This window comes from Seriola dumerili, unplaced genomic scaffold (assembly GCF_002260705.1).
Source record: "Seriola dumerili isolate Sdu_G_001 unplaced genomic scaffold, Sdu_1.0 BDQW01000191.1, whole genome shotgun sequence".
Taxonomy (NCBI): domain Eukaryota; kingdom Metazoa; phylum Chordata; class Actinopteri; order Carangiformes; family Carangidae; genus Seriola; species Seriola dumerili.
In genome coordinates, this window is record NW_019174446.1 from 3696718 (window position 1) to 3768806 (window position 72089).

General features: G+C 40.7%; 3 protein-coding genes across 4 annotated transcripts; 2 read left to right on the forward strand and 1 right to left on the reverse strand.

Annotated features, from left to right (window-relative positions):
- Positions 1-11389: 11389 nt before the first annotated feature.
- Positions 11390-13550, reverse strand: tpbg (trophoblast glycoprotein). Its single transcript, XM_022753487.1, has one exon. It carries the CDS (start codon positions 13096-13098, stop codon positions 11959-11961), a length of 1140 nt encoding a protein of 379 aa, XP_022609208.1. The 5' UTR covers positions 13099-13550; the 3' UTR covers positions 11390-11958.
- A 2514-nt stretch (positions 13551-16064) lies between these two features.
- On the forward strand, positions 16065-38058 carry ibtk (inhibitor of Bruton tyrosine kinase). 2 transcript variants are annotated; one of them, XM_022753358.1, is made up of 29 exons: positions 16065-16215; positions 16976-17883; positions 18155-18251; positions 18569-18693; positions 20132-20242; positions 21303-21473; positions 21697-21814; positions 21932-22112; positions 22959-23082; positions 23444-23621; positions 23947-24100; positions 25288-25669; positions 25856-26112; positions 26199-26285; positions 26396-26478; positions 26807-26844; positions 26968-27064; positions 27215-27316; positions 28136-28253; positions 28469-28529; positions 29059-29186; positions 29495-29607; positions 29782-29927; positions 30182-30300; positions 30639-30746; positions 30924-31079; positions 31566-31766; positions 36230-36362; positions 36810-38058. In XM_022753358.1, the coding sequence occupies exons 2-29, from the start codon at positions 17560-17562 to the stop codon at positions 36933-36935; spliced, it is 4038 nt and encodes a 1345-aa protein (XP_022609079.1). In that variant the 5' UTR covers positions 16065-16215; positions 16976-17559; the 3' UTR covers positions 36936-38058. The 2 variants fall into 2 exon arrangements, with proteins under 2 accessions (XP_022609079.1, XP_022609080.1); XM_022753359.1 differs by having other exon boundaries at positions 30639-30737.
- A 10381-nt stretch (positions 38059-48439) lies between these two features.
- Positions 48440-50591, forward strand: fam46a (family with sequence similarity 46 member A). The gene is made up of 2 exons (XM_022753407.1): positions 48440-49224; positions 49712-50591. The coding sequence occupies exons 1-2, from the start codon at positions 48799-48801 to the stop codon at positions 50489-50491; spliced, it is 1206 nt and encodes a 401-aa protein (XP_022609128.1). The 5' UTR covers positions 48440-48798; the 3' UTR covers positions 50492-50591.
- The last annotated feature ends 21498 nt before the right edge of the window (positions 50592-72089 follow it).

Below are 72089 nucleotides of genomic sequence, written 5' to 3' on the forward strand. Positions count from 1 at the left end.
GGCCTGCCTGCAACCCTGCCAACCTTGTTCAGGATCACTGCTGATGAGCGAGGGATGTTTGAAAACTCTGCTAATGGGCAGAGCGAGGAGAAAGCGTTTCATTTTTCTGCAGCAGCTGTCTGCTTGACTTTGTGCACCCTCTCACACATATATGCATACACACCTTTGTAGTTTCTCCCTCACTAATTAAAGTTGGAGCTTACCTGATGTCTGTGAAGGTAAATTAGCTGGCAATCTTCAGTAGCTCCCTTGATTATCAAAAAGTTTATTTATACAGCTTATTTCAAAACAAGCAAATAGTATTGAGATCATTATACATACAGTGCATGCGGAAAATATTCACATTTTTCAGTTTATTAAGTTGCAGTCTTATATTGAATTTAAACAATCCCTCATCAAGCAACACTCATTATTGCAAATTTATTGAAAAGGCAAAACTGAAATATCACATTGACATATTCAGACCTTGTGCTCAATGCCTCCCATTTCTCTTGATCATCTTTTAGGTGTTTAAGATTGCGAAGGTATTGGAAGTGAGCTGATATGAGCACAATTTAAAAATATGAATAATATTTTTAAATGTTTTAAATAGAAATTATCTGTACAAACATTAAAAAAATGTTTGAAAACTCCTTTCATAGTTCTTTTTCTTCTCGTATTAAGGCCTATCACTGTGATAAGCTAATGATAGGAACTTTTATTTTACTTCATATATGTGTTTGCTATATCAGTCTGATTGAGCCCTAAAGGTTAAATCTATGGCAAAAGTATTAAAATGGATAGCTGGTTAGCAAAAACATGTTTCCCCTGAATGTTCTATAGTTATCATTCAAATATTAAGTGCTGTGGGAACATTTTATTTGGTCTCCCTATTGTTATGGGGTCGGATGTGGTCTGCCAACATTTTTGAGATTTTCAAGAGAGCTATGAGTTGGAAAAGGTTGGGAACCGCTGATCTACACTTTGATTCTGAGTAATAATCTAAAGTCGCAACCCAGCCTATAGCTAGTCAGCCAGATAGGTAGCTAGCAATGTTCAGCCTTGTTCAGCTAAGGCTAAAAAACTTTGGAGGTTTAGATTGATGACTTATAATTATGGGAAGACAGTTTTGTGCCTCAAGAGTGTGAGAAAAGTACACTGTGTCTCAAAGAGACTGAGGTTAAACACACATTACAAACCAAGCATGGCATTACGGCACATTCACTGCATGCAAATGCATAGGCCACAGAACAAAAATGGGTTTTGAAACAGCCAAGAGATCTTTAACAGATAGGCTGCTGCGGGTTGTAGTGGGTACTTAGTGTGTAGAAGCAAACTGAAAGAGACCTGTCTGGGATAGAGAAGAAATGAAGATTCACACAGAGCTCGCCTCATTTCTTTAATCTGCATATTCTCCATCAAATCAAAGAGATATTTGTGGGGGCACAATCCCCCACGGAACTTTTTTCTGCTTGGGCTGATTGTGATTGACAAAGATTCATCTGAAATAAATTATTCTTCGACAAAGTGTCACCGAGGTCTGACAAAATATAGAAGTTGGAAAAAAGATAAAGGGAAGGAGAAAGTATCCGGGAAAATAGCACATTTTGTCTGAATTCATCCATTCTGAAGAATGCAGTGACTTCACCACATACCTTAGTGGTTACTGAATTGACACCTATTTTGGCTGCACCTCTCATGGACCTCTAAACCACAAGGTCAGTTGTCACATCAAGTTTTCTGTCCATGTTTATCCCCACATTGTTAAAGGGATTTGTGGGAGAGCATGATAGATTAATCCTTCCTGAGCTCAACGTTTGTATACTCCAGTGAATTGCAAGAATTTGGTTTTGGTTTGGTTACTAGGAGAAATTGTAATTTCAACTAAAAAGTATTGACAACAAACCAATAATAAAAGTCTTTACCTGGTGTTTAAAGGATGGAATATGTGAGCCTGTATGTAAAGAGAGCAGCACCTCACAAAAGCTAATTGAGTTTTTATCCTTCTCATCTCGGACTGGCTCATGTACAGAAGAGTAACCGGAGAGATCCTAATTGCCCAAAGCGTTGGCTTGTGGATGGTAATAGAGGTATCGTGAAGTACTATCTGATATCTACATATGAAGCTCATGTTACACAGCACTTTAAGAATATTGCATTTCATCTGTCGAGGGGCTGTCTGAGCCTGTATCTGAAGCCTATTTCATTATTCTCCAGCGCTGCTGCCAGACTGCTTTGCTGGCACGGAGACTCGTCTCATTTCATACAGAGAATAGAAAATGACAAGATGGAGCGCAAAGGGGCGGAACGATGTACTTGACAACTGGGGGCCGAGATTGTAACTGGAGAAATGTGAATGTAAGTATTTCCACATTCGCTGAGGCTCCCAGGAGAAAAGGCTCCATTTGAGGTCTTGGATATTATACACACATGGAAAACTAACATAGTATGGACCCCTGAAACTGACAAAATGCAGTAAAAAGAAATCATAAAAGTCCAAATTATAATGGAATACACCAATAAATGAAACTGTTCACTAAATGATTAAAATAAATGGTTTTTTGTTTGCCAAATCCAATGAAAAGATAAAACCACGGAGCTGAAAAATATAATTAGCAAGTAAAAAATAAAATAAATTAGATTTTAATTCAATAGATCAAATTTTACTTAATTTAACATTTTTTAGTATTAGATTAATTAAATCTTGATTTATTTTATCAACTAAACACAGGTAAAGAAAAAAAAACATTTTGCTTCTCTAACCAACTGTTTGGAGGGAAAGGAAAAGTTTCAAGTTTTGTATTTCTCTTCACACACCATTTAAAAATATAACAGAATACATTTTTTTTCTATACACTGTCCACACTACATTTTGTCAGATGGGCGCCCCATGACATGGGGTCATGTTGTTTCAGTGGTGCTCCTCCTGAAAGCGCCCTCGGACAGCATAATCCAGAATAAATATAACGTAACATCAGCTGTAACAGTCGTGAAGAGAGGAAGAAAAGGCATTTCTAGACTAAACATAGGCTACATGTAAAAGACCAGGGACATGCAGGTTATCCGACCTGGCTGCCTTGTGTAAAGATCATTGCACTTAACATGAATTTCCTACATCCTCTATAAGTGCGGCAGCCCGAGGAGTTGAACCAGCGCTTTAACCACTTTAACACTCGTACAAAGAGATTAATGACAGGAGCACAGCTTTCGTATTCTATATGGACCATGTTATGGCGCCTCTACAAGGCCTGGTGAGCATCCTTAATTTGGAGGGGAAAAAAAACTACATGTTTTTAAACGGGGGTTTTGACCTTCTAAAAGCATTGCAGGATGGCGTGATCAAGCTTCTCCTGGCTGTCGCTGCTCCCAGTGCCTTGCTGCGGTGTTGCTGAGGTCGTTACTCACCGTGACACCCTCCGCTGATCTACATCATATTACCAAGCGTTTAATATTGTTCCCTGCTGACTGCATGGCCCCGCAAAACAACCACCAAGAGGAGTAGCAGGCTGTACTAAATACATCATCAAGATTGTTAAAGAGCTTCCCTCAGCAAATCCCTCTCAGTGCTGCGCCTCGTCCGGAAAACTTTTTAATTTTTCTTTCCAACTTCGGTCTGACATTCTGGTTGATTAGTTATTGATCATCTTCTCTGAGGTACTTTGAGAAAATACACTATGCAATCAAAATCTTTAAGATTTTACCTCCTGAGGAGTAAAGTGCTCAGAACCCACTGTGATAAACAACAGTACTGGGCTACAGTATATCATACATTTTTTCCACTTCTGTTGTATTCAATTTTCTTACACTTCACACTACAAAATTGGAAAGAAAAGTGCACACAGAGAACAGAAAGCGACCGAGATGGTTTTTTTCGTACAGACCTGAGGGTACTGTATTTCTCTATGGCTCTCTAAATCAGTTTCATTTTTCTCTCCACCTCAGATTATATAAGAATCACTCGAGCTTTATAAGATGGCAAAAATCTGTCACTAAGCTCTCACCCTTTATTTTGGACATGAGAGGGAAAAGCTCACACTTGCTTTTGATGATGGCTGCCTCTTAAACCCTTGAAAGTGGAGAAATAATGTACTTACAAATACACACACCTCAAGAGATGCTTGGATTAGAGTTAGTGTTGCTGAGGAGGGCTGCATTTACCAAAAGAAAAAATACTACATTCCCATTCATTACTTTCTTTAATAATTGGGATAACTTTTATTTTAGCACATTAGCCCCTGTAGTCCTTAAAGGAGGCACGATTAAAAGACTATCATAAACAGTAACATTAGACAGACTGGTTGACTTTTAGGGGAATAATCTTCTCGTCTAACTCTCAAATCCTGAGAGTTAGACGAGAAGATTATTACCACTTATCTGTCTCTAAATATTATCACCACTTGTCTCTAAAAATAAAGCTTGGCTCAGCGTAAAGGCTGGAAACAGGGGAAACAGCTAGAAAGGCTAAAGCTCATTAATTACACATTCTCTTTATAGTTCACAGAAAAACTGAAGTGTAAAAATTACAAGTTGCAGTTTTATTAGGTTGTTATGTGCTGGACTATTTCTTAGCTGGATGAAATGTCTTCCTTGAGTCCTGTCATCAGTGGTCAACCAGTGGAGTGGTGCCGATCTAACTATCGAACTATCAAACTATTCCCTTAAGAATTCAACCAAATCAGTCAAAGTCACTTTCAGGAAAGATCAAATTCAAATTGTTGGGAAAACAGTTTCACCATAAGGACCATTTAGTAGCTGCTAAGGGGCTTTTGATCAAATCAGCAGATGGAGTTTGCCACATTTTTGTGGAAGTGTAGATGTTCAAATTTCCATTTTTTTACGAAGCGCTTCAAGGACGTCTCATCCATTCTGCCTCACAAGCCGATCGTGTGATGAGATCGGAAGCACCAGAATGTAGTAAAGAAAGTGAGAATGATTTTCTTAGGTCACAGGTCGAGAATGAACTTTGATCCCATGCTCGTAAACCATGAATGAAAAACTGCGCTCAGAAAAAAACATGAACAGTTACAGTTCATTGAGGACAAGGGAAACTCCATGTGCTCATGAAGATCATGTGATGTGACTGAAAGCTCCAAATCACTGATTAAGTGCCATCTCGTAGTGAGATTGTTTTCTGACCTGATATTTGGGGCCTCAAATCAAATGATATAAAATATTTGGAATCTTTCACAATGACCCAAAAAAGAGAAATTATCCAATATGAAACCAGAAAAATCAGTGCACATGACCTATCCTTTTATCTCATTTTATTTAACAGATCTTAGTTAAGACATTAGAGGAATAAATGAATATAACAGTGGCAGTGTATTTAATTTGTAAATGCACTGTGTTGAACATCAGAATACAAAAGAGCTCAAAAATAACATGAATTTTTTGTATCTGTGATCGTGTAGGTAGGATAAACGCTGCCCCTTCCCTCACACTCATATATTTACATTTCTTTACACAACTACTGTATATTAATAACACACCCACTACTTGTCATGAGATTGTTATGCTGCTGACTGAAGGACTGCACACATCCAGGCTTCACGGTTTGAGTATTAGAGTGATTAAAGGTAAGTAATCTGTGTTCAAGCAGTGTACATAGAGCCAGAATGGCAACTGTGTGACCCGTTCACTCAGAGCTGTGTGGATTTAATCATGACCCGGTGTAAACACACAGATACCAGAAGGGTAACATGTTTCCATGAGCTCAGGGTTGAAGGGTGTTATCTGGTCCAGATCAGGTTTCGAGAGTACTGAGTCCAAACAGAGAGAAGCAGTTAATCTAATGACTTAACAGTTTCCCTTTCTCCTCTACACAAACACTGCATGTCATATTGCAATTGATATGCACACTCTTGATCCAGCATTCGTCTGTTAGGATAGCGCTGGTAAAGCTGGGTGCAATTTCATACCTGTACATCATGTTGCTACATGTAACCAAGGATAATAAAGGTTTAAGACCACCAATCTCCTCAGCGCTGTCATGACATCACCTCATTTAAGAAACAAACTGGTGTAAAAGCACTTGAGCGTCTCACTTTCTGTTTAAGAGCGCACATAAGAGATAAACTTGATGGCTGATCCCAGCATCAGATGTACGTGTCCATGTTTTAAAATGCAGTGGAAAGGCTTTCTTTGTCCCTCGCGTTCCGCACATTACAAGAAGCAGGCTGGGTTTCAAGTATGACTTCACAGAAAATGTATTGAAGGAAAACACCAGCTCCTTTTGAGACCCTCTTATTGATCAGCTATGATATTGACTGCTTCGAAATCAACACAAAAATCATCCATGTGCGCCTGACAGATTGTTAGTTACAGAGCTCAGAGGTAACACTTCAGCATCTAGTGAAGACTGACTTTTAGGTCATGAAAGGTTGTGGGGGATTCATCACACAGTCTGACCTCTAGAAACACTGTAAACTTAACAGCTGTGATGTAACTAGGGTTATTTTTGGTGTGATCGGAAAAAACAGTATTTATCAGAGCTCAGTGATTTTTACAGATCAGATGATATATGCTATTTTGCATTATGATTTTGTGCAAGACTTGATTATACAGCTTTGGAGCTGCAATAAATTCTCATTCCCTCACTATGAGATGCTAAAGGCCTGTTAGCATGTACCAGAGCATGTGATCTACCAGCGGTGCGAGAAAATTTTGTGTTTAATATCAAGAAATGTCAAGTGTTGTAAATTTTTTTTTAGAGAGAAATCTTATGCAAATGGTAAATGACATCTTTTTGAAATTATTAAATCTATTCTCTAAAGTCTTCCAAGAGGAAAGGTCACCCAGGAAAGGTCAGTATATTGTTAACATTTTACATCCTCAACTACCGTGCACTTACTCAACATTCTGTAAAAAACAAACTAGCAACCTCATCTGACCCTCAGTGCCGGCAAAGGTCATTCTCAGTATGTATTTTGACATTTTACATGTATCACGTCGACTTCCTATTTTCTTTTCTTTCTTTCTTTCTTTTTTTTTTGTTGTTGCTTTGTACGTGTTCAGCAAGTAAAAACCACCAGATATCTTAGCCTGAGCTGCATTCACCTCCTCGCCCCCCCACCCCCCCCATCGCTACATTTCCCCCAGTATTTGTCCCTCAAGCACATGTGGCAGATGCTGCATGACCGAGCTCGCTCAGAGAGGCCGCAGTGCTGTCAGCTCAGATCCGTCTTCGTTTAGGAGGGCGCTTGTTCATTAAGTCCAACATGGCTCAACAGGAGGCAGGCTTCCACAACACGCTCATGTACACCGTCATAAATCCACATTAGAGAGGACGAGGCATCTCATGTGGGGGGGAGGTTGTTGTTGTTGTCGTTGCTGTTGTTTTTGTGGTGGTTGAGGCGGTGATAACAGATAGTCCAGGCCATCAATACCCGACACACAGATAAAGAGCTGCCAAGCAGCAATTGTGGCATACCAGGTAGATGAAATGAATGTCTTGCTTTGTTAAAAATCTTTTTCTTTTATTTAAGTCTACAAAGCCGACCCCATATGACTGCCATTTACATAGCCTGATTTTTTTTTTTTTTTTTTTTTTTTTTTTTTTTTTCTAAGGGAAAGGTCAGTGGCTGGGGCAACTTGCCAGGTGTTTGTGGAGCAGCAGAGCAGTGCAGTGCGGTGAATGTAATTACGGCACTCTGGCAATCTGATAACTTGCCAGTCTGTCTCTCAACACTAGGAAAGTGCACTAGCATATTAAATGTGGCTCAACAAACACGGTTGTGAGCAGGGAACAGTGTCTGTATGTGTGTGCAGTATAATAGGGCGCAGGTTTTTGAAGGCCGGCTTGTTTTTTTGACTGTAGACGTGCCATTATTTCAGTTTGAAAACTTGTAAATTTGCTCCATTTCATCCGAAAGAATTTCAAATATTCCGTTTTGTTTGGAAGGGTAGGATCACTAAATTTCACAATTAAAGGAAAAATTCAAGTTATTCAAGTCTTCATTAATATAATACTCACAAATGAATACCTACATTGAAAGAATTACTGATTGCTGCAATCTCTCCTCCCGTCACTGGCTGTTGAGCAATGCATTCAGCAGCGTGACGCCAAAGGAAGAGACCACACTCCTTGTTCTGTGCAGAAATTCAAGCCAGTAGTTTAGCTTCTCCCTGTGATTGATTGCTTCATATTTGTAGTTGTGCATGTCTACAGATAGCTAGCTACTCATATTTTAACCATACTCATCTATTTGATATCCATGCATGAAGCTCATTGGTTATGGAACAACAGCAAGGGACAGGGCTTTTGTTTCTTGAATGTATCCTGAGGGCGGCACTTCTCCCCAGGGTGGTACACCCCTTGTCTGGAAGGAGGTGCAGCCTTAAAGGCTGAAGTCAGGGAACAAAACTCTCCCAAGTGCGATTAAAGCCATAGCTTACATGAGAGATCGTAACATGATTGTCTGCAGCTTTGCGAGATGGACAGTGTTGTGTCTGGCTGGGGCTGAGATGAGGATGAGGCTTCAGCAGCCAGGATCTTCAAAGTTACAGTTTTTTTTTAGTGCTGGATTACCTCTTTGTGTTTTTCAAGCCAAGGGACAGTGACAGAAGGATGATATTTTATACTATTAAGACTGAAATTTGAGAACATAATCACCTGATTTGTCTCAGTCTCACACTGCACAATCCTCGTATTAAATTTGGCATGGACAGGAAAAAGGGAATCATTTCATGGCGTTTATGTACGAGAGGAATTATTTTAGTGATCAGCAACTCCTCCAGTGTTTATATGTGACTAGAAAAACCTGAACCTATCCTTTAAACCAAACTAAAAAAGCTAAGTCATGCATATTATGTAAAATCAAATCATAAAATCACCAATTCAACAGTAGGGCATTATCAATCAGTTATACAGTAAAAAAAAGATGAGCCTCAGTATTTCACATCTGTCCTCCTAGAGCTGAACGACACTCGACAACATCTGCTTTAACAGAGGATCAAAATCAACCCCACATTTCTACACGGGTTACAAAAAGGTTTTTTTCTTTGACTAGGTGAGAGACCGTTCAGACTGGAGGCAACAAAAGGGTACTCCTGGAATAAAAACAATGTTTCTGTCAGTAGCAGTCGGGCCCCAGAAGGTCAGATAAAACAACAAAGTGGAAGAGACAAAACATTGTTGATATCTGAATCCCAGAGCTCCCAGTATCTGAAGCACGGCCTCTGTTTACTAGTAACAAGAACAAATATCAGCCCTGCTCCTGTCTGGAAATGAGCTTTAGGCAACGGCTCGAACAGACAACTGAGAGAGTCCAGGGAGCTGCCAGACACACAGCGCTGCCTCTCTGGACCTCAGCTGACACCATAAGTCAATGACCGGCTATTTAGACGTCGAAGCTGTTTGGAGACTAGTGTTAACAAGCACAAAGCGGTCACTGAGTGAGCCAGAAAAGGTGTTGTTGTGCTTCAAGAACAGAGAGCACTGCCCGCGCTCATCTGTTTTATTCTTCTTCCCCTTCAACCATTCACTCTCTCACTTGGTTTTTTTTTCTCCCCCCACTGTAATTACACTTGCTCTGCCAAGCGTAGCTTGAGGCGTGGCTGGGCAAAATCACTCGTTAATATGAATCTGCAGAGTGTGTGAGGAGGAGGACTATTCACTGACAGTCTCTGTGGAAACATTAGGTTGTAAGCAGCCTGCACCTGTATGTCCCTCCTGGGACAAAGAGGTAAGGAAGCCTCACTTTGGGAAATCTTTTTGTGTGTGTGTGTGTGTGTGTGTGTGTGTGTGTGTGTGTGTGTGTGTGTGAGACCACTTTCAGAATGATCTTGCAGCAATCACAAATCCATTGTGAGGAAACAAGCGCTTGTAACTAACAGCCTTCTGGTTTGGGATTATTTAACCATCCGAAAGTTGCCTGCAAAATCACAGTTGCACAAGGGCGTCAGAGGGCAGGAAATGTAGGTGTGATCATCAGAATAAAAGCACGAGCAACACACCCTAAAGCCAGTGAGAATGTAAAACCCTTTAAACGTGCAGCATATTAGAAACAACTCCACACACTGTCTTATTTCTGAGATTGGCAATGCTGTTTTTGAACAAATGCTTCCCAGACAAAGGGATCTTCAGGTGGGAAGTGTGAAACTGAAGGTGTGACGACACGTCCTCAGCCCACAGAGGCGGCTGAGCGGCTGCTGTGTTTGTCAGGAGACATACAGAGCATTAGCACCAGCCAGAGCACCAGACCAGACCGACAGTGTTACACATCGTTTCCCTTTCTGATGCCAAACGAGCGTAATCGCACACAGGTTCATGGCAGCGGCTGATGACAAAAATAAATTTCATACTGAAAGACATGTCGGGTATGAAGACAAGTCGAGATACAAGATACAGGCCTGGCAAAAACTGTGTGTTTGTGTGTGTGTGGGGGGGGGGACTGTGCATGAGCCGTGCTGCTGTACTGCAAATTACATGTAGCTGCAGGCTATGTGGGGCCAGTTGTTAGGGATGTGTTTGTGTGTGTGTGAGAGTGAGAGATGGAGGGAGAGGGAAATTATTATCTCTAGGTGTTCTTCAACAGGCCAAGGAAGGTGAGTCACTCCTGTGTGCAGACTTCATTAATTTAGACTGATAGACAGCAACATGCATGGTATACTCTTCAAAGGAGCACCACTCATTAATTATTAATCCATACCATACTGGATAGCATGAAAAATAGCAAGTGACAGTTGGGAATAAAGACTAATAGAAGACACTTTTTTCTAAAGTTCCCCTAAAACAGGGTTGTATGAAAGGCAAAGCCACTTGAGCTCATTTCCATAATACCTCTGTCTGCCCCGTGAGAATCATGGGGTTCAGTTTGCCTTCATTTGCATGTGCCACGAAAAAGCATATACCATTTTTTTGCAGCTGGGGTGCACTGAAACACTTACAAGATTTGATGGAGTCTATTGGTGGATATCAAACCTGCCAACTGGCTGCAGCTCAGAGACATTATTTTGGGGAATTTCCTGTGGAGCCATGGATTTTTATCAGATTCACAGCAGGAAGCAAATTGGACGAGAGATAACAGTTGGCAATTCTCATCACCTACAGACCTACAGATAGACACTCATTTAAATTCAGAAACTGTCCTCTATTCAAATTCTCAATCTGACTTTTTTTTTCTACTGCAGCAACTCACTAAAATAGCACTCACACTGTTGTAGAGGAGATAGTATAAATGTCTGCAACATGGCAAAAGTGCAGACGTTTCACACATTGTTGAACTTGTTGACAAGTGGAGTAAGATTTAGTGTGTGAGGCACAGCCTCAGGAACGAGTGTATGCATGTGTGTGTGTGCGCGTGTCTGTGTGGCCCTGAACTCCTCCATCAAAGCCTTTGAATCACATTCCTCCGTTTTAAGATTAAAGGCCGTTAGTCGAGAGGGATACCATCAATCCAGAGGCATTTTATTTAGATGAATATCTTCACAGAAAAAAAAAGAGCAATCACATCCACCTACTAAATCCAAAAACTATGCAATCTGCACTATAATCATTCAAAAAAAGGCATACTGTATATCACAAATTCACATATTAAAAGAACAAACTTATAAACAAGCAGTATAGCATTTCTCTGCAGCAGAGGCATAATGAGAGGGATGCAATGACCAGCAGTATGTTTTTGCCAGGTATTCTTTCACTTTAAAGTCAATGTACTCCGTCCGTTTATCCTCTAGGAAGAGTAAAAATAGAACATATCACTCTTTGCAACTCTCCAAAAAAAAAACCCTTTTCCCATGATTCATTGTCCATGCAATGTAACACCTGGCAGCTGACATCACAGCTGCCAGGGAGTTGTACAGGACATGCGGCAGTGGTTGAATGGAGGTTGTGAGACAAGGAGTCACGACATGTGATGTAAAATCTGAATAGCATCTTGGGGGGAAAAGGGGAAGGGGAGGAAGACTTTCATGCAAATCTTAATAGTTGAAGTCATTTCATATCTCACTGTGGGGTCCCAGACAGTGTCCCATCCTGGATCACACATCCGAATTAATGCTCAGATTGGCCAGTCTTGGGTCAGAGTTTATCTCATATCTGTAATGGTACCCCTCCATGTGGTCCCTACAAGCGTCTCGGATGTTGTACATCCAGCGCTTGATGCCTTTTCTGTTCAGGTAGAGCACCAGCAGGAATATGACGCCAATCAGTGCCAGCACCAGCCCCAAGAAAACATAAGATGTCTCCAGCACGCCCTCCATGTCGCCCACGCATTTCAGCTGTGATGACTCCACCTGCAGGAGTGGCTGGCGTCTCAGGGCCTCAGGATCAGCGCAGGTCAGGTTCTGCATGTCAATGACCTGAGTGGAGTTTTTGAGCCACAGCAACATCTCCTCCACGAAACAATCGCAGCGCCAGGGGTTCCCCGCCAGCCAGATGTGGAGACTAGGCTTGAGGCTGAACTCTGCCAGGGTGGTGGTCGGCATATACCTCAGGCTGTTGTCCCTCAGGTCAAGGTCACGCAGCGGGGGCACCTTCAGCGTCCCGTTCTGGATGGAGATGATGGAGCTGTTCTGCAGGCTGAGGTTGATCAGGTTGAAGAGGCTCGTGAATATGTCGTCTGGGAGAATCACCAGATCGTTGTTGGACAGGTCCAAGACTTTCAGCATTGAGAGGTTTCCATGCTGTAGGACACTTAGGATCACATCCATGGAGGAATGACTGTGAAAAGACCTACTGAGGTTCAAGACCTGCAGCTTATTATCATCAGGGATAGCTCTTTCACTGAAAGTCTCGATTTTGTTGTTGCTCAAGTCCAGCCGCACAAGGTTTGGCATGTTGTCAAATACCATTGCACCTACAGACTCCATCTCATTCCCACTGAGATAGAGATCTGTTAATAATTTTAGGCCGGTTGGGAAAGAGTCCACACTAATACGGGAAATGTTGTTTCCTGTGACAAACAGAATTTTGGTATTGTTCGGTAAAGAATGCGGAATCTCGTCCAAGTCCTGGTTTTGGCATTTTACAGTTTGTGAGGAGCACAAGCATCTGTCCGGACAGCCGTGACAGGACAGTGCGACCGCGAGGAGGAAAAGTAAGTGCATCATACCGGACTTCTGTGTTCTCCCACGGATTTCTCCACGGTTACATCCGCACAACGTGCTCAACAGGCGCATCTTGGAATATGTAAATCTGTCTGCGGAATCCGTGTGTAAAGACTGATTTATAACAATCCAGCTCAGTCACCGCTTTGTTCTTCCGCGGAGAAAAGTTTTTTCAACTGTCTCCCCCCTCTATCCTCTCGAAAACTGCTCCCAGTTCCAGCTCAAGACTCCGTATGACTACCCCCACACCATTCTTGTTTCAGGGTGAGTCTACATTTCCATGAGGATAAAGGTGATGTGGACGAAGCTCGCAAACTTTCTAGGATATCCCACTGGTTTGTTTTTCAAACCTCAGATTTTCATGAATATAAGAAGCTACGCGGTATTTGTCCTGTCCGGACAAATCAATCAAGTCCGATGCGGAACCTGAACTTACTTGCTCCTGGTTCCGAGCCAGACAATGCGCCCTGTCTCCCAAAGATGCCGTGTGTTACCTACGCACTTCCAGCTTGCCGCTCTCCAGGTCTTTGGGAGTCTAGAGGGAAAGACTAAACAGCAGCACAGTGCAGACCAATGGAAGGAGGGAGCATACCATTATTCAGCAAAATGGGGGTGAGCAGAAAACTCACACAAGTTTCATATAGACTAATTTAAATTTTCTACAAATGCTGACACGTGCTTTTTAAAAAGAATATTAATCCTAATTTGATTGTGAAACATTTAAAAGAGAAAATCGCGACTAGGTTTCTTAAAATGACCTGTAGCATACAAGTGCACAGTGACTTGGGGTCCAGGGACCTCTGTGGGTCCCGGGGGAAACTCCAGTGACGTTCCCAGCAAACTAAGGAACGGTTCACCTTCACTGTGAGGTTGCAGCCCAGATTACACTATGTAGAAACACAGCCTACATATCTGATCATCATTTTACTAAATCATAATCAATGGAATAGGATATCTGCTTGGTAGTGAAATGACTCCACATCTCGGGAAATTCAAAAAGTTATTCCTGTGGGTAAAGCATTTTAATCTATAGGCCTTTTGTAAAATTTGGTATTCAGTCCAGTTCAACTCAAAACCCATTTGATAAATTCTATAAGTGGAAAACACATATCCTAAAGAAATTGAGAAGGCAAAAGGAAACTGGTAAAGGAAACACATTAATCATATGATCCACTGATAGTGTAACTTTACTGGAACCATTATTTACTATTTGTGTAGAAAAGCTACCGTCCCTTTCAGGATCCTTGGGGAGTATATAATCTCTAAACAATAATGAAGGCAGGGAAAAAAATCGACTCATATCTCAACACAATACTAACAATATAGACAATAAACTCAAAATAATAGCAAAGAAAATATGACTAGTGATAATTTGGCTGAAGTTGCCTGGCTCATATTTATATAAAAAAAAAAAAGACAAGAATTTTAAACAAATCTCTCAAAAGTTCATACGGTCATTATACTTTTATACAAACATTCATTTGACATACAAAATGTTTAGGAGATGAGCTTTTCTCCAAGAAGATATTTCATAAACACTGATCATATTCTGCATAAATATACTTTTTCATATGATCTTGAAAATGTGTGGTTGAATGTCATTAATGGTGTGTCCCTCAAACTCGGGTCCATTGACCTCAAAGGTTCAAAGGAAAAGGGTTAAGGAGGGTCCTGAGCAACAATATGAATGATTCATTTCATGTACTTTATCCACAAGTAATAACACCAATATGAAAATATAAATATAAATATTTTTGAACACATTCTGTTCTCTGTTATCTCACTTTACCAAATCTTCTCAGGTTTTGGTCCATGGGATGGGACAAAGCTTTATTTAATCCTTGGTTTAATCAAAATTATCCTATTGGTGCAAATGGAAGTTTAGGAGATCCTGGATCTTATCAATGTGCAAGTTATTTTTTTTCTCAATGCATAATACAAAACTGATCTTTGGCAGCAGTAAATGACCCCCCTCCAGAGATGATAATGAAAGAAAAAAAGTGTAACATTTGACAGTGTCAGTCGTTGAATAACATGATGTTATTTCAGAAAACAATGGAATTCTCAGATTCCTTCATTTTTTTTTACATAGTTTGTATTTCCCTAGTATTGAGGGGTGACCTTGTGGTGAAAACATTGTCTGATGGATTATGCAGGATTATCCTTCTGAGAAGAAAAACTGTGCTTGTGTTCAAGCCTGAACGGTGAGGGAGGGCGTCCTCATCAATATGTCATATTTGGAAGCCCCTGTGTGGATCCCAGTGTAACCTTAGCTTTACCCTCCCTTGACCCTCTCCTATTCTTAGCCTGGGTCAATGTGACATTCATCTGAGTAATTCCATGACACCTGGATCGAGGCTGAAAATGATACTGCACCCAAAGTCTGTTGAGTTTGAAACTACTGTAACTGACATGATGCTCTTGTGGAGCATCTACCAACATTTTACATGCATTTTTCATGCCCACACTTGGTGTGGCATGCTCAAAAGATAGATTTGGGATGGAATGTCACATTATTTTTATTCTCCATTAAAACAACAAAGCATACATTTGTCCTTCTTTTGAAAAAATGATTTTAAAACAACTCTCTTGCTCTTCTCTTGCCCTTAACTGCATCTAAGTGGAAATATAGGACACTTTTTAGACAATAAATGTCAGTCCATTTCAGAGGGAATAGCATTATTACTGTAAAACTGCTGTGCTGTTCTGAAGATTGAAGATGTTACTGTCCACATGAGGTGTGAAATGCAAAACTAAATTAACCTTAAATGATACAGGAAGTGTTGTATTCTTGGATCATTCAAGATGAATTTACAAGGTATATATGGCAGTTTTATTATAATCTTTTCTTTTGTTTTCTAATGTTATTATTTTGTAATTATGTGTATAAATCCCGAAATTAAAAAAAATCAGTGACATCATAGATTGAACAAATGCACACTCTGCCCACAACCAACGCCCTCGAAAATCAACCAATGAGATATTGGTATGTACAAGCTCTGACCAATCGGAAGTCTCAACACTAGCGAGGGCTTTTACCTAACCTGCAGGGTTTCAGGCGTTCAGTCCTGTCAAAATTTGCACCAGTGAAAAAACCGTTAGTGTTCCCCGTTTGTAGTAATGACACAGTGGATGTACGTCGTTGATGCAACTTTCTCTATGTCCTCTGTTTTCTTTATCTAGCGGAAGGTAAGAAACGATACGACTTAAATTCCCCTTAGCAGAGCAGCTCGCTAACGCTAGCTTGCGATGATGTGTCAGTCAAGCTAGCTGCCAAAGTAGAATTAGCTAACGTTAGCTAACAGCACTGGTCAAATGTTCAAACCGATACATTTTATAGATGTTTCTACCCATGCGTCGAGTTTGAAGGTTTGAGAATACATAGCAAACTATGATGTTGCTTGATGTGTAACGTTGTTCTGCTTCGTACAGCTGTTTAGCATGTTAGCCACCTAGCGTTTTGGGAGGTCTTATTCTACCAAAGGTTTTGTTTCAAAGTGGCTTTGATGCCCTAGATCTTTCACTCAGAACCCAATGAAGGTTTGAATAGGGAGCCAATATGAAAGCCAATACGGAAAACTAACAAGCTCATGGTATTCGGCTAACTTAGCCTGTTACATAATCCTGCTGTTTAGTCAACATTAAGAACCTCCCTTCCTAACGTCATTGCACTTTATTCATAAAACACTACCCATATGCAAACTATATGCAAAGTTTACATTTGATAACCCCAATCTTGTTTGCACAGTGTTGTAAAATAGCTGTCTGGCAAACCTGTCAACTCAGCTGATCTGAGCTGCTTAAGTCTGTAATTACCAAACTTGTTCTTATATTTGCAATTGCAGTTTTCGACCAGCACACAAAGCTATTCTTGCATATTTTGGATGGCATGTAAACAAAATGTGAATGTATTGTTCACCTTTGATAATTGTCACATTTTCTTCCTCAGGTGCACTCTACAATTATGGAGTTTTGAAAAGGAAAGTGAGAATTTTGGGGGGAAAGGGGGCCTTTCCCCTCAAATTTGATGGTTGGACTGCTGGAAAAGAAGGTCAGGGGGTTGTTGATATTGTTGCCTTTTGTAAATCAGTAGAGGAAAAACTATTTTTGCAAACACTGAAATGTACAATTTTGTATAGAAAAACAGAAGAAGTTTTGTATTTATTGAATCTTAAATGCCATTGTATGCTGCAAGCACCTTAGTTTGTGTGCAGGTGTTGGTCGAGATGGTGGACTGAAATAAGTCACACAAAGGCTCTGGGGTTGCTAGGGTGCGGTGGAACCTCAACACAAGCACAATTCTAGCACTCCAAACCATCTCGACCTTTTGTAGATACATCGTTTTTTATGTACCTTTTGCCTCTTGGAGAGCAGCTCTGTTATAGTTTGCAATTTAGTTGCATTGTTTTTGGTTTGTTACTTTACATCATATTGTTTTTGAGTTTGTTTGCAATTGTGGGTGGTGGGCTATCAGAAGGACTTTGCAACACATAAGGGAGGAGGGTTCACTGTGAAGATTTGGTGGTGGTCAGGATGAGTCTGGCACCGCCGGACTGCACCCCCAAATGCCGCTCTCAGCAGCATGCAGACGAGGTGGTAGCAGCACTGACGGGTGGCTCTGAAGGGCAGCTGCGGGCATTCTTGAGTTCACACTGCCACAATGCGGCCACCTTGCGGGATGCCTTTGGCCGTACAGCCCTGCACCTGGCAGCCTCACTGGGAAAGAAGGCCCTGCTGGAGTGGCTGCTGGAGAGTAAGAGTGCTGACCTGATGGTGAAGGATAAGGAGTCCTGCTGGACTGCTCTTCATCGCAGCGCCTTCTACGGACAGATCCACTGTCTCATATCGCTCATCAAGGTACGTGTTCAAGTGGATCGTCAAAAAATGTGCTGTCCATTTCGTCAAGAGATGGTCAGTATGTTTATTAGCATAAATAACAAGGTAAATAAAGGTCCTATTTACTAAATTAGTGAAATTAGCCCAACACCATGAAGCAGTAATATTAAAAATAATCTGTTGGTGCTTTAAAAGGAAAAATTAAGCTTGTTCCTTGCTATGTATTATTTTGAACACGTGATTAGTTTTATTTGGATCAATATGACATGTATTTAAATTTGTTTCGTTTCAGCATGGTGGACTTCTCTCCACTCAGGACAAGGAGGGTCTCTCTGTCTTGGACTTGACAATGAAGGACCGACCAGCACATGTTGTGTTTAAAAACACTGGTAATGAAAGTTGTTGACTTCTTCGCTTAAGTTGACATTGTTGTAAATGATGACACCTGATGATGAAACCATTACCTCTTTAGTTTGTTTTTGTCAAGAGTCACAAGGCTCATGATCATCATGGTGATTCATTCTATTAAATTAAGCATTTGACACTTGTATATGCATGGGATTTAATTCTCCCTGTGCTGTATCGCATGTTTTTCTTGCCATTATGATCTGTGTTAATGGCACAATTGACTGGTGGTTGAAGTCAGTCTTCAGGTGGAGGCAGTGTTGTGGCTGTGCTTGTAATTGTGTTTTCTCCCCCACTACAGACCCAACTGAAGTATACACATGGGGAAACAATACTAATTTCAGTCTCGGCCATGGTAATCAGGAGAGCCGACAGCACCCTGAGCTTGTGGATGTGTTTGCCAGGACTGGAGTTTACATCAAGCAGGTAGGTTAACAACACTGTTGTCCCAGCTCTCCAGGGAAGTATGAAAGTGTTTTCCTACAGCAAAAGGCTTCCCCACCTGAAAACCCCACCTGCATGCGTCACACCAGCAACAGCCTCCTGCTTTACTCTGTGCCAACATGTTACATCAAAAAAAAAAAAAAAAGCCAATGCACATGGGTACTCCAGATGAGGCACACCACCTGGGTAAACCAGCAAAACAGTTTCTCCCCAGAGTCCTGTATTACACAACCTTCTCCTCAGGGTACAGCAGCATTTGTAAAAATGTTTTTTTGTAAAGCTTGGCTCAAATTTGACTTGGTGAATCCAAGGCTGTTGAAATATTGGTTGAATTTTTAACTGTACTTTAGATAACTTAAGTAAGTAGTTGTAGAACCAAGTCACATTATATTATTAGGAATGCGGTAGTAAACATTATTCTTGGTTAACTGTGGATTTGGAGAGGATCGGGATAAAAATGAAACACATCTAGCAGTAGATTGAGGGTGTAGTTGATGTGTCAGGCACGGAGTGATTAGCTTTGTCTTCTTCTGTATAGTCTTAATTTGTTACTTTGTTGAGCCAGTCTGCATGGTTAGACAGGCAGGCTACAATTTCATGCATTTGTCGTTTAGATGCTCTTAGGGTGATTAATGTTGCTGCTGGCATCAGTGCGGCTACCCCCAGTGGTGTGTGTACACACCAGGTGCTAGTTATAGTAGATTAAGTAATGACTATGTTAGATAGGTTGTTATTGTTGTCTGTTCTTAAGACTTGGCATTTGAAAGCAGGTTTGCGTGTTTGCTGAGAAATGATTCATCTGAGGCCCTTTGTCACTACATTATTGCTTTTGATAGAAGAAACTCTATGTTTGAGGTGTTTTCTGACCTGCAGAACTTGTCATGCAGAGTAATTTCATAAAGCCTCGTGGGGGACAGGTGGATCTGATTTCATGACCACACAATGACCCAGTGGCACAGCGTATAGTCTTTGTCCTCCTAGCTCAATCCAGCAGGTGCCAGAGGTTAAATATTAATTCCACAATGACATGTTTTTAATTAAATGAACCACGCTGGTGTGTATGCTTGTGTGTGATTGTCCACATCAATGTGATACTTTGGGAAACATCCCTGCACTCTATTGAAGGCTTGAGGGTACCAATGTATTAGTAATGATGTTTGCTTTTCCACTTGTGCCCTGGCCTTTTATTGGCATAGTGTTTTACTACCACTACAAGAGGACTTGGCTGGAGGACATGGAAAGAGATGCATCGCAGCCTCTGCTGTGAGGTCAAAATGATAATGACAGATGCCTTAATCAGCTCAAGACTAGACTGTTTTCCCCCCAACAACAGTACATGTAGTATTAAAAAATATATATATATAACAGCAACAAAAAAATCACAAATATGTTAATGTTTAATTTCCTCTCCTCCCTTTAGGTGGTCCTGTGTAAGTTCCACTCTGTGTTCCTGTCTCAGAAAGGCCAGGTGTTCACTTGTGGCCATGGACAAGGAGGACGACTTGGCCATGGAGATGAACAGACTTATCTGGTGAGACTTGTCATAGGGCATCTTTTTGGCACAACCTTATAATACAGTAGATGGTTCCTGCAGTACAGGAACAACAGGAAACATTCAGCAGGTATAGTATACTTGAGTGTTACATGAAGTGACGGCTCTGCTTCTGTGCAAGCATAGAGGGTTTAGAGTTTTTTACTTGAGATGATGATTACCAGTCTATTTAACTTTTTAAAAATAAAGGAATTACTCTTAAGGGATGTTAAGTTTAGTCTCTGTTTGCTCTCATTTCATTTGGCTTCAACGGCCTATCAGTAAGTATTAATTATTATTTTTCAGCCAGTCATGTTGTCTACAACTGATAAGGATGCAGGCTGTTCCCTTACCACAGCCACATTAACACGGGCTATAAATTTCAGAATCGATATGTTTTTCTGTTTTGTCTCCACGGTTAAATGCCTGGAGTTGGTGACCCTGGAACTTCATCAGATGAAATTGTATTTCTAAAGAAAATGTGATTTCTAACGTGTCTCCACTCACAGTTTAAAAAGTGTTTCTGATGGCAGTGATAAATTGTGTGGAGATGGGGAAAAACCTCTTAAACAATAATGGTGGAGCAGATAGTGGCTTCCTCTCTGCAAAGAATGTTTGATGATAATTTGTGAAACAAAATTGTGATGTGCTCCATAATTCAAGGCCCATGTGAGAACACATTTAAATTTCTCTTATATTTTTACCATGAACTTTGCACACCTTTACATCTCTCTTGAATTCACATGCTGCATGCATAGTTTCTCACCTGCGCTGATGAACAGATACAGACCTTAGAATTGCTAAGCTGGTAAAATGTGTTCATTATGAATTACAGTGAGGAAGTGTTGAGCTGGTATCAACAGTAGCTTTATGAGTGGATCAGAGCTAAAAAATAATCAGCCTGTGTCAATGCCGTTTTAGTGACAGAGTGACTGCAGGCAAATAGTGAGGAGATGCCATTAAACTCCCAGCACTGAGCATAGAGAGACTGTTAACGTTTCTGTACATGCAGTTTGTTTTTTTCTAAACTTTGTCACTATCTTCTCATTCCTCTCCTCAGGTTCCTCGGATGGTGGAGGGTCTGATGTCCCACCACTGCTCCCAGGTAGCAGCAGCTAAAGACCACACAGTGGTACTGACAGAGGAAGGATATGTTTACACTTTCGGCCTCAACACCTTCCATCAGCTAGGCCTAGCTCCTCCTCCCGCCTCAGCACATGTCCCCAAACAGGTAGGAGGTTGCAGGGCTAATGACATTTTGCAGCACATGAAACAAGCGGCGTTAATGTGCTAAATGGGATTTGTTGTTTTGGTGTGTAAAATGACATTGTGTAAAGACATCTTTAATGAGCTCTCTCTTGAATACAGTCTTACTTTTTTTTTTTTTTTTTTTAACATTTGACAAAACCATTACTTTAGGAACCAATTTAATGTCCCTGTACTATCTTGTATAGGTGTTCTCCAAGACGCTGAAAGGGAGGACAGTGATTGGAGTTGCAGCAGGAAGGTTCCACACAGTGCTGTGGACTAGGGAGGCTGTCTATACAATGGGACTCAATGGAGGGCAGCTGGGTAGGTCTCAGCATACCCATACAAGTACAAGGGCAGTATTAAACACATACTGCATATGGTCGACTTGGTATGTTAAAGAACAGTATATTTTATACTCCTTTGTGATTTAATCTCCAGGTTACCTCCTGGATCCTAATGGGGAGAAGTGTGTGACAGCCCCCCGGCAGGTATCAGCCCTGCACCACAAAGATGTTACCATAGCCATGGCAGCAGCTAGTGATGGAGCAACAGTAGTTGTGACGGAGAAGGGGGATGTCTACCTGTTGGCTGACTACCAGTGCAAGAAAATGGCTTCAAGGTGAATAAAACTATAGGGCTTAAACCACCGCTCATTGCACTGCAAAAAGTTGTCATGTCAAAGACTCACATGGTTTTGTATTGAAGAGTCCATCTCATTAAAAGACTTAACAGTCACATTACACTCTCTGCAATATTAAAATGCCACATACATATCCGTCTTTGTAAAGCAACACAAAAAATCCACATGATCTAAGTTTATTTGTTTGTCTTCCTAAATGTATTCAGAGTAACAGATTTAGCAAATTGCCCCATAGTACCACAATTCTAAAAAGCACACATACTACATTGATTTTGAGCCAGTTATCTCCCAAATCTTGTGTTCGATGGCAGAAATAGCGGGTAAGTTTCCTGTTACAGCACTAAATGAATTCATAACTAATAAAAGACATCTTGTAATGTCACACGAAGATGTCTCTATATTCTTCCATGCTCATCGATCTGAACAGTATTTGCAGTCTTTTCAAGCCAGCTGAGGCACTGTCCGTTCTGCATCACCTCTGGTTTTCTAATCAGGCCTCGTTTGAAAGACAGCTGATAGTAAATAAGCCACTAAACTGGAAGCAGTTGTGGTACCTCTTTCTCTGCTTTGCATAGTTTAGTGCTCCAAATATGTGTTGGCTGGAAAGGGTAGCAGAGCTAAGTGCATGCTTGTCTGTTAAATAGCAATAACACAACATCTGATTTGCCTGAACTCAGATGTTCAAGAAATCAGCAGTGATGATGGAATGACTATATTCCACCAAGTGATTTCCATGGATAGACAAAGTGATTAATACCATATATTATATTCATTTTATTAACGTTCTTTTTTTTCAAATGATTATTTTTGCTTCTTCCTGTTCAGGCAGCTCAACATCAAGAAGGTTCTGGTCAGTGGTGGCAGTCTGGACCACCGTGTGGATCCACAGATGCTCAATGAGGGAGGAGGGGAAAAGGTGGCTGTCTTGGCGTTAGATGAAGCTGGCAGGGTAAGTACATTAATTAGGCATAAGAAAAAATGCTTTTCATTCTGTTATTTAGGCACATGGTGAGGAGAAACATTACTCCACACCTTAATTTGGCCTAAATCAGTTATGAAACAGTAAAACTGAGGCAGAAGTGAAAGTGTGAATTGAAGCTACAGTTTATAAAGGTTGGAACAGTGAGAGAATATATAACTGATATTTTTAAAGTTGTTTTATTTTCTGTATTGTTATCTAACCTATGGTGTTACACAATAATACAATTACAGTTACACAATGCAGAGTCCGGCCTATATGGATTCCTATAGATGAAAATGGTGACTAAGAGTTACATTTTCTTGCTGTATTTTTTCCCCCTCTCTGTCAGGTTTTTTGCTGGCGTTCCTCCGGCAGCTCGGTGAGACAGTGCCGGTGGGCGTACGGGCGTCAGGTTTTCATGTCGGACATATCGTTCAGCAAGAACAGCATGATGTTTGTGACTCAGGAGGGGGAGGGCTTCAGTGGCGTGTGGGCTGGAGAATATAAGAAGTACGGTGAGAAGAAAGGTGAGGAATTTAGGAACATGGTATACTGAAAGTTTGCTGTTGTTCTGCAACAGTGGATGTTTCAAATGATTTGAATCCATGCTTGAGGGAAATAGTTGCTTGATCATTTTTGAAAATGAAATTTGCAAACTGCTTTACTAAAAGGACTGATAACTACTATTAGTTAGTTAGTAAACAGCTGTATAATTAACTTAAAGAGATAAGAATAATGAGGGCAAACTAATGTAAACGGGCATCGTTACAGCAGGGTTGTAATAATAGTTTTAAAGAATTGATGAATATATTGTTTGTTAATCTAATTTATATGCTTCTTGTAATGTTACAGAGGTCAGTGTGGAGGTTTGTGGCCATTCAGATGCTGGGACAGTGTACGAGCGAATCCGCCTTGAGAAACTCCCGTACGTCCACAGAGCTGTCAGCATCACCATGGACTCTAAAGGCCGAAACTTTGGAGTGCTTCAGGCTGATCCCAAAACAAGGTGAGAGATCCTTCTTGAAGCATAGAAAATGCTTTTCACAGTCATGTTCATAAGTCTGTAGAAAATAGACTTGAAGTGTAAATAGACGCCTCAGGACCAGTTATACATGTAAAATGTGAAGTGTAAGCTGTTGGTAAATATCTAAACATATCTGTTCTGTCAGGCAGATGTAAGACAGATGTCTGTAAAAAGCAGCTTCAGCACATCCTGTGTAAATAGGGTGTTAAAACTATGAGTGACACTCGAGTGATAATTGAAATGGAGGGAAAAATAAGTATATCATGATTTTTAACAGACAGAAATCCAAACTCTCCAATCAGTGGCTAGGGGAGGCTCAATAATCCTGAATGGAGGATGGCTCCTCTGATTTAAAATATACAGTCGTTGCTTTTTCTTAATCATCCTCCTCGTCCATTCGTTCAACTCTATGATTGTTACATTTTTATTGATTAATGTTGGCGTCATCTGCTGTGGTTTATTGTGCACAATACCGTAACACCACCGAAATGCACTTTTTACTACCCACGATAAGACAGAAACCTCTTTAAGAATGTTATTGCTAATGCTTTGACTCACAGTTTGATTGGCTTTAGTATCTTTGTGGCTAATAATATACGCTATGTCAGTAAACTGTCAAGAAATTTAAGTTAAGGTAAATGGGGAAAAGAGCATTTGGATAAACTCTGCCATCTAGAGGTGGGAACCTGGGCCTTATTCCAAGAGATAAACCATGTGGGGCATTGACTTTACAAGCGTTATCTCCCCAGGGAAGCAGTGATAACTTACCACTCAATTTTATGTTGGCACATTCAGCTTGTTGGGCCTAACACAAAATGATGGACTATTTATCTTAATCAGATTGGGTTGTTCTAAATGTTTTCATTTTTAGATCTCCACCCTGCTGATAGCGTACACTGTTTTTTTCCTAAGGACTAATGGCTTGATGATTAATATACATTTGCTGTCTGATAGACATTATCTTGTTAATGTAAACATCTGTGGTCTGTTTACATTTATCTTTTCTATTTCAATGGGCACTTTGCCCTTTACAAAATGGATTGAGCTAGTCCAGTTATGCAGGTGTCACAGATTACACTGTTTTTGTCTTAAGATCTTGATATACAAGTCGTTTTTCATCATTTGAATGATTATTGTACAATGACGTCCACCCTGTGTCTTCAATCCAGCTTGTATGAGATTCCCAGCATTTCTCCATCCTCCTTCTCCCAACACTTCCGGAGCCTTCTGGATGAGGCAGATGAAATGGACAGCATCCACGACGTGACGCTTCAGGCCGCTGATCGCACCTTCGTTGCTCACAAGTACATTTTGTCCATGAGGTCTGAGTTTTTCCGGAAACAGTTCATGTCCGAGCACTGCGGGGTTGATGAGGATCTCGATAAGGAAGTGAGGAGGAGCGAAGACGCTGTGGGCTGCGATTTACTCATTTTCGAAAAAATCCCGCCGGACATGTTGGAATACGCCCTGCACTTCATCTACACAGACTCCTGTGAGCTGCTGGTGCATGGTTCCCGGCCGAGAGTCTCGGGCCTGATGGGGCAAAACCAGGTGAAGTCTTATTCACTAATATTCACTTAAAAAATCTCAGCAACAGAAATCTGATATACTGTATAATGCTGTATATAATGTAGCTTCAGTCTGTATAAGACATTTGCATTAGTAAATAGTGAAGAGCTGTTACCTCTCACTCAGCTGTGGTTATTTCATTAAGACTGCCTCTGTTGCCTTGGCCAGGATGTAGAGCAGCAGAGGATTATCAGCAGCCTGCAGGACTTGGACCTGAGAGGTTGTCCAGCCCTTGAGGTGTACCGCTCCCTTCCCTCTGCAACCAGAGGAGATGGTGACAAGGCCAAGAGCAAGGGTTCCAAGCCTGGCAAGAAGGGGAAAGGAGGCAGAGGTGACAAGGTTGGAGCCAATGAAGGAGGGGCCAATCCTGTCAAAATATTGCAGGGTGTTGCGAAGAAGCTCGGCCTGGGCAGCCTGTCGGCACGGTGAGAGACCCGGATCTGCTCTTAACCTGAGGCACAATCAGATTTTGTCATTTTTTACTAATCGTGTTTTCTTTATTCCTCAACAGACTGGACGGAGTCAAATATGAAAATGGAAAAATCAACATCATCAACAAGAAAACTGGCAACAAACCCAAGTTTTGCCAGAGGAAATGGTGAGTACATGAGTGTACATTATCAGTTGTAGCTGTATATTAGATTGTAAATAATACATTTGATATGAAAATGTAGATTTTGCTATCGCTATTGTTTTGTGTCTCCACAGCTCCTACCTTTGTGATGTTACTCTGAAATCTGAAGATGGGAAAGAGTTTCCTTGCCACAAAAGCGTCCTCTGTGCCAGACTAGGTAAGATGATAGGCCAGCATGTCATCAATAGAGAAACGTATACATAGAGGTTTACAATCATTTTTGTTAATAGAAACTAACTGCAATTAGATAAGTTCTGTGCTTAACACATGCTCATGAAACATTACCTATTGCAGTATTATTTTAATAAATACATTTATTTCCCCAAAACTGAGGCTGTGTTTTTGTTTGTTAATTAGCAGGATACCTCCACTTTGTGGAATTATGAGCTTCCTGCTTGTTGTGTAACTTTAACCTTAGTTACTGTTTGGATGTTTTAAGTAAAGAAAATGAGTAACTGTTTTTGTTTGTGTCCATCTTTCTGCAGAATATTTCAACAGTATGCTTGGAAACCCCTGGATTGAGGTATGCCATGTTTTTATTTCATGTTGCTTTATTCTTTAACCTTTAACCAACTACTGGTATACACCTGTATAATTTAAATGCAGTTTCTAGGGCTGTTAATACAGTTGTCTTGTGCCCCCTCAGGCCACATCCTGTAATGCACTGGAGATGCCAACAAGCTCAGAGATTCTGCAGGTCATTCTCGAATATATTTACACAGATGAGTCTCCCACCATTAAAGGTAACTTCTCAAGTTTTATTGACTGAAAATACATTTGTGGTGTGTCTGATGTCACACTTGGTAGAAGTCCTGGTTTTACTGCATTTACATGAAAGGTAAAAGAGAACAAATTAACAGTACTCCTCCTGGTTCTCCTCCTTTGCCTGACAGAGTCTCTGAATGTCGAGTTTGTCTGCAACGTATTGGTTGTGGCCGACCAGCTGCTCATCACGCGACTGAAGGAGATGTGCGAAGTCGTCATCACAGAGAATTGTATGTTTTGTTTGTCTTCTCCCTTTACCCAACTTCTTTTACATTGCTCTTATCTTTTACAACTTTATTTTTCATTTGGACATAAATGGACATAATGCAGTACTTATGTCATATAAAAATACTTTTGGTCTGTATGTCCCATTTTCATGAATGCGACATAACATGTCTTTAACACTCCAGCATCACACACACTCATTTAGCAGCGAATCTTGCAAATCAGATGAGTTGCGGGTACACTTTCAACTGTAGTTTAATTAAGTAAATACACTGCTAATTGAAATGCCAACAAATTGTATCTCTGACAGCGATTTGCAGTAGGCTTAGTGTTAGTGTTCCCCCAAATAATTGAGTACCACCAAAAGATTGAAAAATATTGACAAACTTGATGTCAATATAAAATTCAGAAAAACATTCAATCTTGAATCTAAAATCACACACACACAAAGCCCTGCATTATCTAGAATGGTACCACTAATAAATGCACCAGCACCAGGAGTAAACCCATGCAAGCACGAGGTGACAGTGCTAACCACTGCACCAAAACCAAAGCTGTGGCTATTTAATAAATGAACCATAAGTGTTGACAGTGGGCAGTTTTTTTTTATCATGTACATGTCACTCATTATCAGTATAATGACTTTCCTCATTATATATTATCAGATAGATTATCACCTATTTTTCTTCTAGACGGTATCAAAATCACATTGCCTGTCTTCTCCATACGATGTGAACGCAGCATAATTTCACAAATCACACCTTCACCATTTCAGTTAAACTTGCCTGAGTCATTAATGAAGCTGCCTGCTTTGCTCTCCTCAGTGACTCTGAAGAACGCTGCCGAGCTGCTGGAGTTTGCCGCTATGTACAACGCAGATCAGCTGAAACTCTCCTGTCTCCAGTTCATTGTCCTCAACATGGCCGCCCTGCTGGAGTCAAAGTGAGAATCAAGTTTGGATTTTGAAAGTTCTTTTAACACAGCTGTTTTTAGAGCATTTCAGCATTTTGTATAACATTATATTATTTGTATTAGTTAATTTAATGTGTGGACAAGGAAATTCTGGTCTATACATCAGGACAAATACAAGTGCCATTAGGAAAGAACAAAAAATATGTTTTCTCATCTGTACATGTGTTTTTTTATGTTGCCCTCAGAGCTCTGGATATTCTTAGTGATGAGGTGCTTGTGGATCTTTCTTCAGCTTACAGGAGAATGGTGAGTGACCTTCAATCCCTAGAAACAACCCCATTTGCATGATGTTTTCCGTGACTTCAATGTTTGCTTATTATATGTCTTGTGACTTTGATTTTAACCTTTTAATGATGACTTATCATTTTTTCCTCTGACTTTAAAAAAAAAAATCCCTCTCTCCAGCAGTAGCTGATCTAGCAGACTGTAGTCAGGGACTAGTGTAACTGTTGTTTTTGTTTCTTATATAATTTTCAGTTGAATGTAGCAACTTCTGACCCACTTTATAGGGCTTCTGGGAAATGTACAGAAATACTAGTGCTCCATAAAAACAAATAGAAATACCATTATAAAAATGTGTCAAATATTGTCACTTGATGTGATCAGCTTATTAGGTAGGTTTTTGCACAGTTGATTATAGTGATTGCAGATTTCTTTTAAAATCAGTCTTGGTTCTCTTTATGTAAATGTTTCTAATGACTGATATGTAGCGCTGGAGATGAAGGGCTCTTATGTCGTCTGTTCTGACTTTTTAAATTGTGATTTGTTATTTCAGATCCCAGCCATGCAAAAGAGAGTTATCACTCCATACCCTGGCGCTCCAGATCTCAGTGTATATGAGGATGAAGACTTGGACTCAGCATTCAGCCTGAAACAAGAGGCAGAACTGGATCACTCCTGCAGGTACACAAGCAGAACTGTTATTGTGTCTGTTTTCTGATTGCATTGCTGTGCAGAGTTTCATATTTTCATAATTGACCAAATCGCTTACTTTCATATTTAAAAAGAAAATGATTCTCTTGTTATAGAGCCTAGCCTCTGTAAAATACATCATTGCTCTTTTCATGTAGCATGGTGACTACTTGACTATATAAACCTAAAATTCAGAAAAGCTGGAGCTAACAAGGACGAGTTCTTCCTCCTTTAAACATTTTGAATGTGGTTCTCCAAAAAAGGATCTGGTACTGATTGTACAGCATTGTATTCCGTAGGGATATCCTGTTAAAGAAAGCCAAGATGAAAGCTAAAAAGAAACCAAGGCGACGATCTGACAGCTCAGGGGGCTACACTCTGTCTGATATCATCCAAAGCCCCCCTACTGCAGGTACACCTAAAACTTCAATGCTTTTAATACATATCCACATGACATGACAAACCACTTCACAGCCATCAGCTCTTTTTTTTTTCTTTTCTTTTCTTTTTTTTTTTTTTTAAAGCATCAGGTTGTTTTAAGGGAAAATGTGATAATTTCACTAAGAAACGCTCTCTGTCTTCTCAGTGGTCTCCCCGTGCCTGGTGAAGTCAGTGAAGGCTAACTCGACAGAGTCCCTGCAGGAGCTGCTCACATCAGACTCAGAGGGCAGCTACATGGGGGTGGGCAGTCCCCGAGACATTCAGTCACCGGTCTTCCATGACAGAGCTGAGGTTAATATCGCACCACGACAACATTCATATGGACCTATTTTATTGCACATTTAATATAACAGATGTCATGCATTTTGGATTATTATGATATGCAGTGGATGCTTGGAATTAGAACTATCAAACAGAGTTAACCATTTCCTATTGTATGATTGTGTTAGATTAATAAAAAGTCATCACATAACATCAAATGGCGGATATAAAACTCAAATATACAATATATCAAGGGTAGAATTTTCATTGTTTTTCATCTGCAGGATGAGAGGGCTTTCAGTCAGAGGCTGAAGACTCCACCCAGCACCCCAACTTCCCTGAGAAACGGCTTCCCAACTCCCCCCAACTCTGCTACACAAATCATCCCCAACGTTCTGCCCTGGTAAGATGCACTTGATCATTCCGAAATCTCCCCGTATCTTTAGTTTTTTGTTTTTTTGCAATATCCATTTTCTCTTTTTCTCTTTCTCCAAAAAAAGCTGGAGACAGAAAGTCCACAAGGCAGAGATGAGTTATTTTACATGCTTTGAAAAGCAGGTTTCAGATTTGACACAAGATACTCAAGGTCTTTAACAGAAGATCTTATTTCCTCCTACTTTTGAGGAGGAGGGCTGCAGAAAGAAGGGAAAGTTTTCATCCCTAGCTAATAAATAACTCTTGAAAATCGAGCTCTATGTCTTACTTACTTTGTATGTGTGAATGTGTTATTACGATCTGCAGTCCTACTCGTCCACCCCCAGTCTTGGATCTGAGAACCATCATGGACATGGAAGCCAACTCTCTGCAGACCCTCGGAGCAACTCCTAAAAGTCCTGGAGGGTATGTGAGGTCTGCATCATTCACAGTATCAATAAACTGTTGTTTACAGTTACCAGTTAGGCCAGTCAATAGGAGGCCATACAGGTAGAAGGAGGAAGGAAAGCTGTTCTGCTGCATATGAATGGACTATTATTTGTTTCACTGTCCTCTTCGGCTAACTGCACATATTTTCCGTCCTGCCTGCAGTGTCAGCACCAGCATCAAGCACTCCCCTGTTCCCACTAAATTGTCCCAGAAGCAGAGGAAGATGCTGGCCATGGCCAGCAAGGAAGCCAGTGTGGAGTCCACAGCATCCAAACCAACCCCCACAGTTACCCCTTCCAAAAGCAGTGGGAAGGCCTGGTGAGTGGCTCCTCTTGATGGGTTTACAGCTTCTCACTGGTGGTGCAGTTTGAAGAGATCTTCACAGTTTCATCATTGCATTCATTTTTAGTATGGATGACTGTTTTTTTTTTTTAAATGGACTGTTCTTATGTAGCACTTTTCTAGTCTTATCGACCACTCAAAGCGCTTAACACTACAGACCGCATTCACCCAAACACACACACTCATACACTTAACTGATGGAACAGCCATCAGAGGAAGTTTGGGGTTCAGTATCTTGCCCAAGGACACTTTGACACACGGACTGAAGAAACCGGGATTGAACCACCAACCTTTTGATTAGTGGAGTTTTACCTCCCGAGCCACATCTTTTTAGGCATACAACACTTGATGAAACTACTAAGAGAGCAGGTCTCTAGATCCGCTTCGGAGTGCAACGGTGCAACCATCTTTCACCTTCACCTACATGCTCTTTATTTCTGTGTCATTCATTTCTGTCTGCAGGGCAACAGCAGTCCAGTCCCCTCCCTCCTCATGCTCATTTCGGGCACTGCTGGAGGAGGAGGAGAACAGCTTAATCAGAGTGGGGCAAGCAGGAACACAGAGAGGCCAAGGTGCTCAGGGATCACCTGTCACTCCTACATCTGCTGCCAGAAGGGTCACGTTCAAATGTGCTGAAAGCAGCGAGCCAGAGAAACAGACTGGGTGAGTATATCACAGGCAATACACACTGAGGCGGAAACACACACGCCAAGGCAAGACTACTTCTGTCCTGTACTGCTGCTTTCCACTTGGTGACACTGTTGAGGTGTCGTCATAAAACTGCTTTAAGGTTGTTTAAAATCAGCAGCGCACAGACACACACACAGACTTACTTTGGACTAAAGATACCCCATTAACTTAATTACCTCAGTTATAGCTATCTTTATTACAATACCATATCTAAACCTTAATTAAAAATACATATGACAAACGGGATACATCTAATAATTATTTATATCCGTCCTCATACTTTTTTCTTTCTTCATCAGATCAAGAAAATGCCCAAATATTTTTTACTTTTTATTTTTGTCCAGTTAGAGTTTTGTTTTAATCCAGTTAGAGATTAAAAACAGAGATTAGAAAATAAAAGTGGAAGCAGCATTTAGTGTTAACCTCAGACTGATTCTACAGGGAAGAAAGAGAACTAAACAAATATTGAGCTGTACGACTTGTCGAGGATCTCCTCTGGTTACACAGATTGAGAGAGTCGTGAGGTTCTGGTCGGACTGAGGTGAACAGCTCTAAATGACCCAGTGCAGCTGGGTTGACCTGCCCACAGACACTGAGTCGCCCTGACCTTTACAACATCCTCAGACAGCTGTACAAACACTGCGCGCGCGCACACACACACACACACACACACACACACACACACACACACACACACACACACACACACACACACACACGCAAGTCCAACTCCAGTCCATAAAAATATATTCCTAACTGTTGTAATAGTTTGCTTTGATATTTGTATGAGGCCTATGTTTGACGGAAAGAAATGAAACACTTGAATTGTGAGGCCATCTCTGCAGGTTTTCAGTCGTTTCAGGGCTTGAAAGTGAAGTGCATTCTCGCAATCTTTTGTAAGTGCGTCTCCTTTATCTTATACACGTCCTCTGTTTGTCCACGCTTCATGCTGCAATCTTAAGAGCGGACTTTTAGATATTCAACAGCTGTGTGAGCCACTCTTGTGAAGTCGTGATGTTAATCAGAATTGATGAGGGCAGACCTCATGTCAAAACGGATCATACAGAACAGGGAGCAGGTTTCAGGTTCCTCCTGGTATTTGGATGAGACGGACGAGTTCAAGGCTCAGGAAGCAGCAGCAGCAGTCTCGTGCACTCTCATGTGTCTGCCTCTGTTTCCAGATTTTGAAGTCAAATTAAATAGAGATGCCTTATCTTATATAATCATAATATTTGCACTTTGAGTGGTCAGACTTTTTTTTTTTTACTTTCCTAGTGTCTTCTATGAAGGTGTCTCAGAGTCCTCTTTCCATGACCTCAACTTTCATCATAGAGAGTGATTACAAATGTTTTTGGCCACTTTCATAACAAACTGTTAATGCAACTGTCTAATGCAAATGTCTCCAACCCATGCATGGCAACTGTGAACTAAGAAATCACTTAAAAAGCAAACACAGATCAGACTGCAGGGTCATCAGGTTATCTATGTGACTATGTGACTTTTGGAGAATATAAATATTAAGAGGAAGTATTGTGTTCTGCATTCTGGTTTTTGGGGAAATATTGTTAGTGTGTGTAAAGGCAAATTTCTTCAAATAGTGCAATTCGTAAAAAACACGTTTTAAAACACGTGATATAAAATTGAGAGACATAAAAAACAAACAATAAGCACAAGATTAAAAGGCAGCAGAAAATGATAGGAATTTAAACATACTTTTAAAGTCATTAGTCATTTTATTTTCATTTTTTTTGACAAAAACAACAGCATAGTTCAGGAAAATTGTTGCCGGCACCATGACATCCACAACATACAGATACCACACATTACATATTATGGGATATGATCAGTGGGGGGGGTCTTTATACAGCACTACATAAATTGATTTCCATGATTGACAGAGCACACAGCATTTTAAGCAGTGAGGAGGAGGTGAGAAAAAGCCACCAACTAATATTTTATCTGTTTTGTCCAACTTGCGATATCATTCCTCAGTCTCAGTAGTAAAGTAAGTCTTTCCATCTCATGAATCTCCTTGATGATGTCAAGCCAATTATCTACTGTAGGTGGATCGGCAAACATTTACGAATTATTACTTTTTCTTTTGCTGCTGCAGTTAATATTTTCAGGAGGTATCTGTCATTAGCTGTGATTCCTTCTGCTGGATCTGCCAAATGAAGTGACATAGACATCAATGAATAAGTTGCATGATTCTCCAAATACTCTCCCAAAATCGCTGTATCTTTCAACAGCTCCAAAACATGTGGTGGTGATTTACCTCGTCATCCCCACAATTTCTCTAAAATGTGTGGTCCATTGATATTTTATGAGAAGTGAAAAAAACGAACATGATTCTTCCAAAAGAATTCATGCCAGTAAAATAGAACAAGAAGTAGAAAAAATAATTTTACACATTTTCCAATTGTTGACTCGTTATTTTATCATTTAATTCTTTCTCCCATCTCTCCTTCAGTTTAGATAGTTTGTGGTTTTTCTCCTAGGTCTCAGCAATTCCCCTGGCAAAGATTTGAAACTACCAGCACCTTTAATTGAATTATTTCATTAGCTTCTCTAATTGGCTCATTTTTCCCAATTTCTTTTAAGAGGTTTTGGTGTAACTGTAAATATGTGTTAATTTCTGGCTTTTCCAAATTGTGTTATTCTCTTAGTGTCTGAAAGCTTTGTAATATGTCCTTCTCCATGATATTACAGTAAGCTGGAATACCTTTATTCATCAGGACCTAAGTCTAGAATCCATATAATTCTGTATCATGTGTATCCCATCTTATTTTTTTTTTTTTTTAACTGGGCCCACAAATGTAATTGCTTTATAGCCTGAGAGCACATTCACCCGTGTCTGTTTATTGGGTTGTTTATTTGTTTGTCAGCAGAATTATGTAAAAAGTACTGAACTGATTTAAACTGAACCTGGTGGAGGAATGGAAGAATTAAAATTATCATTATATATTGTACAGTTATGTATGCTTGTGGATTTATTCTATAATTTTAGGAGTGTATGAAATATCAGTTGGTGTAACTGATACCTCGTGATTTCTGCTAATACTTGTTGTCGGTGGAAATCGCTGAACCGCTCTCGGCCTCATTCAGTGCAATCTCTGTCCTTTTAGCTCCAGTGTGTGCCTGGAGTGAATCTCTGTTCGCAGTAGCTTTCAGTTCTCTATACTTCTGTTGCACCGTCGTAGCGGCAGGGACCGTTTCCCAGCGAATCCTCATCTTGGCAGGGTCTGGTGTCTTTAAACGTGTCTGTTTCTGCTTAATAATTTTATTTATGTCTTTGTTTGTTTTTTTGTCTTTGTTAGTTTATTGTTCACCTTGGTGTTGTGTGCAAATGCGACCCCTTCTCCCTCACAGGGGATCTTCTATTCCCAGGCCGTTTTTAAGTATTTTGTAATTTATGTCTTATCACTGGAAATGAACCAGAATGGATCTTGAGACGGTTTCATCCTGAGGTTTAGGACTGCTTGACTGGTGAACTCGATGCACTTTTTCAACTCTGTCTTCAGAAAGTTGTCAGTGAATGCTAGCATTGAACTTCCTTCCATGCCTGCCTTAATTACCTATATGTGGATGTTATTACAGCACGATCTTCCTTCTGGGTCGGTTCTTTGGCTTGAAGGAGTTTTCTGTTGTCGGAGAAAATAAAGCAGAACATCCCTAAACTCAGTGTTAGCTGTCTCTGCTTCTTCCACCTGTTGCTCTGCTTCAGTTAGCCTTGTCCCATGGTTTTGAAATTTCTTCCTTTTTTTTTTTTTTTTTCCATTTTGAAACAGTTGAATTCCTGTTTAATGTCATTTCTGAATTTGTTTTTGAAGTTACTTAGTTCTTGCTTGAGATCCATTTACAGGTTTTGTATATCTCTTGCCTAGGTTTTGGATCACTTCAGCGGTAGAGAAGTCCCCCTTCTCACGATCAGTTTGCGTCCTGCGCTCTGAGGTTTAGGTTGTCATTTGTTGTCAAGTTAACAAGTTTCTTAACTGGTTGGAAGTCAAAAAAAAAGTGATGTGTAAAGTTGAGTATTGTCTACATAATTGTGATAGGAAATATTGTCATTGTGAGTTATATCAGCTAATAGACGTAAGAAACGAGCCATGTTCTGCATTGTGTCAACCTAAACTCTTGTGTTTTGCAGATATGTTTTAAACCATGTTGGGATTGGCCTCCTCAGTCCCAGCCTCTCCACCAATATTTAGTGATCCACTGTATCAAATGCAGTGAAGGGATGTCTTACCAGTACAATAGAGATATATTTTAACTTTAGTCCAGCTATACAGGGACTGGCGGCCCATTCACACACAGGAGCTTGTCAGTAGTAGTTGATTCAACCTCTGTCCACACTCTTGTTGCGTTCACTATCACAGTCGCTGATACCCATCCTCACTCTGTCTCTCTCTCGCTGTGTCACCTGTCTCTCCCCTCAGGCCCTGGGTGCTGGGTGCAGTGAGCAGCCCTCCCCCGTACTCCCTGGTGACCTTTGCCTCCATTGTGGAGGAGGAGAAGCAGCAGGAAGCTGCACTGATCCGCAGCCGAGAGAAGCCGCTGGCGCTCATCCAGGTAACGAGTCTTGTCTGTGTGCGTTAGCGCTTACACATTCACCCACACATGCACACTCCTATGTGACTAAATGTATAACTTTTATATGCAGCATCCGAAGTGGAAAAACATAGTAGGGGTCACGTGTCTCCTTTCTCTCATATCTCGCAGACATTCATCTAATGAATATCACATTCTGTACAGTGCTGGTTTGAAATGAGTTGCCTCCAGTTTTTTTTTCTGACAGCCCTCTCTGCTCCTCCTCAGCCGTTGCCAGGCTCCTGTCAGCGCCTTCACTGAACACTTTTTTTCTTGTGGCTTTCTGGTTACCATTATGTGAAACGCTCTTATTATCATTACGCCCTCAGTGTCAGCGTTTTCTTTTTTACCCTCAAATGAAGCGTGGTTTTCTTACCCACTATATCCCTGGTCCTATATCCTTTTCCCGTGTTTTTCCTGTACTCATAGATCGAAGAGCGAGCCATCCAAGACCTTCTGCTCCATTATAAGGCACGTGACAACCCCGATGAGCTGATAGTGGTTGAGAGGTCTTCCAGAGGTCCTATGGCAGCCCCAACCTGGAACAAACACTAATGTTTAACAGCACAGCCACTACATACCATCAAAGTGAGAACATCCCCTGCAGTTGTCATTCTTTATCGTTGGCAGCGTTCCTGCTGCAGCTTCCCCTGAAACATCTTAATCAGATCCATCAGTCCGTGTTGAGAAGTACCTCAGACACATCCAGAGTCTGAGGAAATCTATGCTTCCCTCTGCAGTGTTACTTTAACTTTTATTGCTGCTCAACATTTTGCTTGTGTGGGAGATAGAGTGAGTGTTGTTCATAATTGAATGTGGTCCTGAAGAGACCTTTGGGCCAGAGATTACTTGTGCATGTTTTGTTTTGGTTTTTTTTGATAGGGTTATGTCTATGTAAAAGTAAATAACTTTCCCAAATAAATATCTTTAGTTATGTGAAGATAAAGTTGCCAAAGAAACGACAAGAAATGGAGATGTTAAAACCAGAAAATGGGTCCAAACTAGATCACCTCCAGGGCTTGTATGTGTTGAATCAGTGAAAGCTCTCAATGTGATTAAGAAAGTAAGAGTGCCAATTATCAACCTTGGCAGAGCATCAGCTGTGCTTAAGAAGTAAAATAAAGTGAAGTGTTTACCAAGGCAGTACCTTTTTTAGTTTCTTTTTAAGGTCCTTATGCCTTCTTAGTACATTGTTTTGACTCATTGCTTCAGCTGATTTGCAGTGACATGGTAATCTTGCAGGAATCCATAAATATGTTTTTCATATATTAAGAAAATGCTTGTGTTTCATTTTTAAAATACATCATTTGATGCAGTTACAGTGAATGGTAAATGCCCAGTGTGGTTGATTGTGAGGTACTGGCTTTCTAGCCTTTGTAGTTATCACTAGTGTGTCATAGACGAGGTGGTGTGCCTTTATCAAATAATGACAAGATGCACACAGATACAGCAGCTACATTTTTTTTTTTCATTATTTTCTTTCTTTGATCATTTAGTTGTTTTATTCTCCGGGTTTTTTTCTGGAGCAAAGTAAGCCCAGTAGGTACCTCAGATCTGTTATCTCATCTCGAGATGCCATTTGTGCGTGCGTGCGTGCGTGCGTGTGTGTGTATGTGAGTGAGAGGTAGGGATATGAAGCGAAAATGGCATGCAATAAAATATCTCACCTGTGCAATGACCCTGTCTCCTGTCCATATTTCAGTTTAGATTTCAGAGGGCAGAATGAAAAAAGAAACGCATTTCCTTTTCCCAATTACTCCCTTGTTTTTGTCTTTTTTAGAACTACAACTTGGTCCTTTATTGAAAAATGTGGTTCTCACTGCATCTAATAAAGATAACATTTAATCCCCCTGTCTCCCGACACCTCATCTGCCCGGCATGAGCAAAGGACCATTATCGAGTCTCAGCCTTTGATTAACTGTGATGACCCTGATCTGAGCAGAGAGTGTGCCGATTTAGGGATTTTATTGGCTGTAATTGCAGGTAGAGCATCACATCGGAAGTCAGGGAGAGACAGCTTGTGGGGGAAATATTAATTACAGATTAGGATCTATTAGCCGGTGCAGAGATGACACATGAATCAAAGCCTTGGAGAAAAACTCTGCCTCTTTACATCACGCCGCAATGAGCTAGGCTGACACCACGAGCCAATGAGTAACTTGTTACAAGGACTGCTCATCCTGAGCGTCTGTGCCCTGAATAGAAATGTAGTGTTTTTGTAGGTAGTGGAGTGCCACATGACATGTTTTAAAATAAGACTTTCAAGCATGAAAAAGCAGCCTACATAATGTACTTGCGTTTACACTCTCTCCTTGCTGATATTCAGTTATGTGATACCTGTGGATCAGAAGTTCCCTGACATATTCACGCAGGCTACAACCCTGTCCGTACCCCTTCATCAACACTACCTTCATGTTCCAAATGTGGTCATTTGAAAAATAGAATATTTATTTATTTTTCATACTGTAATATTTAGGATGGTTGGTAAAATTTGCATTCACACTTGCCTGCGGTGGAATCTGGATGTTTCAGCCATTTAATGCTGTCCATTACCTTCTAGCTATTAGCAATGAACTGTTTTAACCTTTTCAACCAACTATCAATTACGTAAGCTATCGATTACAACAATTTATCCATTAAAGGAGCTATTTGTAAGTTTTGCTATTGCTACATAGCCAGTTTTAGTATAAACAGCAGTTTACTTACGAGTCTAGAAAAAACACTGTGAGTTCAGCATCAAACTTCATTCCTTTACTCACCGAGAGCTGTCTCCAATGGTGAGCTGTCTCCAACTTTTAGCTATATCTGTCATTTATGCATTATTTATGCACTTTAAAATAACTATTTCAATGATTTATCCATTATTTCTACCCATTTTAACAATTTATGCTTTACTATTAACTACCATTTTTAATATTTCAACCATTGACCTCATGAAAATTTTAAGAGCCTAAGCATGGCCACCATATGGGGAGAGAAAAGTTAGGACAATTCTAAGGGCCCATGTCAGGAGCCCTACAAACTGAACATTAGGTAATTTTATAGGTAATATTAAATTATTAACCAGTAATCATCATTAATAGAAAATTTTATTTACAAAGTAATTGCACCGCCCAGGAGAAGTTGACCTTCCTCCTGTGTGCTGTGCCTGACCTCTTGCCAACTTCAAACACCCTAAAGATCAGGACCAAAGAAGAAGACCCATCCTGCAAGCAGTATGAAGCAACCCTTTGGACCGTGAGGTGGAGGCACGACAAAGTCTTCACAGAAATTGCCAAATGGACGGACCTGCAGAGGATTGAAGCCAATAAACACCAGGCATCACCACCAATTTACTGATTTCCAAAGGGAAGGAGATGAGGCTCCTAGGGCAAGAACAACCCACCCTCATTTTTGCATTGAGCTTCACACTAGGAGACACAAGTTGACTTGAAGAAGAGACTTGCCTTTCCAGAGGAGGTGGCAGTAATCTCACTCCGTCCAGACATCCTTCTATTCTTCTCTCCAGGAGCACAAAAAACATCTTACAGGCCAAACTCACAGTACCCTGGGAAGACAGGCTACCCATCTCTCACCAGCTGAGGAAATCCAAGAACCAGGGTTTGATCGATGAGGCTCTTGTCAAAGTATGGCATGCATCCACATTCCCCATTTCCCAGTAACATCAGTGTGCGATTTCTTACAGAAGATGAGTTTGGAACCAAAACAACTGAAGAAAGTCACTTGGGAGGTTGCCATGGCAGCTGAGACCAGCTCAAGATGTTTGTTATTGATGAAAGTCTGCAGTTGGAACCCCGCTGCAGGCTGAGGGGCAAAACACTTGAGACCCTGACATCATACCTGCTGAAGATGCAGAAGCTTTCCCAACAATGTGAAAGCTCTGAGCTGCCACCGAGAAACACCATCATCTTAAAAAGCTTCTTGTAGCAAAGCATCTTTAGGGTTTATTTCATCAATTCTTTTTATCCATGTGAACAATTTATCTGTATAAACAATTTCTCCATGACTTTAAGCTATTTTTAACAGTTTATCCTGAGACAGCATGACAGAGCAGTGGAACATAGTTGAGGAAGATGCACTTTTCCTGTGGAGGGATGGTGGAGGATACTGTAGGCTCTGGCCATCGAGCCTTCCTGCCAGGCAGATGGGAAAGTCATAGCGCCATACTTCCAGACAGTGAGGATAACTTCTGGATTAATTTGTTTATGGAGAAAAAGGGGAAGTGCGAGACACTCTGTGGAATACCTCCTACATTCCCAACCTGCTCTGACTGGAGAGTGCCAGAGCAAAAATGATCAAGGTCAAAGCTCCATTTATCCAGCATGATTTCATCCCTCATCAGCCTGCTTGTCATTGTCATCTGTTTCGGTCTAATGATTATAAATGATTCCTTAGTAGTTCTCCGACCTCTTTCATGCTAAGTGTACCAGTCAATTATGCCTGCGAGCAGAATGGAAATATTGCACTTTAAGAGCAACTGAAATATAATTAAAATATTTTTAAAGGTTATATTTTTATAATTATGCTGAAGTTGTATTCAGTTATAGCCTATAGTTGATTTGTGTGGTTCATTACTGGGAACTAGCAAGTTGAAAACTGTTTTGTTATTGAAAGTTTTAGGTCTCTTTTCCATGAAACACTGCAGACTCTTTTTTTCTTCTTGTCTTATACAGGAAAGTTGCATAAGTTGAAGTCATGTCAAGATAAAAATGAGGAAGTTGATGAAAATGATAAGTGACAGTAAAATGAACATGCAACCTCATCTACCCCTTAGTAACCTGCATTGTGTCAGTGAGATTAGTGAATGCAATAAGATGTTTTAATGACCAGCAAAAATTCAATTTTGCAGCCCCTGCAACAGAAATATATACATATATACGGAGAGAAAAAACAACTTATTTGATTTATGTCAATGATTTAATGTTTGTGCTCTCAAATTAATAACAGAACATTAATATGCAGAAATGATTAATTGAAGAGCAGGAATTATTCATTTGAGAGTACAAATGATTATCCACCCAAACAAATCCTGGACTCTCTAGGAACACCAAAGGGAAACCAGAAAGTTTGTTTTTATGCTTCCATAAATAAAGTATACATCATTAGTTTTGAGGAGTTATACTTGAGTCTATCAAAAATTTTCATATAGAAAAAGATTACTTCCAGCTTCTTCCCAAATGTCCAAATATAATCGGTTATTATCATATGTAGAGTATTTCACTTGCATGCTGAAATTTACTATAAAATTAAGTTAATAAATTGCGTAGATTTCGTGTCGGAACTGCAAATACCAGACGAGAGTTTACAAGTGGTTTAATCTGCAAAATTCAAAGACACTCTACAGTGTACATACAATGCTAGGGAAATATAACAATATACAGTATATGCATTAGCCACTTCAACAAATAATAATAATTACAATATAAATATTTGAATTTAAATATAATATTAATCATTTAAGATGTGTTCTGACTGACATTTAATAGGGGATGCAGGTGTTGCAGTGTACAATTTGAACAGTAGGTCATTTAACAGCCGTCACTACAAATGCAGAGCCAGTCATCCATAATATCTTAAGAGTTACTTAAGTTATTCATACTTTTCTTTGGCTTGAATGCTGACCTGGAGCTGAAAGAGCCTTCCAGCCGCTTAGTTTCCCTTCATAGCCTCAGTCAGAGAGGGTCGACTGGCCCTTTCAATCCTATTTAGTGGACATGGAGCCAGTTAGCCCTGGATTACCTGACCTCTTGGCGGCCGTCACTCTGCTGGCAGCTTTACAAAGATCATTAGGGTCTCAGGAAGTGTTACTCTGAGAATGTGGCCAGAACGTGACAGCTGTCCTGCTGTCTTGGCCGTCGTTCATGTGACGTCCAACTTGGCTTTCGTATGTTGTCAGTCTGACAGCTTCAGAACCACGTGTCTCCTGGCAAAGAGTGTGGTCTTGTGACATCTTCAAAGCTTGGTCACAAAGTGCAGAGCCAAGCCAGTGGTCGCACTGACAGTTATTCTGAATGTGTGGGAATGTGACTGTTCTGTTTTTGCAAAGGTTTCTGTTGCTTCTACTGTCATTAGAGCATCTTCTCTCCTGTCTGCACTATTCATTTTAATGTAAGACTGTTGGAAGATTTTATACTTTTTCAGACACCCCTCCCCATTTTAACTTATATTTTATGAAAAATATCTTTGAACACATGGTTCTTTGGGGTTCATGCAACATGTATCATTGTTGGGAATGCAAATTTAGCCAAACCATGGTCCATTTCTGACTGGCTTTCTTTTCCTCCTCTTCGCTTTCTCCTTCTTCATCTTTACCAACTGTCATCTTTTAAAGCTTAATGGAATTGTTCAGCATTTTTGTAAAAAATTCACTTTCTTCATGAGAGGTTTGATCCCATAGCCAGCAACCAGGTGGCTTAGCTTAGCATAAAGATGGGAAAATGCTAAACTGGGTCTATCCAGAGGTAACAGAATTTACCAGCACTTCTTAAAACTCACTAATTTACACTTTGTATTCCCTTTGTTTGATCTGTACAAAAACCGAAGTGTAAAAAGTGTTGGTTTTACAATGAATTGTGGTTTTACAAGGGGCTGTGATTTTACGAGGGATTGTTGGCAACCTTGTGGTGACAGTAAGACTTCAGTAAGTTACTGAGACTGTCCAAGAAATAGTCCTGCATATAACACCTTGTAAAACTACAAATTGCTGTATATGTTACCTCTGGACAGAACCAGGCTAACTATTTCCACCTATTTGCAGCCGTTATGCTAACCCATGCTAACTGGCTGCTGACTACAACTTCATATTTATTGTGTGTACATGAGAGTGGTATCAATCTTTTTGTGTCTCTTAGCAAGAAAGTGAATAACTGTAATACCTCAAAATGTCAAGCTCTTCCTTCTAAGGATAAAGATTGGTGATATATGCTTGTTCCAATAAGGCATCACTTATCCTCCTGTCGTTTGTTTCATCCCCTGTCTCGAACAACTGCTAAGACATGTTGTTACTGTTAATGGACACACCCGCAAAAGATGCAGGGTGCAATTAAGTGTGCAGTTACATTGCTGCAGATGAGAAAACCTCACATAGAAGCCCTCGAGCTAAAGGTGTGGCTGTTTGATGTGGAGTTTTTCCAGCACGCCTTCTGCATGATTTGGACATCCAGGTGGGGGGAGAGGCTGTCATACCATTAAGGTGGATGCAAGTTAGCCAGAGACAGCACATACAGTACCAAGATCACAGCACGTCTGTAGCATCTATTAGTCTTTCAAGTGCTTTAGCAGCAGCACTGAGCTCCTTTACTGTCTCTGGACCTGCAGGCTGTGAGATCACAAAGACCCTATAATGAGGAAGATTAGGTGAGATGGACCCTTCTCTATCTCCCTGTGAAACAGGACTCCTTCTGTAACCTTCAGCATTAATCTGCCAGAATAATTCGAGACCAAACACACCACACACACCATCCATTTGGGATCAAACAGAGCTGAAATAAAGGGCTCCTCTGTGCAGAAGCGACTGCTGCTGTTCCTTCACTCCACAGACCCTGTATAACCCCACGCTACATTTCCTTGTCGACGGAGCGTTTCTCCAGCTTTTGGTCACTGGGGGTCAGAGGCAGTTTGACTGAAAAGGACTGGAAATCCCATTTCTGTCTGTTTGCCTCTGATCTGAGACCAAAACTAACTCCGCCGTCAGCACTGGGAATATCTCCCCGACAGCCGGGACAAACTAATGTGACCATCCTGGAAATCCAGTTATCTCTGTGAGGAGAGGATGAGGGTTGCGGAGGAGTGATCGCTAGTTATGTCATCGCTCACACTTTTTTTTTTCAAGCAACTTCGCCTCAGAAACTGCTCACCCACATGTGAGACCGTCATCACGCTGCAGAGCTTCTGAGGTCAAGTGCTTCTGATTGAACGTGACACCCAGTTATTCCATCTTCTTTACTTCACGAGGGCGCACTAGCAGCAGAAAAAAAGGAGTTCCCCTTCTGTTGTCGGTTAAAAAGTGAAATGTCTTTTGTTTAACACTGCATTTAAATCTCTCGCTGTCATCACAAAAGACTCAGCGCACATGTCAAGAGAGCTTTTTTTTGTGCGTTACATGCATCGTTTCATCACTCAACAGTCCTCATTGGCTCGTTCTCCCATTTTGGCACAACATAGCAAGTGGCTCTGTTCTCTGGTGGTTACGTTTTTCTTATTGCCCATAAAGTGGCATTCTACCAATAGGCTCATTTGTTTTTGATGGCTTGAATCAACACACATCGTTTTTTAGGCTGAAGTCAGTGATAAATGATATGTGGCAGTCATATCCAATTTGTCGCAAGGTTGCAGGAAGTCAGTGTTTCCTCAACAATGTCATTCTTGTAAAGAATAACAGGAAACAACACATCACTAAAATTCTCTGGCATTGTTGTTGTTGCTCTGGTCATCGTTGACCCTGTTACAAAAGGCTGAGGCCACGCGACTGGTGAAATGGTGAAAGGACAATGTGAGGACAACTCCATTGTCATGTAAAGTCTCATCGTGAAATAAAAATTGACTTTTGAAAGCAGTATTTTGAAATGAAAAAAAAAATCTATAATTATATAAAAACGAATAACAACTCATAATAAGGGTTTAAACCTGGAATTAAAAAAATGTTTTTGTGGTCACTTGGGAAACAAGTTTTGAAAGCGCAACACTGACATGTCATTGTTCAAAAATGAACTTTAGCAAACAGTTGCCTAATTACAGCAGATGCAGAGCAATGTTAGCATTCATTTGGAGTCGTGTTTGTGTCCACCTGATAAGTCCAATACCCACTCTCCTTTTAGCTCCGTTTTATGGTCTCCACCAACTCCTTTAGCCACTAAGTGCTCCACTGTGTTCACCAGTTGGTCACTATTGTGTCAGTGTGCATTCAACAGACAATGTACAGTGGACTTTTAGAGCTTTTTTCGCTGACAGCTGCTGCCTCCTGCAACCAAAAACAACACTATGAAAGCAGTGGAAAACTGTAAAGTTGCAGCCAAACAGCAAAAAAATTATCTGAAACTCACTATAAGGCTCCGTAAAACTGAGGAGAGTTTCAGATTCAGGTCATAGTTCTCCAAAAGTTCAACACTAGAACATTGTTTTCACATTTACACATGATACATTACTATTATCAATTATAGCCACTTTAAGTTTTCATAAGAACATTATTATTATTATATTATTATTAATATATGTGTTTTAGGGATACTGTTTTAAGTTTGGTTGGTGTTTAGATGCATTTGATATTAATTTTTCCAGTAAAATGATGAGTTATCCTTTATATCTGTGCAAGTTTTTTTTCGAAGGTCTAATGCCATCAGGAATAAAAGTTCAAAAATCACGGCTGTTGACATAAGATGCAGGATCATGTTCAGTGAGCAACGCCACAAGAGAGGGTTTGAGGTCCACCCCAGCAGATTGTCCTGACCTGAAGGAAAAAGCTCAAAGGCAGCAGGGATATTACTCTTCATGGTAGATAAATCCAAATCACGCAGTCAGATAAATGGCACTGGAAAGCAAAACAGGTCTATCTTTTTCCTTTTACGTTTTATTGTGCTGAACTGTCCAGAAAATGTTTCATGGATCCCTGAGGCAAGTCTGTGTGACTGTAAACCATAAATTTATGAGGAACAGAAGAAGAAGTCGTCTCTTCCACATACATGTACATTGAGCCTCTAGAGCAGGAAAACTGTGCTCTGTTCAGTTTTTTTTTTTTTACTAACACCAACCAATTGGATGTGGAAAAACATTAATATCACCAGAGGGAAAAGGTGTGTATTGTTTCTGAATTCTTGCTTCTTTTTAATTTTCTGACAGCATAATCTCATTCATGTTTTTCAGTAACCACCAGCCAATGAATCATCTGCTTCACAGTGAGAAATGAGATGCCAGGCAGTATTTACACAAAACAACTCAACAGGAGGGCTCTGTCTTGGAAGCAGGATACTGTACTGTAGTATATGTGTGTGTACCTGCAGTTAGTCTCTGTCAGTGGCTTTGATTTAGCATTGCAGAGAGTGGTTGACCTGAGGGACTCTGTCCAATCCATAGCAACCATCTCTCCACACCTGGGAAACACATCGGGCGAGGCTGCTCTCGCTCCATTGTAACCGACTAATAGTTCCATGTACATTTCCAGATGTGGTATTCAATTTCAGAGATCAACCTGTCTGACACACGCCAAAGCTAAGTATGAAAACAAAACAAAAGTTATATTTTTAAAAGTGAACTGAAGGGCCAATCTTTCAAACTATTCACTGCTTATTTTTTTAAACAGTTTCTTCTTTCTAAACTCTTAATTTGTAATTTCTTATTTAAGGAGGTTATTTTACCACTATATTCACTGTAGAAGCTAAACCATGTGACTGTAAACTTCAATATGACGGACTGTGTGTGTCCCGTCTCGCTGAGGCAGTGACACTGTGCAGAGGCAGAGCTCCTGTGTGGGTCTCAGAGTTAAGGCAAGTGCAATAGAGTAAATGGGATAATCAGGGTTTACAGATCTGGGTGGCTGCAGTGACGCAGGGCTTTACGCTGCTTAATGGTGTCAGTGACACCTGCCCCACTCTGCCATAGCCTCTGCGTGTACCTGACCCCTCTGGCCTGCTTTCGTCTGACCCCTGACCCCCCTATGCCCCGCGACAAGCTGCCTAGACAAGGAACTGTCTTGTGCTTGGAAATCTTATTATCATCACATTTGATATTTCTGAATAGGATTCCTTGTGAAAAACTGATCCCATATACTGTAGATTAATAAGGATCCTGCAGTTTTTCAAAGTTTACAATTTACTTAATTAGTGATTTAATGTATATGTTAAGTTGTGTGCAGGTGTTTCTACAGTTTAGAGGGCAAACTTATTTTCAACACAGGTCATCTGAAGCTGAGGGTAACCTATCAGTGAGAGGCTGCTGACCCCGACCGGAAGGCGTTAGCAGTCCGGGTGTAACAGACTTAGGAGATTTCAGAGAAAATATTTCCTGTCTGCTTTAAACAGCACAAGCCCCAGCTCCTAGAGCACTACTGGAGTTGGTACAAGTTGAATGTATATTATAGTGCTTTAATGTGGCGCTTTAAAGGTAATAGTCCCTGAAAACCACTGTATTAGTTCATTTCAGGACCTAAATCGGCCCACAGAGGGCGACATGGCAACGTGAAGTGAGCTGAAGAGCTCATCAGTTAAAGTTTACAGATTGGAAAATACTTTTATATTTATTTATATTTATATTTTTTTCTTTTTTGTGTCTCTATATTTTATTTTTTGTTATAGAGGGGTGATTACAACCACAGGAAATATGTTGGCACTTGAATGAATTTATGTGCACCAAATAGGCTAGGATTTTGAGTAATATTATTTATTGTTATATTTAAACTTCAGGGTCTTCAGATTAAAAGCACTGTACAAAAAAAATAAAAATAAAATTAAAAAAAATATATATATACACATATACATATCATGGAGGTGTAGCTGGTACATTGAGTCTTAGAGTGTGATCATGTTGAGCAGGTTTTCGGTGAGCAGCAGACTGTCAGAGGGGGCGGGGTTGAAGCACAGCTGACATCTTCAGACCACCGACCTGACTTGCAGAAGGATAGTGCGGGTCAAGTGGGCAGGTAACGGTTAACTTCTCCGCAAGTGAAAGAAATACGTTAAACTACACAGAGCTAGGAAACGCAGGCAGGATTTCCTGAGCTCAAACAAGTTGCATTAACTGGGATTATTACTTGGCAGCGGGAGGAAAGAAATTAAAAAATATGTAGGAGCTGCGCGTATAAATCCACAAGATTCCTGTGAGGGGCAGATCGTCGGAGGGAGGATTGAACCAAAGTGCGACTTGAGGAGCAGCTTATTCATGCAAATTCATAAAATCATAGGCGTGCCTTTGGGCGATGGAGTCACAGCCGGAAAAACAAACCCCCTCCTGGATCATCAGCGACCTTCAAAGACTGTGATGCGCAGCGCTCGGACGCATTGACAGCGGCACCGGGGCAAATGTTTTAAAAGCTCAGAGAAAAGAGAAGAGAAAGTTAGGGCTCGTTTTTCTGCACGCTCGTGTTGACTGGCTGCACTTCTTCCTCAAAACAACCACCAGCTCGACAGCTGCGCCACTGGACCTCCAACCACAGGCTTTACTGAGCGAACTGTAACGCACTGCCGCGACTATCACTGTTTGCCTTGGTTATTTCATAGTTGTTGTTTTTTTTTACATTTATATATATATTTGTTTACAGTCAATACAGGCGATTTCAGATACTGCGATTCCTCATGCGGATGTAGTGGCCGCCCTACTTTATTGAATTTGTGCGTAAAGACGCCACCACTGATTTGTTCCTTTTTTTTTGAGAAAAAACGATTTAATTTTTAATTTTATTTAAATCGCGGTGGACTTTTCTCGCAGCACCATGTCAGAAGAGGACAGTAGCTCCACCACCAGCTATATGTCTGACACAGAAGGCAGCAACGTTAGCGTCCTCAACTGGGAGCAAGTGCAGCGGCTGGACGCCATCCTGACGGAGACCATCCCGATTCACGGCCGCGGAAACTTCCCCACTCTGGAGATGCAGCCGCGGCAGATCGTCAAAGTGGTGCGCAGTCGGATGGAGGAGAAACAGATCCACGTCCGGGACGTTCGGTTAAACGGCTCTGCAGCCAGCCACATCCTGCACGGGGACAGCGGACTGGGCTATAAGGACCTTGACCTCATATTTTGCGCAGATATGAAAGGTGAAAGTGATTTCCAGACTGTGAAGGACATAGTTTTGGACTGTCTCCTGGATTTTTTACCGGACTGTGTGAATAAAGAGAAAATAACCCCGTTAACGTTAAAGGTACATCCACCCCCAACTTTGTGCTTTTTTTCTGCTTCAGTTGTTAACTTTTAGATATGTGATAACATTTAATTGCATTTGTGCCAATTCGCCTTAATGACCATTATGTGTAGCTCAATGTGCAATTAGATTAGTTTAGTGATAGTAAAAAGTTGGTTTTCTGTAGTTAAGAGGATTGAGTTAACCCAATTTGAAGGGATCCTGAGCTCAGCCACCTAGATACCATATCCAAGTACATTCTATGCTCTTTACTATTGGGGTCAATAGTATTAATAACACAATATATATATATATATATATATATATATATATAGATATAGAAAAATGGTCATTAGATATAAAACCTAGTTGCATAATGAAAAATTAAGCATAAATGTGCAAATTAATTATTGTACCTTTAAGGCTGTCTACTTAACGTTTATGCTCTCTCTCTCTGTCCCTCTCTCTCTCCCCCTCCGCTTCATATTTATGCCTCAAACACACATAGGAGGCCTATGTGCAGAAGATGGTGAAGGTGTGTAATGACTCAGACCGCTGGAGCCTCATCTCCCTCTCCAACAACCGGGGGAAGAATGTGGAGCTGAAGTTTGTGGACTCTCTCCGGCGGCAGTTTGAGTTCAGTGTGGACTCCTTTCAGATCAAACTGGACTCCCTGCTGCTGTTCTACGAGTGCTCAGAGAACCCCATGGCCGAGACCTTCCACCCTACCATCATGGGAGAGAGCGTATATGGGGACTTCGGCGAGGCCCTGGACCACCTACGTCACAAGATCATCTGCACCCGCAACCCGGAGGAGATCCGAGGCGGGGGCCTGCTGAAGTACTGTCACCTGCTGGTGAGGGGTTTCCGTGCTGCCTCTGAGTCAGAGATGAAGTCCCTGCAGCGCTACATGTGCTCACGGTTCTTCATTGACTTCCCTGACATCGGTGAGCAGCAGCGCAAGCTGGAGTCATACCTTCAAAACCACTTTGTGGGCCTGGAGGACCGCAAGTACGACTACCTGATGACCCTCCACGGGGTGGTCAACGAGAGTACGGTGTGTCTGATGGGACACGAGAGGCGGCAGACCTTAGGGCTGATAGCCATGCTGGCAGTGCGAGTGCTTGCCGAGCAGAACGTCATTCCCAACGTGGCTAATGTTACATGTTACTACCAACCTGCTCCTTATGTGGCAGATGGCAACTTCAGTAACTACTACATAGCACAGGTACAGCCGGTGTTTGCTTGCCAGCAGCCTGCGTACTCCACCTGGCTTCCCTGTAACTGAGACAGCCCTGAGGAGAGGAGGAGGGAGAGAGTGTGATTTGTTTAAACAGGATCAAGCAGCATATTCGCTGCCTCAAACCTGCCCAGTGTTTGACAGCTGACAGAAAAAGGAGTCATCTTTTTAATGTTTTGCATCAAAGCTTGTGTTTTTGTTCATACGTTGAGTATGAATGCTAAATAAAGAACAGTTGGCTTTCGATTCAAGTACGTATTTCAATGTGAATATCTCACATTTCTTGAAACACAGACATCACCTGATCCTACCCAGGCCAATTAGGTCTGGAAAGGACTAATTTGGGTAGCTCGGAAGTAATGGCTAAATGCAAATATGTGACAGCCTTTAATGAAAGCAGCAGAACTGTCATCGAGACTGATTGGATCTGTCGAGAACTGATTAGCCGGCAGGTTCCATCAGCAAAGCAAACGGCTGCATCAGTGTCCTGAAGTTGACAGCTACTCCAGCCCAGCTTTCAGGGGTATCTTTCTCAGTGCCCACACACACACACACACACACACACACACACACACACACACACACACACACACACACACACACACACACACACATATGCTCTGGGTGAAATCAGAGGTGTGTGCAGGGCTCCAAAACGAGCACCCAGACTCTGCTCAGATCAGCTGAGGTGAGATGCTGTTAAATTAGTTTGGATAACAAACTGGTATCTCTGCCTTGCATTTGGATATAATTATGGTTGTTTACAGACCAAAGATTTTTTTTGATTGTTTCTAACATTAAAACCCAATTTTGGTGGGGGGAAAAAAATTTAACAAAATATGAAGCTATGTCTATTTGTATATGTGAATATATGTGTGTTTATAAGTGCCTATTGCCTCTCGGCGGGCAGAGAAATCAGTGAGCAGGCCAAATGACTTTTGTGAATTAACCCCACTCTATTTATAGTCAGGCACACAAGACAATAGCACCCCAGAGGCTTGTGAATGTATACGTGAAATCATGCGCAGTCAGTGTTTGTGTTACGTTTGGATGCAAAAAAATAAAAAATAAAAAATAAAAAAAAGCACCATGCAGTAAAGTAGCAGTCAAATGTGCGATTGAGGGGTTGTTGCAAGATTCACATTTCTCGTGTGGATATTTGGAAACTCCAGATTTTATCTTATCTCTGAGTGATGCAAACATGTCCCCAACTTAATACTGGTATTGTTCAGCTGTTTTGACAAGAGGTTGGTCAAGCATTTTCAGATCATCAGCAACAAAAGAAAACTTACACACACGCACGCACGCGCGCGCACACACACACACACACACACACACACACACACACACACACAGTATTTCCTGTATATTTTGTACAGTGGTGCTTCTTTTTTTTCTCATCTGAGAAAAAAACAACAACATAAAAACAAGTTGACAAAATGATAGATAAGAGACAGAGAGAGGAAGGACTGCCGTCTGACAGAGAGCTGGTGTGTGTGTGTTCCTATGCTTCCTCCTGCAGTTGAAGGATATTTGCCGAGACACCTCAGATGATGAGACACTATTTGCTGTAGCACCCTGGCAGGGAATTCCTCAGCTGCTGCTGAAGAGCTTGAGTTTAGCTGGGGTTGGGTCTGCAGACGCTCTGTTCAGGGTTCAGAAAAATGTTGTGCCAAACATTTTGGTGGCCCCGCTGATAGCCCTAAAGTTTAATGAGCCATTTGTTGATGTAGACAAAGCTGCCGCGCTATAGAAAACGAGAGAGAGAGAGACAGGAGAGTGGAAAAAAAAAATGAGAAAAAGGGGAATGCAGTGGTTAAAAGGCAGGAGGGAAAGTGAGTCAGTCTGGAGAGATGGGTGCAGCTGGTGATGGGGTTTATCTCTCTAGGGCTACCATGCTTTACTGTACAAACTGTTTCTGTTAAGATCTCGATTACAACTTAATGGACAGTGCTGCAGCTTTTCCCTTTTTTTCAGGGAGACCAAAATATTCAGTTATCAGCATTTGCTCTCTGTTTTAATAATCTGATTGTTGTTTAAAAAGGGTGAAAACTGAATAAAATTGAATGCATTCACACCAGCTTCAAGCAACTTTAGGTTGCAACTTATTTGTCATTTGTAATGTTGCTTTAATGATGCCCATTGATGGTTATTATGCTTCAATCCACATCCGTTTTAAAGAACTGTATATATATGATTACATGCCTCAGCTTTGCCAACACTCTATCTTTGCAAACTATCCTGTAGCCTTTTCCTTAATGGCAAAAATGCTGATTTTAAGCATAAAGACGTGGGTTAGGCCCCACAACCAGCATCGACTCAACTCTGTGACACAAGGAGAAATTCTCTCGCTGAAAAAGCATTTCTCTCTCGCCCTCTGTCTGGCGATCCATACCTGCTCTGTTCAGTCGTTTCTCCTTTTCAATGACTGTCCACGTCGACGGTATCATTTGGATTGTGCAGGCAATGTATTGTCACTTGATACTCAGTGAAGTCCTAACAGCTGACTAGCTAGCTAGCTCCAGTCTGCCTGTCAGTTAGTGATTGTGCCTGTCAGTTAGAGATTGTGGGTTACTGCATTGTCTTGTATGAGTTGTCTCAAATATCTGTTTCTGTTCATGCAGTCTTTTACAAATCACACTTTGAAAAAGAAAAGAAAAAGATCTTTGTCTTGTATGTATATTTTTTATGATTGTTATTTTTATAAATGTATCAGACACTGCAGTTGTTGCAGTGCTTTTGAATCTGTGATTGGGCTTCAAAGGATATGTTCTCAATAGCTTTTTTGCTATATTATGTTATGTGTCCAATGGGTCAAAAGGTTAAAGATGTTTTCATCAATAAAATATCTGAAAACCAGATTTGCAATGTCTGTCGTTATTCATCCGAGCCTAAATCAAGTTTACTGCGCAGCTTTCCTCCAGACACAAACCCTCTGCCAAACATGAGAAATTGCTCATTTGTCTTTTAACTTCAGATTTCTTCTTTCAAAGGAGAATCAGAGAGTCTCTTTGCACTGACGTAAGCCATTCAGTGGCTTTCACATGGGTTCCCCGCTCACTCGCTCAGAGAGGCAAATCCCTGCCATGGCCTGCCGGGCCCATCAGGCCCAGCCAGAAACCCGTCCAGAACTGGCCCGCTGCTGCCAGAAAGAGCTGTTGTTGAATGTGAGGGGATTTGCATCCACCCAAAAAAGAGACTTTAACGCTTTTGTACAATGAATATCTTTGCCTGCTCATCAAATTCTCTCTGTCAACAGCCCCCACCACCCCCACCACCCCCCACCCCATACACAGACAGCAATGCAGTAATCATCAGTGCTAAGGCCTGCACAGACCAGAGTCCAACTGTCTCATGGTTGTCAGGCTGAAATAAAACTCACCACAACAAAGCTGACTGTCACACAGGTCACATGATGAAGTTGTCCTAGATACACAGGGATATGGAGAAGGAAAACACTGAATGAGTCAGAGATCCCCTGCATGACACAGTGCTATAAATGACAGAGATGATAAGAACATTATCACTTTCACTTAAGCGCATTTACGACTCATTAATCTGAGGGAATGATTGACAGGTTGAGGCTGAACGGTAATGCTCATACAGACACACATACACAATCAGCAGTTTTATTTTGGCATTTTTTATTCCTGACATCAAATGGCCTAAACTTAAATGGTGGGTTGGGCCTTTTAAAACAATAGTTGCACATGTGGACATTTAAAGAGTGTGAATTTTGTATAAGAAATACTCAGTTGGATTTAGTCAAATGCAGTGGCTATCCTCTGCATTTGACTAACTTGCACTGCCGAGGCCCCATATGATTTTCAGCTGAACTATGGAATGTGTTTTTGCACAGAACAAGAACGGTGGATTTTAATCCCCATGACTTACATTGAAATCACTTTAGAAAGGGATCTAGTTTTGGCTGGTATGAACAGGAGCAGCAACTGTAGCAACCAACACCACCTTCAGTGTCCATATGGGTATAAGAGTACTGTCACATTATTACAACACAGGTATGTGAAATTAAAATCTTTACTATCTTATAATGTTTTAGGTGAGAGAATGTTCTCACCCATGTAACCTTAGTTATTGTACACATGTGGGTTGTTCTGATTATAAGTTTACCATATTAATTTGTGCTGTATATTAAGTGGTGCAACATTATTATATTAATTAATATTACTTCATTGAGTCTATCATATAATGTTGTGTGATCGAGGTTCCATCCCTGGTAGCACTGAGCATTAATAATGTTATGTACCATATTGGATTGTGACAGCTTTATGGAAACCCTTACTCCATCAGACCTGCTTTTATTCAGCCTCAGGGTGGGTTCATATTTTTTAATTATCTGATACAACTTTTAGCTTTAAAGCTGCAACAACCAATGTTTTTGTATTAAGGATGGATTAAATAACTACGTTTAATGTAAAGGGTGAAGCTCGTAGTGACAAATTTTTATCTGACTGTTCCCCTCAGCTGTAAAAACAGTTTTAGCTTCTTTCAGCTAATTGTTTTGGTTTTAGGACCTGCAACTTCAATGTTTTGCTTCACTCTCACAGCTCTCATGTAGACAACTGTTTGCAAAATACACTTTACGCTACCTTTGGACAGACAAAGTTCAAAATTAGCTGGTGAACATAGGAAAGCAGCTACAAAACCAGGTATTTCCTTCAGGTAGAGACTGATACAGACTTAGAAAGGGAGTAAATACTGGATTTACATTCACTAGGTGGCTAAAAACATCTTTCCAAATGAATGCAAATGTTGTGTTGTATGTGTAAATTGGCAACATAGGCTAGCACGTTCTCCATTTCACTTTTATAACGTAATAATATGTCAGTTTTGCATGTACAGCTTGTTGCCCTGTTCCCAAGTGGTGGGTGTAAATGCCAGAATGGGTACTTCTCTTTAGCATCCATCTGGAACAATGATGCAGTATTTAGTACAGCAGTATTCAGGGCAACTCTTTGGCATTTGTCTCAGTCTTAATTTCAAGCATGACTTTACTTTATCCCTTCTTAAGAACCCTTCTCATTTTGGGTTTACTCTAAAGAAGCCATTTTTGATGTAACAACGGCGCCAAAGGGCCTAAATCTCTGCTCCTTAATTTGAGATGCAGCATCAGACGACATAGCCCTCTTAATTTAAGGGAGCTTTCATTTTAAAGTTTAAAGTGTGATTTGTGAAAGACTCCTACTGCAGCAGCTAGCTGGGAGAAGCCGATAGCTAAAGCCAAAGCCGGAGTGAATCCACATAGTATTTGCTAGTGAATGTCTTTATAATTACCTGTTTACCTTTGAATAAAAGATTAGATGGTTGTCATTCATCCTCCAGTTCCTCATCCCTCCGGCTTGTCTGAGCACTCAGCTGCTCTCTAATGGCTTTTCCACAGCAAGGATTGGAGAGTGGCCGGCTTCATGGGATTTCTCTCCTTTTTTCCTTCCCTGTTGCTGTGGAGAATTTTTTCCAGATGAAAGTTTTTATGGAATAAGCGAGGACCATTTGGAGAGTGACTTGACCACGATCGGTCCAGTTCAGACTCCAGTCCAGAATGGTGAGGAAAGGCTACCAAGGCCAAGCTAACGTACTGCTTCAGTTAACAATGTGGCTTGGTCTGAAATCTCAATAATAAGAGTTCAACATTAGCTTTTATTCAGTTATTTAAGGAGTGTGGGATAACACAGAGCAGACGACCCCCCCCCCCCCCCCCCACACACACACACACACACACATCAAACTGGGCTTGTAAACAAATTCCAGAGGGGTGAGTTTGTACAAGCAGTGAGGAGGCATTCATCATGCACGTTAACAGCCATGGAGGAGCCATGGACTTTCACTCTGTCAAGAGTCAGAGTGAAAGTCAGCTGCAGGTCACAGACGGCTGGTCCAACAGTACACTACTGTTTTTAAAAACACAACATCATCTGAAGAGATCTGGGCCTCTGCTCTCATCACGCCTCGAAACAACCTGCCTCAAACATTTCTTCAATCAGCAGGTACGTCAGGCTCTTCCCGCATATATCTATCTGTCTGACACTACTGGCTCGGTGATGAGGGCCTTTTTTAAGAATAGTACACCATCTTCAGACTGAATAAATACCAGAATTAGCATCAGAAAAACTTGAATATGATGTACGAAGTAGAGAATTAGAGAATTTCTAACTTTTTTTGCACTTGAACATTCAAATTTGAAGACACAACATCACCTCCAAGTGGCAACCTCTAAGGCTGAAAAATGAAGCCAGAACTTTAGTACCAAAATCTGCAGTTCTTTGAATGGCCGCTTGAAGCTGGCTCCAAAAGGGAGTCAATTCTCATAGACTCCCATGTTAAAACGCCCAACTTCACATTGAGGGCATGTCGCTTTGAGTGACAGGCGGGTGAGCGTATGGTTTTCCACAAGCCGGCATGCACTGAAGTCTGCGAGTTAGGGGCGGGGTCAGGTACTGGCAACATGGCGAAGGTGGAATGGCCTACTCTGACCTTACATCCATCTTTATTTACAGTCTATGGTCACCTCCAGATATTTCCTTGTTCACTTGTTTCAGTCCTGGCCTTGTTTCACCCTTCAGTTCACTTGTTGCTGCCACCTGCTTCGCCACATGCCCATTTGCCCTCAGGCTGTGGAATCAAACAGCCAAACAGCCATCAATACTGTATATGAACACTGGGTCAAATCACTATGTGTAATGTGATGCTCATAGTGACAAACAAACAAAACAAAATTTACACCCAACTCTGCATTTCCCCTCAGCTCTGTGGAGTGCTTTAGCATCTTTCAGCTCATTGTTTTGGTTTTATCATCCACAACTTTGCTGTTTTGGTTTACTCTCAACACTCCCGTTGATTTTGTTTCCTCTTTTCTGCAAAAAAGGCTCTGATAAAACTGTACACTACTTTCCCAGCACCAAAGTTAGCGGCTCTCTGGTGGCTGAGCATTTAGCAGCTAAAAAGCCAGATGTTTTTCTGAGGAGCTTGTGGAGACCAAACAGAGCTAAACTGAGAGTGAATATAATACTATATTTGCAAGGTGCCTGAAACATAACTCCAAATAAATGCTAATGTTTCTCCGTTTTTTATTACTTGCGTAAATTGCCAGCTGTAACAACTTTATAGGGTGATGATATACCAATATTGTGTTTGCTGTTTGTTCTGCTGCTCACAGGAAGCCCAAAAAAATCAATTGGTGCTCCTTAAATTCAAATAATTTAGTTACTTAAGTCACTGATAGGAAAATGATCTATATTGTCCTGTTTCAGTGAAAGTGACATTTTACTAATACAAAAAAGCACAGTTGCTAAAAAAGTTGCTTAACCAACAGTAAATATACTGTACATTTGAATGTACTCATACATTCACAGAACTGAGTTAAGATTTAATGTTAAGGTTGTTCAATTGCCCTTACATTGATAGATTCATTTTTTATTTATACACGTAAAATATTACAAATACATTGTATACACACACACACACACACACACACACACACACACACACACACACACACACACACACATACATATATATATATATTATGAATTGGATGTACAGGTGACGTAAGAAACCCATCTAGGGCTCATGGAGCATGAGGTGAGTGCTCCTCACCTCAATGTAAAAATTTAAATCATAAAAAATGAGAGAGAGTGAAAAAAAGAAAAACAGAGAGATAACATACAAAACAAAGTGCACAAACAGAATGAAGCCAGATTGCTCTTGTCTTGTTCTCTGAGAGTTCACTGCATACAAACCCTCAGCATATGACTTACAATATAACACACTGGAGCTGTACCATTCAATGACAGTAACATTCAGTCTATGGAAATATTCAAAAGTAGCTCACAATAGGAAGCAGCTTAATTTAAGTTGTAAGTTGTAAAGTACGTAGTACCAATGAACAAAAATTTCAAGAACAATATCAGACTTCACATTTGTTGTGGTGACAGGTTGCGATAACATGATGTTTTCCAGAAGATTTGGAGCGAATATGAACCGAGCTGGGATAAGCAGTTGTAGCAAAAGTTGTGCTTAATAAAAGGTAATACAATACAACCAGTTTACTCTTGACCTGTAGTCAACGACTTATGGGAAAAACACAAACGAAACCAGACACTGGAAGAGATACACAGACACAGAGGTCAGCAGCAGGTGTCAGTGGCTGTTGTTGCTAATGTTTGAAGATTTGTTGACTCTTGTAAAAGTACACCTCAGCTAAGAGTATCAACAGGGAGGAAATACAGAGCTGAAACCACTGAATGGAGCTGAGTGATTCATGGATCCTGCATGAAGTTATTGGTGGGGTGGGAGCAACGGAGGAGGGTTGAGGTGGAAAAGAGAAAAAGACTGGAGGGAGTATAGACATGAAGAGTAGTTGATCATTAAAAGAGGGGATTGTCTGTGTGTGTGTATATGTTTGTGTGTGTGTGTGTGTGTGTGTGTGTGTGTGTGTGTGTGTGTGTGTGTGTGTGTGTGCGTGTGTGTGTGTGTGTGTGCACACATGCGTGCGAGCAGGGAGAGAGAGAGAGAAGGTGAGGGAGTTGCAGGGAGGAAAGGTGATCCTCTCGTCTCAGAGATTAGTGTTATTGAGGTTAGCAGGTTTATCTTATATAAGTCTCAGAACCTGCAGGACAGATGAGCATCCTCCTCTCCACCTCAGCAACTGGGACAGAGAGAGACAGAGAGACTCTAGCTTAATCATTCATGTGTAGTAAATATCCTTTTGTACACCTTTGATAAGCGATACATTTTTCATACCTCAAACCTACATCTCAGCTGCAATTGTTTTCTCATAAAATCCTGTTTGTAACTAGATCTGGCCATGTTGCAAACTTGGGAAACTGTATTAAATAGCGTCTAGCACTAAAATCAAACATGTTAATATTAAACATAAACAGTGATTTTGTTTTAAACAACTATTCATGTTAAATATAACAAAAGATAACATACTGTATATTCATATATAATATATTTTCAAAATGATTTAATGTAAATAAAATCTGAATAATAACTCAGGTCCTCGTTTATCTGAAATTAGTCATTTGAATTATTAAATGAAATGAGGAATAACAGTCAGGCTATTTTTTTTTGCAATAATAATGATAATTATAATTGTTATAAAATGTAAAAAATAAAACAAAAAAAACAGAATACATCTATGGTGATGATGATAAACTGCTATAGGCTTCAGCCTCCTGCAGCCTTCCTCCTGCAGTGAGGCATGAAAGATGCATGGATGGATGGATGGATGGATGGATGAACAGACAGAGACAGATAGCTAAATAGATGAATGCACAGAACATAAAATTAGCTGTAATAAAGTTGGAAGTTTTGCCTTGCAAATAAGCTTAATCCTGTTGTATTCTCAACAGAAGAGGCAACTGATATTGATCAACTACTGAATTAGAGAGACTAATTTGTCATTGCCATAAATGTGCTGTGGAACTGTGCAGAATTGTTAAGCAAATGAAATATTCTGCCAGTAAGATCTGTTGTGTTTCAATTCTTTGGTGGATGATTTAACATCACAAAAATAACAATTAATCTAAACTTTAATAGGGGAATATTTCATCTGTTCCAGCTGTTTTAATAAAAAAATAATATCCATGCTGCTCCTCTATTTAATAATTAGGCTGTGTGGAGTGGCGTATGTGCAGAGCACATGTTGTCAGTGTGTTTTTTGTGTTGTGTATTGTCGCCACTACACAGGTCTATCATATGAAGCCTGCATATGTGAGGCGGTCTACGTTAATCACTGTTGACAAGTCAGTATAAAATGTGTCCCAGTCACACAGCCAGAGTAAACAACATTACACCCATATCAGCACAACACATAGTGGTTATGCATGGGCAGGTGTGCATCTGTGCATGACTGGCGTGTCTGTGTGTTTATCTGAAACAGAATTAGGGAGAGAGTGATGGGATGCAGTACAGTGCAGGAACCTAGAACCAGGTTTTACTTCAACAGTAAAAACAGGAAGTATCGTTAGATATCTGATGAGTGAGCAAACATATGATTGTAGTTTCTGTCTTTGATTATCATATTCTTAGTCTCATATGGCCAGTTTGATGTCAGTCACAGGGTAAATTACTGCTGTGCTAAAACAAAACTGTCATGGAAGGATCCTGCATTGTGATTTGTGGTGTGAGAAGATGTGCTGCTGGCAGGGAGCTGACTGTCCTTCTTTGTTCTGCAGAAATAAGACCTGTGGACATGACAAAGCTGCTTGAGTGGAGGGTATGATTACACCTCATCATTCAAAAAACAAGTCAATAGAATGATGTAAATAACCAAATACAACCTGGAAAATTTTAGATATATAAGAGACTGTCTAACAACCTCAGCAACAAAACTAAATATGCAGTGATCATCCCTCACTTAAAACACTGTATGACAGGCTGGACACGAGCAGGTTCTCAAGGTGTTAGACAGCAAGCCCAATGCTTACAGTCACTGCAATCTTCTTGGCAAATATAACATCATCATTTGGGAAAATCTTATGAAATACACTAACATCTACCTGATGTTCAAGATACTGAATGGCAAGGCTCCTCCACCATTTTTCACATTTTTTCACATTTGTTAATTAGTAATAAACAGCAAATACAGCCAAGGATGATGGGAAACCCATTTGTTTTGGGCAAGCGATAACCTCCATTGCTGAAAAATGAAGCTAACACAGCAGTACCAAAAACTGCAGTTCTTCGAATGGCAACTTGAGGCTGGCTCCAATAACAAGTCAGTCCCCATAGACTCTCATGTTAAAATGCCCAACTTTACACCAAAAATAAATGTTTACAGACAGGTACAAAATGGTTTTGGTCTCTATAGCTAATTTTTACACAACTCTCGGTATATGTTAGCTGAAATGCATAGCTTGTATGACTACATACTGTAAATAAAGACGGACATAGCCTCTGTGACATCACCCATTGGTTTGTCACCCCCCATACAGTTGCCATGAATGAGGAAATTAGCCGTAGAGACTAAAACCGTTTTTGTACCAGGCTGTAAACATGTTTATTTCTGCTGTAAAGTTGGGCATTTTAACACGGGAGTCTATGGGGATTAACTTGGTTTTTGGAGCCAGCCTGAAGTGGCCTTTCGAACAAGTGCAGTTTTTGGCACTTTTGACTTCATTTTTCAGCATCTGAGGTTGCTTCTTAGTAGTGACAAACCAACAGACAATCATCACAGGACTCAGCTATTTCCCTTGGCTCTTTGGAGCATTTCAGCATCTTTCAGTTCATTGTTGTCATGGTCCAGCAGAAGATGGAGGAGCTGAGATATTAAATGTGAATCTCCACAGATTTTCTTTCATTGTATTGCCTTTATTCTTTGATTGTTCCTCTGGGCACTTAACAACAGGCCAAGAAAGTCTTTTTGACTGTCATGTCATGTCATGTCATGTCATGTATCATCCTGCTTGTTGCTGTGGCTCTTTGACCCCTCTTTGTAACTGTCTTTCCCTCTAAACAGATGACTTCCTTGGCATGAATGCAACCCATGCACTGCTTTGAATATACCAGCTGCTTTATATGAATATGCGTTCGTGGACCACTAATAGTAGCCTTAAAACTCTATATTTACACACTTGACAGCAAATTCCCAAATACTGAGATAAACCATAACATGTTCTCCTGAGCAAAGCATGTTGGTAATCTGAAAGATATTTTAGGTTTTGAAAAAAACTCTTCACTAAAGCCATCCAGTCTGTTATCAGACACACTATGATTTACTATATATGGGGTACTGTATTTTCATTATCATTTCTAGTATCACCATAGCTCTACATTTACAACAGGGGCAGGGGCAAAATACAATTGAATGGGATCCAAGCAATTTGGAGTGCATTTAAACTGGCCCCATATAACAAACATAGCATTTGCTGGGAAAATCACAATATTCTTCTCTCAGAGACAAATGAAACCATTTTAGGCTGGCTCATCAGTTGCTGAGGTAATAGGACCCAGATGGTAGAGCTGATTTAAAAGCCAGGTCATTTCATACAAGAGCATTGTGAAAGCAGTAGACACTTCTCGTTTGAATTGGAGCAGACTGGTGCAGAGTCTACCCTTGTGTAAAACCAAACCGAGATAAGGCTATCCTATGTCTCCCCAACGAGATGATCCTCGTAAACTTGTATCATTTCCTTAAAAAGAAATTTCATTACTTTCCAATTAAATGTGATTGGTAAGGGGGCGGGGGTCTTACGATGCGAGGAGAAACGCAGAGAACTCCCTGGCAGGAGAGATTGATTTTCTTTTGAAACCTGCACAATGCAACTAGATGAGGTTGGCTGAGATTGAGCGCTGATTTGATTATTACTGTTAAATGCAATTCTTACACGGAGGCACACTCCAATGCAAGAACACACACACTCAGATGCTACGTGCCCTGTGCTCGAGATGTAGGTATGTGTATTAGCAAGCTTTGGTGTTTGGCAAGTGAGTGCGACATGGACACCACTAAACTTGTTTAGTCTTAAACTGTCTTGAATGTTAATGTCAAATTTGCATCAAGGCACTTGGATTTCCCCTCTGTCCTTCCATGATCTCTGTGACAAAATGTTCACAGTACTACTATATTACCAGTAGTAGAAGTAGTTTGTCATTATGAATACTAACAGAAGTATATATCAGTTTTACCTCCTTAATATACAAATGTGTGCAGCAAGATAATCTCTAGTGTTAGTATCACGTTTCTAATATGTATGTATGTTCACAAGGAAAATAGCGGCTCATAGCTCATTAATTAAGATTTTCTTTTATACCAGCATGTTCTCCTCCTTTTCTGCTTTCCCAGAAAATAGCAAGTTTTGATGAAGACTTTGACTGTGCAATCAAACAGTCAACATATGTCTTTGCTGTTTTTTGTGGTGTTTTTTCTTTGAAGGGAATTATTCATTTTAACGACAGTGCTCGCCTCCCCACATGCAAATGCTCCACCAAGACAAGTTCCCCACGAACACTTTTTTGCAGGGGCACTGTCGCTGCATCCTGGGTGTAGCATCCCTGGCAGAATAATGGTCTTGAGCTGATTGTTCACAGTCCTTTTATTTTTAAATATTCCTACTGCAGCTCACACTGTAATACACTGTAAGAGCTAACAGAAAGAGAAAACAAATAAAAACATAAACATCTTGTCTCATAACTTTATTATAATAATCAACTGTGCATTTGCTCCTTAGAATGAATTACTATTAGTATATAAGTTACTTCCATGAATGAAATACCCTTTTTAATTTGACTTGACAATCTATGATAGAGTGCTCAGAATGAAATGTTCACGTTTTATGTCCCCTGCCATCAAAGAAAAACAAAAAGTATACACGGTGCATGAGGATAAACAATAGCAATTTAGCTAGCTTACACAGTCTAAATTATAGCTTCTATAAAACTATAAAAACAGCACTACAAAACATATAATGAAACACAAAAAAAAGATATCAAAATGTCCCTTTAGAAAGTAGTGTAACCACGGTGACGTTCTGTCTATACTTAAATCGTCATTGTACTTCGTCAGTCGTCATTGTGATATTACAGGGAGCTACGTGTTGACAAACAATGGCTTGTCTGTCCAATTACATCTCTGGCTACAGCATGAGTTTCCGATATGGTAAAGTTAGTAAAGATAACAAGCATTAGTGGTTTAATGAATTTCCATCCAACAAATTAGAACAGTCGAAACTAGCTTTGCACCAAGCTAGGCTAAACACAACTTAACTCCCTTTGAACTTAATGCACAGACATTAGACGCGGGTTTTCCATGGAAGACATTATGATGTTTTGCGGTAGAAAAAACACAGGTGTTCATGATAAAATTAATAATTCAGCTGCTTCAGTTTCAGGGTTCTTGGTTTTGTGCATGCTGGCTCACTGTCACACTGTCCTGGCTCACTGGGACACCTGATTAGAGCAGAGCCCTCGTTACTGTTATTGGTAACACTTGTGCTTTTCCTTCTAAGTCCAGACTAAAGTCTGCTGCGAAAAAGATATCTATCTTCTTCTTTTTCTCCTCTTGACTTTTGACATGTGTCCAACAGTATAAATATCTCATAAAATTTAGGTTTACAATACATTTGTCCAAAATGTCATGTAAAGTATCAAATATCTTCCTGCTCTTTAGGCCTATATCCCAACAATTTATCTAAGTCCAATTCACAGCCACACACATATGAGCGTTGAGCCCTTCAGAGTTCCTCTAAGAGCCTCTTCTGTGCCGTGACGCCATTGAGCCTCAGTTGCTCACAGTCATGTGTGAGACTGAGGCAGCATTGAGATCTGCAGGCTCTGGGGTCGCTCTGTGGAGCCGCCGGCTCGGTTCACAGGGGTCAGTCTGAGGATGTGCACTGTTTGCATTGCAAAGCCACACTGCTGCCAAAGTGAGCGGTACGGACCTTTTAGAGCCCTCACCAGAAAAAGAACAGCATTTTTGGAAAGTCTGAGATTTTTTTCCTCTCGCTTCAGGATCTTAACTGTAGCACTGAACTTGTGGATGTTCATATGCAGTGAGAGGAGACTATATGTCATGTTTGCTCAGCACAGTACAACATATTTTACTCTGTAAAGTATAAAATATTGCAGGTTTTACAGGTTCAGTCAATGTGGGAAAAATGGTTAAACCTGCAATTTATTCTCCTTCGCTATCTGTGTGACCTCATAAGCTACTGGAAATGACCAGGTATACATACAATATGTGTGTATATATGCACACCAGAGAGCGTGTGTACGAGTGCGTGTGATTCATGATGCGCTCCAAGCTTCCTCATCCTCTCCTCAGAAAAGCACTTGTCTGGTCACAGAACAGTAATTCATTGTCTGACAGCTGTTTTCTTTTCTGTGAGCCTGCCCTGCTTGGATCCTGGGGTGTAATTCCACACACAGGGCCAGCTGGAGGTTTTCCTACAAAAAAAAAAAAAAAAAAAAAAAAAAGGGCCATGAGCCCAGTGCTGATACATCCGCCAGCAAATAGCACCAACAGAGCATCACCGGACCTGAAATCAACACACGTCTCCTTCAGTTAGTTTGTATCCACCTGTTTTATGTCCAAAATACATAAAATCAATCTCCAGTGGGCTCGTGATTGAACTGGACTTTAAATTCAATTATGTGTCAGTGGGTTTTGTTTTGTTTTTATAGTTTTTGGACATCTTCATAAACACCTGCTTCATTCTTTCAGCTAAATAAAAAAAAGGTTCCTGCTGCGGAAAGCTGCGTACTGTATTGTATATACAGTGCAGTACAATCACCTATTCTAATTCACTCAAAACCACAACTGTCAACCTCATAGTGGCACTATAGGAGAAGTCAGTCAGATATTTCCAGTCAGCCAGACTGGAAATATCATCCATGAAGCCACACGGCTAGCATGGTTAAAAACAGACATGAACATTGGTGGAACGGTATGTTTGTTTGCTAAATGTCTTAAATGTCACTTGACAATGGTTTGTAGATCTCTGACAACATGACCATTTGACATTAGCCTAGAGGAACAGACTGTAACAAACATGACAGACTTCATATAGTGAGGTAGTATAGTAGTAAGTTATTACACTGTCAAATGCTCTCATAACACTAGCATTAATAATTTTCTTTAAAAACGTGGCAGAGGAAGCTTTATTGACATCCATCTCCAGGCTGTATGGAGGTGAGCAAGGTTTTTGAAGCTCTTTTTTTTTTTACTTTATGGATTACAGAGTTTAGAATTTGTTATTCTCAAAATGTTTTTTCCGTTTCAAACCTGCCTCCTGAGAGGATTTGAATAATCAATCAATTTTCTTGATGCTCAGATCTGGAGGACACTTTCTTGAGATTCGGGAGATGAGTTTATTGGCTCACTCTGCGAGTCTCAGCAACAGTGTTAGGCAGCAATGCATTTCTTATTGATACATCATATTGTATTCAGTAATTACATATCAGTTACTAACTTGGTTAGTAGTAGTCAGTTTGCCCGCTTGTTCGCTATCTCGGCATAGCACTAGATGGTGGGTTGAGATCAGCTGGGCTTCCTGCGCAGTACACATTAGCTTGGGACGAGGGACAGTTAGGGGGAGGTTAAATACAACTCCCAGCAATTCTTAAGCTGTTTTATTAAAATGTTGTGTGTACTTAGCTGGCTTTTTAACGTGGGTACGTGTACATTCAGGAGTCACCTAGTTACATTGAGAGTTGATGGGTGTGTGAACCGCACAGTTTCCGAGGCTGAGCTAGCTGCTGTATGGTCAGCAAATTCCTCCGACTTGTACGGCTGCCTGCTTGTTAAACCACAATATTTCTACATGTGTTAAATACAAGATTTAGAGTTGGGGTGAGGAGGCTTTGGAATTGTTTAAAGGCACCTTTGACAGAGCTGAGGTGAGTAACGAAAGTAAAGTAGCAAGTAATGTAACACATTACTTCTGCAGACAATTAATTAGTAATTGAGTGATTTATTACTGTTTTCAAGTAACTTTCCCAACACTGTTCAACAATCAACAATTACTAACCCATGATACCGTGAGCAGACCTGCAGATACATTTACGTGTATCTTCAGAGAATCATCATTTCAGCCTCACACTGTTAAGTGTAATAAGACTGTAAAACACTGTGCTGTAATAACATAGTTTGACAATGCTGTTACTGTTAGAAATGTAATATCCATGTGTTCTTACCCTGCGTTGTCACACAAACCAGCACAGCTGAGAATCTGAACCTTATTAACCTTTTGACATTTCATATAAGCATTTTGTAATTTCTGACTGGATTAAAACGATGGTGCGACAAAACGGTCCAGATCAGAACAAGCTGAAGGACGAGCTCAAGGCTGTTTCGCTCTGGCCAGGTCTCTGGATGAGTCATGAGCAGAACCCATTTTACAACCATTTTCCCTTTCATTTCCTGTCTGGATGACCCAAACCTCTCTGGACGGTGGCTTGTAACACAGCCCCGGCTCGGTTTGGACACCACCTCCGCCCTTCATTTGTAGACAGGATGTTTAACCGGACCGCCTGGAGAGGTCATCAGGGGGGAAGCCCTGGGGTGAATTCACCCAGATGCTGCAACAACAGTGCATTCACCTTGGTGTTGATAGTGAAAACCCCTCACCACTACAGCATAATACTTATTACTGATGGTGTGTTAAAACGTCATAAAACCAACTTAGGTGATTTTCATTGTTTTGCTGCAGATGAAGGATTACATGATCCTCTGTAGGTCGAGCAAATTCTCTGGCCTCTTAGCCGTATGAAACACTGATCCACTGGGTGAACGAAAAAAAAAACAAAAACTGCTGTTTATTTCAGCTGCTAAGACACTCATATTTTAAAGACACAAGGCTGTAATGTTTTGCAAGTGCTTCAGTAACTCTACACTTCCGTGTCTTTGCTCTGATAAACCTTTGTTTACTCAATGTCTCTCAGATCAATTAAGAATTGTGCTTCCTCCCCTTTTATTCAATTTGTCAGTTCATTTAGTGCTTTGTGTGAGATACAACCATGTCAAACAGTGCAAACGCAAGTGATAAAATTAATTACATTCAATACAAGACAGTGACAGTCAACAGGTTTATCTTTTAGCTTATCTCTTAGCTTTTTTCATTATTATGGCTTGCTCTTGACAACACAAATTTTTGAACTGACTTTTTGAAGATATCTGAACTTGGAGTTAATTTGCTTTTTTATACGTTTGCTACCACTTTTGTGTTTATTTCATTTATATTTATTTGTTTCCTGACAGAAGGAAATTTTTTTTCAATTTTCCGGCGTAACATGATGTTTTATAGGTCCTAAATGACAGGCATGTTTTAAGCGATATAAATGCTCAGTTAGAGGACAGCGAGGAATGACGCCCACAATATTGCTCTGTATATTTGCAGCCACCACAGTGAAGGAATTACACTTGAAAAGCCTACAAGTGGAGCAAAGACGGAGACTTTGAAAGATAAGGGCTGCCAGGAGCTTCGTTTTAATGTTTTATTGGCACAGACTACCAATTTTCAACATACCTCTCTCCTCAAGTGCTCATTAAAGCTAAAATTACACCAGTTAAAGGCTTATAAACCACCATATCACTGCAGCTTTACAGTGAAAGCGCAGCTCCTGAAAGCCATTCCTGTTTCCCTGGACAAGTCTCTGTGCACCAGCGATGGACCAACAAATCCAGAACCACTGAGCCACAGCTATACTTACCTGGGATAAAGATGACAGTAATTATCAGGTTTTCCGTCATCATACCTGTGCTCGTGGAATCCCTACCACACTGTACACACCTGTCCTAGCACAGGTAAGTACAACCCTCCTGCAGTGCAGCAATTCTTCAACTCAAATGACAGATGCCTCTAAACCATGAAGAAGTGTGGAAATATATTACCACTGGGTAGGAAAATTGTTTTAATTCTTGCTACATCCACATTTTTGGAAATAAGAGGAATTAGAGGATAACAGTGACACCATTGTCACCATTAAGGCTGGCTCCAAAAGCAAATTAATCCCCATAGACTTCTATGTTAAAATACAATTTTAAGCAGAAATAAACATCTTCATAGCCTGGTACAAAAATGGTTTGCTCTGTATAGTTAACTCCCCCTTCATGAGAACTGTACAGGGAGTGATTTTTTTTATGTAATTCACCAGTTTAAATTTTTATCAAGACTTAAAATTCTGCATAATTGACGGCGTGGCTGCTTTAAGTGACAGGTGGGTGAGTGTATGTCTGGCACAAACCAGCATGCACCGAAGTCCTGGCTCCACACACGCCCCATCTCATTGCCCATTTTTGGATTAGCTGGGAGTTAGGTGGAGTCAGGCACTGCCAAGATGGCAATGATGGAACAGCCCACTTTGAGCTTCAAAACCACTCTTCAGAAACCTATGGGTGGCATCACGGAGGCTACGTCCACCTTTATATACAGTCTATGGTCTGTTAGCTAGGAGGCAACTAGCCTAGCGATGCATTAGGATTGGAAGCAGGAGGCAAAGGCGAGCTGAGCTGTGTCTTTTTGTACCAATGAAACAAACAAGATACAATGTATTAATTAGAAAGCTTTATATGGATCATCTGAGCTAGCCTCACAGCCTTCATAAATTTAAAGTCAAACAATGATTACTTAAAAGAAAAACACAGCTCTCATGCTGGTACTTAACGTCATCAGAACTTGGTTTCTGCTTTCCTTCTAATGTAATTTTCCCAACTTTTTAGCCATAATCTCTGCTGAAAAAGCATGTTTCCCCAAAATGTCAAACTATTCTTTTACTTATTGTTAAAAGCTGACAGTTATTCTGTGATCCTATACATCAATCACTGTCAACACAATTATCAGAAAGTTGATAAAAATTTGATCGCTAACAGCATCAAGCAGCCAGTGTGTATTTCCAGTTTTAATGCATTTAAGTCTATTTTCAGACAATCCTCCAGTTTGTGCTTAGCGCTGTAAGTGGTTTGTCTTGCCTGAGAACAGACCATCTCCCCTGTGCTTCATGAGGTCATTGTATCTGAGTTACAGTCCTGCTCTGGGTCATGGGTCGGTCCAGTTCATGCTGAGGCCCTCATGTGACCGTTGCTGTTGTTCTGGGATCCAGCCGGGCTGGTCCTCGAGTGCTCAAATGTTGATAACTCCAGAGAAAGATTTTGAAAGCAATAAATGGGGAGTGGGAGGGAGAGAGAAAGAAAGAGATTACAGAGGACTCAAGAGAAAAGTGGAGAACAGAAAGAGGGAGGGCGTCTAAATCTTGGGGTTGCCACGCCAAGAGCGAAACAAGGGTTTTGCTTTATCAGTTTCTGAGGCTCAGATTTATTCTGTTGTTGTCAGATTCACATAAATCATTGCATGATTCAGCCTGGGAATAGGGTTGTAGTTTATAGATCATTTGCTGGCTAATAGGCCCACTGATTCAAGTAGAACCGGATAAAAGCTATGACTCTGAAAGTGTCTTCAATGTAAACGCTGATGTGAGTGTACTTCCAAAGTCTGAGAATTTGTAAAGAAGGAACATGAAATGAACAAAAAAGTGATGACAGATGAAAATACTTGGCCTTTGATCTATTAGGCTGTACCTTTTCCTTGGAATAGAGTTTCTTCATTTTGGCTACACCATGTCCTAAGTTCACTGACTCTCCTCATATGTATTTTGAAATGGCGCTGCTGGACGTGGGTCCCTCCGCTTTAACCACAATGGAGTGAGAACAGGCGTCAACTGACTGCCTCCTACTACAGTGATAATACATGCAATAACCACATAGACATAAAACTGACAGAGGATAGGTGCTGCTCTGTATTCATCTCTTCTGACACGTGTGACCACGCATGCAGCTCTCGCCTCTTTTATGATATGGTGCTATAATTGTAGACACTTATCCCCACCACAGAGCTTTTGTCTGAAGCTTCCTGGCCGCGGACAGTCCTCAGCTGAAACAATAAAGGGATCAATGCCTTGCTTTTCTTCTCCTCTTCATGCCAAAATTTGTACTGACCTGTTTTATTTTACCCTTCCCCCAGTCCTCCTCCTCCCTCTGTTGTATGACTCCTTCGTGTGCTCGGTTTCCAGACATGTGAGGAATCTAATTCTGCTTCTTATTAGGTGTAACCGCAATGACCCTGCGCTGTGATCGAGCCAGCATGTCCCTTCCCACAACAGGAAACACCATCACCTACAATTAGCCAACCAATACAGAATCTCTGGCTCCAATCGTAAACCTTCAGCCTCGCATATCAAATTCTGTTAAACATGGCAGCGGCTTTGTGGATCGGCCCATGGCGATGTAACAGAAAACAGTGGGATTGCCTAATGCCAAGGAGAGTTTCGCTTTAGAAGCTTATAGCACTGTGTACCTCAATGACCAGACGGCGTGAGACCCAGCCAGCAGGACACCAAGGAACATTGTTGTCCAAACCAAGAAACATTATTTCTCCCAATCTGCCAATCAAGACAGCTTCTTGGTTCTCCATCAGGTACTTTCTGAGACTGTAAGATTGTGTAATGCAAGTCCTGGCACCACAGACAGAAGCTTTGAACTGGAACTTAAAACATCAGAGAGCTCCAGCGCTGCAAGGAGTTGGGTTTTCTTGGGAAAGCCAACTACTTCTTTGTCCTTAAATTGTGTGACAGATTCACACTGACAGTGTCGTGAATGCTGTTAAGAATTCATTCCATGTGATCCCTCTGCGTTGTTTCTGCGTCTTCTATTTGCGATTAGTTGTTGCAATTTACTTTTTTAAATTGTGTCCACATTTTCTCAACTTGCATCATGCATCCAGTCAGTGATATTTCCCAGGATGCTTTGAACACCCCCCAGGGAGGTGGCACCAGTTAGTCTGTGAGCAATTTATCGAAATGCATTAAGTGCATTGTGTCTAGTCTGTTGAGGCGACCATCTGTAGAAAAATGATGCTGTCTTCCTGTTCATGTTGTGGGGCATCACGGTGCAAAATGCTGACTATAGAGAGAAGGTCTTGTTCTTTGAGATACCCCAAAGTCTAAAGTTGACACAAGAGTATGAAACAACCATATCTGATATTATTATCCAATAAGGCACCCTTTATTATGGCTTTAGTTGCTATAATCAAGGGGTAATATGTAATGTGAAAGGTGTCACTCTACTAACAAACCCATAAAGAATTATAATTCAACGACAGGTGCAGCAGGCAGCTTTTATCAACAAAAAAGT

Excerpts from the sequence above, each read along its gene's own strand:
- tpbg (XM_022753487.1), bottom strand. The coding sequence starts at position 13,098 with ATGCGCCTGTTGAGCACGTTGTGCGGATGTAACCGTGGAGAAATCCGT.
- ibtk (XM_022753358.1), top strand. The coding sequence starts at position 17,560 with ATGAGTCTGGCACCGCCGGACTGCACCCCCAAATGCCGCTCTCAGCAG. Across the intron at positions 24,101-25,287 it reads CAGGCTGATCCCAAAACAAG|CTTGTATGAGATTCCCAGCA; the intron begins GTGAGAGATCCT and ends TCTTCAATCCAG. Across the intron at positions 27,317-28,135 it reads AGTCGTCATCACAGAGAATT|TGACTCTGAAGAACGCTGCC; the intron begins GTATGTTTTGTT and ends TGCTCTCCTCAG.
- fam46a (XM_022753407.1), top strand. The coding sequence starts at position 48,799 with ATGTCAGAAGAGGACAGTAGCTCCACCACCAGCTATATGTCTGACACA. Across the intron at positions 49,225-49,711 it reads TAACCCCGTTAACGTTAAAG|GAGGCCTATGTGCAGAAGAT; the intron begins GTACATCCACCC and ends AAACACACATAG.